Genomic DNA, 72,089 nt, shown 5'->3' on the forward strand with positions numbered 1-72,089 from the left:
TTCCCCCCATTACACCCAAAAGGAGAGGAGAAAAGAGGGAAATGCTGGATTTATTCTTGGGTAAGTATGAATAGGATCACACTGTAGTCTTCCCTAAGCAGATGCCCTTCGGGTGCAAAGTTAACTCTTAGTGCTCCGATGCTCCCATTTTCATGTAGGTTTTTCGTTTGTTTGTTTTGGCATCAAGAAGGTACTTTGCCATTGCCTTTTTCAGAGATGATGCCCCTTCCTTCCTCCCTTCTTCCCTCCCTCCCTCCCTTCCTTCGCTATCCCATCTAATCTACAGCCCTGTCATCCACTGGTGGCCTCCCATCCAAGAATAACCTAGTGCAGCCATGCTTCGTTTCCAAGTTCAGACAAGATCGACCAGCTGTCGCCACCTGTTCAGCCCAAGCACTACAATTCCCATCAACCACCGCAACCCCAGCTATGAGTGACAGCGGCTGCAACCAGTAGTCGGCTGGGAAGGGTGGAGGTAGACGCCCGAGCGAGCCAGGTGGACCGGAACTCGAGGATCTGCGCATCGGTTGTCAAGGCAGCGCATCGGTTGTCAAGGCAGCGCTAAGGCAACAACCAACGGCGGCCCGGCAGCCGCGGAGGCCGAACTGAGGCAGGGGCGCCATGAGTGAAGAAGGCCGCAGAGGCAGAGGCGGCAGCGACAGTAGCATCGATTCCGCCGCTTCGGTGTTGGCCGAGCTCGACTGGGACGATGGGTTCGCCATCCCCGTTGCTAACGAGGAAAACAAGGCGCTGGAGGAAGAGGCAAGGGCCGGGGGCGGGGAGGGGGGGGGAGTTGCTCAAGGCCCGCTTTGTTTGGACGCAACGTCCAGCAATGGAGGCGGTGGACCAGGAAAACAAAAAACCTGGTTCCTGATACCTCTCAAGATGAGTGAGGCGACGAGGCAGTCTTCGCCTCTTTCATCTGTATTTATATTTCTGCCTGAGAATGAGGGCATTATTTATCTATGGATGGATGGATCTCCAGGAAGGTGAGATGGGAGAATGGGTGGCTTAGTTGGCCCCTCTCTGCAGCAGAATTTCTTCCCTATAGTTCAGGAGATCCACTGAGATAAGGAAAGCCTCTTTTGTTTTTGCTCCCTCTTCTTGTTATCTCCTCTGGTGTGCTCTCCTTCCAACCAGCTCCCAATGTTACCTGGAATAATAATAATTATTATTATGGGGCAGAATCGTAATAATAATAATGATAATTTATTAAACTTATGTGCCACCCAACTCCAATTCTGCCCCATCTTGACTTAGTAAATGATACACTTGGAAGGCTCTGTCACTTTCCAGTTACACTAATCCAGGTTCAAGTTGCAAAGCAGCACTGACCCTACTTATCCCTGGTTTGACCTCAAACAACTGGGACTCAGTGTAATGATCCAGAACATGGCCCATTTGGTCTATCTGTATGCGTCTCTGTCTGTGTATATCCCCATGTTGTACGTGTGTGTATATGTATGGATGTATGTCTTATAGGTTGTATATAGCCCAATAAAATGGGATGATGAATGACATGGGGAGTATGTCTGAATAAATATGACTGCTTATGGTACAGATTTAGATTACCTAGGAGTAAGCGTTTTCAGTTGTAGCCCTCTGACTTAGGAACACAATTCTGAGATACACCTGATGCTGTTTTTATTGTCTTTTCTGTCCCAGATAAAGGCACTTTATTTTCCCCAGACATTTTACTTATCTCTTAATTCCGCTGTGATATTTTTAAATTTTTACTATTGTTTTTACTCTTTGTTGTTTTTACTGTATACAGTATTTTATCATTTTATCTTACATATTTTATACAATGTAGGAATATATGTTTTTATTAACTCTGTTAACCTCCCATTTGAATTGTTTGAATTAGGTTGTGAATAATTTGGTTTTTTTAAAAGAACGATGTGGGGGGAAAAGTATTATTTTTCCTCCAAATAATCCCTGAAGAGGTTTATGTTTGCAAAACAACAATATTTCTTCTCTAGCGTAGTCCAGTTATTTGTGTGCTTCCAGTTTCTGGTATTTTGTAACATTAAATATATTGATCTTTGCTTCACAGCTGCAAAAATTGCAAAAAGAAAAGGCAAATTTGCAAAGTCAGTTGACCGACTATGAAGACCGAATTACAGCAATGACATTACATTTGAAAAATGTCAAACAGGAGTTTGATTTAACACAAGTAAGTGGTCACAGACTTTGATAATCTGTAAAGCACAATTTTATATGCATTTATTCTGATGTATGCCTAACATTTTTGCCATAAGTATTATTCATAGATCCAACTTTTCTCTGTCGTGGAATTTGGCAATATACATAAAAGTCTGAAGCAATTTCTCACCCAAGTAATGACTAGACATAGATCTGTTTAATTTCAGTTAGCAGTTCTAAGCAGACTTACTATACAATAATTTTAGTAAATGCAATATGATTGTAAACAAATATTCTAAGATTATGCATGAAGTTGTAATCCTATGCATAATTATTTGGAATTAGTCACATAGTGATAAGGACTTAACCCGTCCAAAACAAAACTGAGTGTGGAATTTCACTACCCGAAATCAGTAGGAGTGATACTTTTTCTCATTTATACGAGGCACTTGTTATTTCTTTATGTTGCATTTATATCTAAATACTGGAAATATATTCCTTTAGTTTTTATTTATAAAATCTGCAGATTCATTTCTACTTCATATTATTTACTAATAAAGTTTATGAACAATTTTATATAATCAGAGCCAAAATAATATATATTTATGTGTGTGTGTGGGGGGGTATATGTATGTATGTATATATTTTAAATAGATTTTTATAAGATGATACCCCATAAAACAAAAAAGGGAGCTTAATTACATATTTTATGTATTATGTTAGTTCTAGGTAGATAACACCTTGATGAATTAATATCTTGTATAAGAAGATACAAAGGAATATTGTTATATGATATGTATACCCAGATGGAAAGATTACATAAATATCTGCTGATTTATCAAGTCATTAAGATGTTCACTTGAGTCATGCTTCTTGGATGTAAACTTATATGAATATAATTAATTCTACTTTTTTTCTGTTCTGGGCTACAGAAAACTACAGCAATGGATTCAAAACCTCATCTCAGTTTTTTGTCTTCTAAGGATAAAAAACTGACCTGAGAGAATGAATGTTGATCTCTTCTTATGTTTATATAAATATGAATTAATGGGTTATATTATAATTATACAACATTCCTTGGGTATATGTTTTAAATTTTACATCCATTTTTATTTTTAATACCTAAAAAAGAGAATGAAACATTAAAAGGATTCTGTAGATTATAAGTGCTCATTAAACTGGCAAAGTAATGAATTACCTGCTTTTTTTAAGTCTCTTTTCAGAGCCAGGCAGAATGAAATTGAAACTGAGCAGCATTTTAAAGCTATTGCAGAGAGAGAAGTGGGCCGCTTGAAGACTGAGATTCAAAAGCTAGAAAATGATTTGGTTTCAATAAGAGAGAAGAAAAATTGTCAGGAAGTATGTTTCAGATATTTCAATATGCATCTGAAAAATACCTTGTCAAAGACTAGTTTTTCCTACTTTTATTCTTCACCTGTGTTGTTGCCTTAAAGAAAACAATGCAACAATGCATTTGAAATTTTTGTGGTTTTTGGAGCAGTCATTTCAGTGATGCAAATGTTTTAATAGTGTGCACCTCTTTCAATAGAAGATGGAAAAACTATTCAGAATTTTCTCTTGGTCTAGCAATTGATTGGTCTTATTTTAATTGTCTATATGTTATCTATTCCTTTTAATGCCAGGAATTGAACCTGGAAGCTTGTGCAAACTATATTTTATACTATGAAGCTGTAGACAATGCATACAGTATATACATTTGTAGCTTATAGGAAGGAAAAATAATTGGATCAGAGAATCTTCAGGCAAAGACAGAATTCAGATTCTTACCCAACCTGATGCTTCTAGATTGGACTACATATCCCCACCCAGTGTGGAGAATCATGGGATTTGTAGTCTTGGATGTTCCAGTTTGGGAAAGTTGGACTTAAATATTTTTTCTTATTGGGAAATAAGAAAGGAAGAAGGCTTCAATTATATCTGGTTGCATTAATCTATAGAAATCCTTCATTGCACTCATGTTTAATCCTTCATTTTAGAAGAATGAGGTAAGGATAGGAGCTAGAAATACTAGAAAACTTTGGGACATTCCAGATCATACCAATCCTAGTATGTGCTTCTGGAATAGTTCTGGATCACCACTGGAATGGCAAGTTCCGGGTACCCAGAGGAAGAACAAAACATTCTGGAGTTCCGCAATGTCTCTGGGACAGAACGTTTTGCATATTCTTAGAATTTTAAGTAGATAAATTGTTATGTATACCTTTCATTTTGTTTAAGATCAAAATCAAATACTGAAAAATAAATTACTAACATGCTACACATTCATATTTAATAAACCAAAATTAATTATTTACATGACATGTGAATGTGGCCTACATTCAGACTAGGTTAACTGAGCTTTTGAATTACTGGGTAACAAATGGAGGACTGCAAGATACACAATTAATTCTGCCATTGTTTAAGCTGAAGGTTGTTTTTTTTTTTACCAGATAATAGCCTTGAATTTATAACAGTGTAATAATAAGAGGCTTATTGATTTCATAATAATATGAATACTAATTTTGTCTTATGTATTTATTTCTTTTCACCATCAATATTAGAATAATGTTTTCAAGCTGACTCAGAAACTGGAAGCCTTAAGGTGCCAAATGAACTGGGACCAACAAGCTTTAGAAGCTTGGCTAGAAGAGTCTGCTCGTAAAGACAATGATGCACTTACAATCCAGAAATATGCACAGCAAGATGATGGAAAATTACGAGTATGTATATTATATTTCCCATAAAGTTATAAAATATACCTTTCTAGTTTTATTTTGATGGAAAATCCCTGTTACTTGTAGAATCAAGTTGGATAGGAAAGAGATGTAATATCAAATTAGCCATGACATGGGAGATGTGTGGATGTCTAGAAACATGTTTCCTATTATTTTAATGATATCATGGAGATCCTGAATTTGGATAGAACATCTGAAGGTTAGATTATTAAAGCTTTTACCATTGGACCATTTTCAAAACCTGATTTTTCCAGTTGAGAAGAAAATAGCAGATTCATATATCTTTTGCCTTTCAGTGAGAAAGTTATTTGGAAGGATAGCTGGGATAGCCAGTGTGATCTATTGGTTAAGATGTTGGTCTAAGAATGGGTAAACTCAGAACCTAATCTACCCTCAGGCTTGGATGCTCAATGGTTGACTTTGGTCTCAACCTAGGTTACAGGGCTTTTGTTATGGGGAAAAATTGGAGTAAGTAAGTTTGCCTAGGAATATAGTTTGTGCATCTTTTCTCCTATGATGTTGTTTTGATCAAATTAAGACCTCCCATCACTACTTCATTAAAGTAAAACCAAAATATATAATTGCCTACCTTGGCCTATAATATCCATCCTGAAGTTCCTTTCTTTCAGTGAGCCAGCATGGAACAATTCATTTAAAAGGACTTTCTTTGTGAGTTAATAGAAGTCTGTCTTACATCATACCTGCAAACATATATAGACACAGATACATCATTATCCTGTCATACCCATCTTCTTGCATTCTCCCCATTCCCAATGAATGTTAAATGAACTGGGAGAAAAAGGAAAAAGCTATAAGGGTTCCCCTGGGGTTGCAGATTATTCCTGTTGTGGGAATCAAGGATGTTAAGCAGAATTCCCCTCTCAGTAATAAGGTGGGAAGGCTAGTGATTCAGCTCAGGATCACTATTTTCAGTAGGAAAGAATATCAAAGTAACAGTGCTCCCTCCCAACAACCTATCTACAGATCTGTGGTTTCCTATTGCAATTATCAGAAACAAGCAACAATTTAGGTCTTCCAACTCTTCAGCTGGCTGTATGGGACTAGATCACTGGTTTCCTACTGCTATATCAGCAGGAAACCTGCAGTTAGTTTCTTAATTGTCAGATACTTATGTTAATCTGCAGATTGGTGGGAAATATAGGCTAAGCTCCCCATGGCTTCAAAAGTTGCACTTTTTGCAAATGAGAAACATGTATAGACTATAAATTGCCTACACTTGCAGAAGATATTCCAGACAATATGAAATGAAACACAGTAACTGTTGGAAGTATTTTTTACTATATATAAAATAAAATGCTGTTATTAAGTACTGAGTAAATTGATTGGAATAGTTCACCTCCCTGATAGTTCTCCATTTCAAACAATATATAATAAGGTTCAAGCAAGGGACTAAATAATCACTATGGCATAGGGCTTGGTTACTTGAGGAACCGCCTGTCTCCCATAGTATCTGCCTGGCTGATCCAATCTGGCAGGGTTGGCATGCTCCAGGTTCTTCGATTAAACAGTGCCATCTATCTGGACTGGAATGAGATTCCCCCTGAGATTTGAACAGCCCCCACTCTACTGGTGTTTCGAAGGGCCCTGAAGTCCTGGCCCTTCGGCCAGGCCTTTGGCAAGCATGATTGAAGCTCCCTTTCCTTCTTTTTCTTTGTTCCCATTGTGATTTGTTATCTCTGCTATCTTTGCTCTTTTTTGTTGCGTGTTGTTTTCTTGTTTTAAATGTTTTATTTTAACACTTTGTAAACAGCCCAGTTTCTTTGAGCTTTCTTAAACCCAGAGGATTCTATAATGGGCTTCTTTTGAACAATATAACAATGGTAATGCTTAGTAGTTCCTAGCTATATTTTACTTTTGGAGTTACTGTTTAAAAGAATAAGCTTGATCATTCTTTATTTTCAGAAATTGACTCTACAGATCGAGATGCTGACAGCTCAGTGTAATAATAGACACAAAATTCTTGACAATGAACTTACAGAAACCTTAGCTGCTCAGGTTTGTTCACAAGGCTAAAGAATTAATTTTATAGTAAAATTTTAAGTGTTCCTTATGAATATCTTACTAACTAGTATCATTCTCTTTACAGATCGAATTGGACAAAACATCCGAAGACTTCCGCAGGGTTCATCATGAAAGACAAGACCTTATTGGACAGTGGGAAAACACTATAGAACAAATGCAGAAAAGGGACCAAGAAATAGACAACTGTGCCTTGGTAATTTTTTCTTGGATTTTATTTCTAAATTATGGAATGTCTTCTGAACTAACGAGCCTTCCTTTTTTATATATATGTTATTTTTTAATAATTCTGCTATGTTTTATGATGCATCTTACTCTATAATGCACATTTTGTGAGATCCCCACAAAAAAGACAATACTGCTTTCCTAATTTTAGTTAGAATGTTTGTGGTATCTGGTTTACTGCATATTCATTCATTCATGTTCTATTGATAGCTTCTAGCACAAGCAAGAAGAACAATCCGTGCAAAGGAAAGTGTGCTTAAAGACAAAGTCCAGTTTTTGGCAAACGAGAGTGGGAACAACATGGAGTATGAGAAGAGAATTTCCATAGCTGATCGACAAGCTGCCAAACTGAGACTAGAATACCAGACAGAGGAGAATAATAGGAATGTACTCCAAAATGAGGTAATTTATGCATAAACTGGTATATGAATTATGTTCTTCATTATCTTTCAGGTTAGAATTTATGTGTAAACATGTCATTGGAACTTAACAGCACAGGCAGTGATTCTGACTACAGAGTGAGAAAGGGAATCTCTTAGAATAGGAACAGGAATATAATTTGAACACTGTGGTTCAAATGTTTTGGACTGCACATCCTGCAGAGAACAGTATCATTGATATAAGGATTATTTGCTTATTTCCCATTCACACAAAAGCTTTGGATGACAATGCTGTTGAAATGATATATGCATGGTAAATTAAAGGTTATGAAAATGCTTGTGTTCCCAAAATAGATTTTTTTCCAGCATCAAATTATTAAATTGTAAAATTGTTTTAAAAAATGTAAAGATAAAATCTCTGCATTTCCCAAAAGGGCAAGCAACATTGTTCTTTAAGAACCACTCGGATGTTCCTTATAATTTCACATGTCTTCTTTAGCTGGATACACTAAAAGCTACTGTGGATGGAACAGCTTCTGAACTAGAATCAGTGAGAACCACTGTAGCCAACCTTAAGAAAGAAATCCAGGAAAAAACTCTAAGGTATGCATTAATTAATTGCTTTAAAAAATCCTGAAATAAATGTACAAAGAACTTGAACAGCGCTGCACCATAATGTCACAAGGAAGGCTGGTTGCTATCTATTAAATGACTTAGTTAAATGTATTATATAAACCTAAGCTATATTTGAACTAAATAGAAATATAAGAGATGGGTACATACTGTAGTTGGGATAGCTTCAGATGAATTTTCATTGAGTGTTTACCCTACCTCATTCACAGAATTTTACTGGCATTAGACAACATCTTCTGACATAAACCTCCATGTTTTCCTTCCACCTTCTATCTCTTCTTTTTTCTATTAATGAAGGAAAGGCAGATTTATTACATTTTAAAATAAAAAACCTATAATGTTAGTAACCCTGTGTGCAGGGGTAAAATGTCTAATGCAAGATTCAGTATAGTCTGGATCAACCCCACAACACGATAAAATCTCTATCTCTCTGAGCAGAGAGGCTTTTGAGTTGGATTGATGTAACTTTGACTGCTGATTTTAACTAGATGTTAACTCTTTTCAGATTACCGTTTTGTTTATTAGTTACGTTGAGTATCCTGGGGATGGAAAGGTGGTAATAAATGGAAATTAATTAATAATATTGTCTAATTCCCCCTTCCCAAAGTTTATATTTGAGTCAATATTAATATGGCAGTACTCCACTTATCTTCTGCATCCTGGAAAACAAACAGATTCCCATCAGATTTCTTTTAACAAAAGCTTACTTATATGTTTTTCTTTCTTTCTTAATGCATAATAAAATGGAATGGTATGTTTTAATGTGGTTTTGTCATTAAAATTATTTTTAAAATGCCTAATATTTGGCTTGCATCTAATAAGCAAGATTTCGTACGTGATTTTTTTAACAATCGTATGAATAATTTTAACCTCTCTACAGTACTCAGATATTTATATGTAACATAATTTTTCATATTATAAACTCTGCTTTAGGCTAAACTTGATTCAGGACCAGAATGATAGTCTTACAAATAAATTGAAATTTGTGACACACCAAGCATTAAGTGAAGAAGAAAAAGCATGCAAAATGGAGGAACTTCTAAAAGAGAAAGAAAGAAATGTAAAGGTAAAAGCACTTATTATTTCAAAATTTCCTGCAATGTTTTGTTATTTGAATAAAGCCTGTATAATATTATTTAAATAATTGTTTTCAGTTGTGGTTGGGATGGGGATTGAAGCTCCAGAAATTGCAGGCTACCTAAACAGATGAAGCAAATAGGTTTTGCTATCTGCTATAACTATCACATAACATGAAGGAAGCTCTAACAAAATATTTTATGGGAATTACTCTAAGGGGTTGTACAACAAAATTCTCTCTAAACCTTAAGCTTTGCTACCAGTCTCCCAATGATACTCTTGAAGTGACTTTCTCAGATGTGCCAGATCATAATTTTGTAATGACATAGCAAGACCTGTGCTGTACTCTAATTATTCTTTTTCATATAAGAATTATGCACTTGGTTCACATTTTATGTTACATCATAATTTGTTTTAATTATGGTATGTTGAAAAGAAATCATAATGCCCTGATTAACAAAATACAGTATACCAAGACAAAATGCTTGGTCTATAAACCATAGTGCCTGGATTCACACATTACCCCAAAGTGAAACAAATAAACTGTATTGTGGATTAGCAAGATGTTCAAAAGTATTATATTATTAATTCTTAAGTGTCATTGTAATAGAATGCACTTTAAGCCCTGGTTTGTATAAGTATAATTTTTTTTTAATGTGCATTAGCATTTATAGATCTTTAACTTTTTAAAATGAAAATCGTAAAATCATTTATATGATGTAAGATGATTCAGTAGATGATATATATAATTCCAAATAGTGTAGTTAAACTTCTTTGTATGGGTGACTGATAACCCGAGATAATGCAAGCATAGTAATTCCAGTTTAACAAAGATGGAGTGTTCTAGAATAGTGTCTGCAAAGTGTTAGCTGAAACGTAGCTTTCCATCAGAATTAGCCACGCATGTTTATTTGCCATATCTTTTAATTCAGTATGAAAAGATGCAGTGTGAAGTTTATAAAGGTATGGATGCATTTGTTTCTTTTCTTAAGATATATGTGGTCTGCAAATTAGATAGATTTTATATTTGTCCTGCATTGTTGACCTTCAAGAAAATGAAGCAGCAAGCAAGTAGGAAGAGTTAGGCTAAATGGATATGGCTCATCTGAAATAAAAGGGAAATGGAAGTATCAATGAAAGAGTATCAAAAGTAATAGAGCAGAATAGCTTCATATTCAAAAGAAGCACAGAACCTGTCCAAGATATTGAAATAGCTAATCAAAATTTTGTTAGATTCACATCCTATTTAATCATTACAATCTCAAATTTAGAAAAAAATGTATAAAATGTTTATAAGCATTCACATATTGTCATTTTAATACCATCAGGAAAAAGAGGCACAGGCATTGCAATTGAGAGATGCACATTTCAAGAAAACAAAGGAGTTGAAAACCCTTAAGGAAAATGAAAAGAGTATTGCATCTTTAATTGAAGGACATCGCGGACAGAAAAAAAATCTTCAGAACCGATTATGGCGATTGGATTTAGAAGCACTTAACCAGCAAGAACTCATGTATAATCAGGTAAGATTTGTTTGTGTGCATATCTACAGATATATGGATTTGATTTAATCTTATAGTAAGATGGCAGTAAATCACAAAAAATTATGCATAAGTGAAAAAATGACTAACAGAGTTTTAAAATCATTGGGTTAAATTAAGCATTTCAGTTTCTGTTTTCCTCAATAATACAGCTGGTTTCTAACCAAGGTGATAGTGCCAAAAATGTTTCAGGAAAAGGAATGCAAAAAAGGATTCTTTACAAGATTAGGAAGCAAGATAAAATAAGCAAAAAATGAAGATTGGAGAAGGGCATGATAATGACCTTTCATTCTCTAATTCTTAACCTTTTGTCTGTGGCAGATGGCCCCTCCAGGATATTCTGGAGAGGAAATGTTAAGTCTAGCTGTTTAATCAATCCCTTATTTACAATTATCTCCTGTGGAATAAATTGTGTAGCTTACGCATTAACATCTGTAAGTACATCTGTAAGTTAAACCTAGAGGGAGGTTATGTTGAATTGCGAAATAATCGATTTATTATTCTACTCTTTCAGTCATAAATTCTGTTTACCTGAAATAAAGTTTAATTGGTTATCAATGATACCATTTATAACTAGGAAAGAAAACAGTTTGCTTGAAACGGAATTCCATTTAATTCCAAATCAATATGTTTTAAATTGGATGGTACACTTCACAAAACAGCTTTTTGCCCCTCTTGCAGAGAAGTTAGGCATCTAATTTTTTTAACAAATAGTAAGAATTGGGTACATTCATCTCTTCTGTTCTTTCAAAAATTTACTGTCAGGCCCAGCCCAAGAACAACAGTGAAACAGTCCAGTTGAGTAGAGTTCCTTTTTTTGCTTATACCTTATAGACAAAATCTTGCCAGACTAAATCTATACTATTGCAACAATTGGATATACCCTGGGAGATTCTAGGGAGTGGCTATCTTGAACCTCTTTCACTTCGTACTCTCCCCCTGCGGACTGTGTTGTCTTTGGAATGCACCCCTTTCTTCCTGATAGCCTTGATCTCTCACATCACCCTCCTCTTCGTAGGTAATTCCATCACATTTACCTTGGCTGCTTCAAGTTATTTCTGAAGGAATACAAGAGATGAATGTATCCAAATCTTGCTATTATTTTATGTATAAATCCTGTACACCACTTTAAAATCACTGGAAGTGGTAAAATTGCTACAGATGGTCCTTGGGTTAGGACCACTCATTCAGCGACTGTTTAAACTTGGGACTTATGACTGGTCCTTGGAGTTCCAGCTCTTCCAACATCCCCATGGTCACATGATTGCGATCTGGACACTTGACACCTGGCTCGCAATTACGAACGACATTGCAACAAGCCGTGGTCACGTGATGGCGATTTCCGACATTCCCTGCTGGCTTCCCACAAACAAAGTCAATGGGGAAGCCAGTAGGAAGTCAGAAGTTGCAGCCACATGATGTCCTCATTTAATGACCCGTGCAGTCCTCGCTTAATGATGGCAACCGGGACTGCTGGAATTGCCACTCTAAGCAATGTGATCACATGACATCGTGCTTTATGTCCACATCACTTAGTGTTGGCAGTTCCAGTCCCAATTGCCATTGTAACCCAAGGATTACCTGCCCTCAACTAGAAGCCTCCCTATTTAGGGGTGCTTGATTATATTTTAGAAAATTACTCATCAGGGCTTTTTTTTGGCCTTTCTGCTAATTTTATTTCTTGCTTAAAATACTTCAACAGGATTTTTATATACAGCAAGTGGAGAGAAGGCTGTCACGCTTGCAAGGGGAACTTAACACAGATGAAAAGCAAATTTTAGAAGCCAGAGTTGCTGAACTAGTAAAGATGCTGGACGAAAAGAAACTGGAATACAATACTTTACAATCACAGCAGAAGAAACTTCAGGTAATGTGACTTTTTCATGAGAAGATGTTTTGTGGCATTTACAGCAATACCTAAGGAATTGTTCGTCATCTATATAAATCCTGTTTTGCATGAAAATGCTACAAATATATTTCTAATCTATTTGGAATGAAGAACTGGTACCAATGTAACCTAAAACAAAACAAAACAACATTAAGATGAGAGACTGCAAACCATGCCTTCTGACATGGATGACTTTTGTTTAATGTGTTCCTGGCTAAACTGAAAGGACACAATTTTCTATGTCACAATTGTGGGCATTTATAGTATTCAGTGTTTTCAAAACAAAAGTTATATTTTTGTTTGTTTCTTTCCAGAGTGATATCCATTTTATCAATTTGGCCATAAGTAAAACTGGAGAAGAAATGGCTGGCTTGAATACTAGAGTGGATGAGATAAACCTTTTCACAGACAAATCAGAAAAGTTATTAAAAAAAGCCAGAGCCGAAAAGCAGGTGTGATAGTTTTTCAAATGCAAACCATAAATGTTTTTAACAAGTGTTTAACAAATAACAACTTTGCTGCCTGAAATAAGTGTTTTACCTTGTGCTGACAGACTAACCTTGTACACAATTTTCTATGTCACAATTGTGGGCATTTATAGTATTCAGCGTTTTCAAAACAAAAGTTATATTTTTACAAGCATGGGTATCTAAGGGGAGTCAGGCGGGGCAAATGGCAACATGTCATCACACAAATGCTGACTTGCATACTTGCATCAGACCTCACGATGCATATATTCTTTCTGTTCTATCAATGGAAGGATTTGATGATTGAAGACAATCTCTTAAAGCTGGAACTGAAACGTGTAAGAGATATGCTGTACAATAAGGCAGAGAAAGTTCTCTCTCTTGAGAAACGGAAACAGCGGTTAAAAACAGCAATGGAGGAGAGAACTGCTGATATCAAAGTTCATAAAGAAATGATTGAGACTCAGATACGACTCATAGAGCAAGAGCGTCAGACTCTGAGGTAATCACTCCACAAAGCTGAGAGCAGTATCTGCTTTCAAGAGTGTATCTGGTATTCAGGGACTCTGTGACAATTGCACAGGTCACGTTTGCTGCCTTTGAGCAGCTGCTCATAAAAATGTTTCAACAGCCTCTTAAACTGCACGGAAGAACAACTTGTCCATTTCTCAGTGGTTTAGAAGTGCTCAGCCTGTTTTCCTCACCATCAATGGTTTAGTGAACACAAGCATTCATAGCTCAGAACAACCAACAGTACACTTTGTTTTCTTACTGCATTATCCCACCTTTTCCTCCAAGAAGCTCTAAAGCCTCTCATTTAATCTCTCAAGGGTGTCTTAATGAGAGATTGCCTGGGTTCACATATCATCTAAGCCGTAGTTTTTAGCTGTGTGACTTAGTGAGCAAGCCACAGCAGCCTAATAAGCATAGGGGTTGGGTTCATACATAAAGCTAAACAGAACACTTTCTAGCATAGTTTGAAATTTGAACCCAGCTAGTATTTAGCCAAAGTTCTGCCAGTGAACTCATAGTCTGCAACCTTACTTTTCTGAAATTGCATTTGCTTCTCTTTTTATAAAATATATTCTTCTGGTCCTTCAGATTTCCTTTATGTTACATTCTAATACAGAAATATGGCAGAAGCAAAAGCTAACCCTCAAAATTCTCTCATGCATAATTCTCATATCAGGAACTTAAATGTATAACAGAAATGAACCTAAAACACTTGACAGTAAATTACCAGTCACAAGGCAGGAACTAGAAAGTCCTGTTTCCACAACTTTAAGTAACGAGAAACAAGAATCTTTGTACAGCAGGTGGTTAAACCCAACTGGGAAATGAACATTCAGCCAGCTGATCTGGCACTCTTTTCCCCACCCTCCTTTTCCATCCACAACCCACGCAATAGGAAATTAGAGTGATTTAGTATGACTGGAGCTTACTCTTTCGCCAAACAGGCAGACTCTGTGTTTTTCCGTTGATAATTACATTACTAATTGGCACTTGTATATAATTTGATTTGAGGTTGTTTCCTGCTGTTGCTTATTCTCTTCTAGCAGTGGCAATATTAAGATATAATCAGCAGGGGGCAGCTTTTGCAGCTGTAGGACTGAAATGCCAAACCTTTAAATATTTGGGTAAGATTCACTTGATAGTTACTCCCCATGATGCAGGGATTTGCAATGCAATACCATCTTTTTCTTTTTTGAAAAAGTATGGAGAATTTGGAGCCAATTAAGTATTACTACCATTGTCACAAAATGGAGATAATGTATCAGTCACTCTACTTAGGGTTCATCAACTGTCTTATTGGAGGCAAAAACTATCCCCAGGAGTAATCCAGATGAGTTGCTTGTTACAAGATTTGGGACTCAGTTTTGTGAAAAGGCAGGGCACATCGTGCCCTGTCCCCTCAGTGTTATATGTTGTTCCTGTTTGAACCAACAAACGTGTTTTGATGATTTCCTCTAATAACCTTCTTGATTAAGGACTATTCTGTGTCCCCAGTTACTCCTTCTCTAGTTTGTTTGTTCTCAGGATAACTAAGAGCCAAGCATGTTTGCATGTAGTTTGCAGCCTGAGTTTAGGGACACGAGATCAAATAAAAAGTGGGCTCACTACAAAGATTTAATAGATTTGATTGAAAAGAATTTATTTACATGCTTCAGTGCTAACCATATTCTGCCTCTCTCACTCCAAAATAAAAATTAAAAGATCACAGGCCTAGTTTTTTAAAGAAAATAATCTCATGTTTGAGAGCTATGACAACTATGTAGTCTCAGTCAAACCAGTTTGTAAGTTCATAAATAAAAATAACAAATTTTTTTCCTGTCAAACATCTGAGTTGATTTATTTTTCATTTTCTCCTCCAATTAGTTCAGAATTTCACGAGCGACTGAGTAAAATTGAGAAACTGAAAAGTAGATATGAAATTATTACCATTGTCATGATGCCTCCAGAAGGAGAAGAGGAGCAAACTCAGACTTATTATGTTATTAAGGTAAATTTCTTACTTGGATTCAGCCTGATAGTTTGAAAACTCTGTAAAATTAATCCTGTTTTTTTTTAAACCTCTGATTTCTGTTACACCGATATGAAACCTTGCTTTATTGCTAACTATCTTGCTTCTGTCACTGTGGGCTCTCACATGTTAAGAGTAGTTATGAATTATTCAGGGAAAGTGGGATTTGAACTGGTTTTCATAATAAACTTTTTGACCTTGAACTACCATTGTTTTGTGATTATCTCTGAGAATTGCATAGTCATAGGGTTGCATCATCATCTATTTCCTAGAGAGCAGAAATGTATTTTGCAATCGAGTCTGGAGCTTCTACAAGTGGAAAGGAATCTGTTATGACTTCACCCAGCAGGAACAATTTCACATTTTATGGAGCCCACAACTGAGCCTTGTACGAAAAGTAACATTACGCAGATGGGGTCTGAAAACATTTTTAATTCCTTATGCATGAAACCAGAAAATGTTGTAATGATATTGTGTGAGATAAAATCTCTTATTGTGGGCCACAACTGGTTATCCATGATTGATACCTGCAGACTGTAAGGATTTTTTTAATAGTACTCCCAATCATTTGGATGTTCTGATTTGTTCAGATGCTTTGATATGCTTGAAATGGATCTCTCTTATCTCAGTAAAGTCTGCTTTCTCGTGCCCTTTTTTAAAATATGAATGATTAGAAAATATGAGACACTGTTGTAGGAATCTTATTCTAAACAATTTCATCTTTCATTCTGTAGGGTTGTATGAAGAATCAATGGTGCATTTCAGTCCAAAGCTGCTGCTTTTATTTTGCACTGATTTTTAAATTATCATTTATAACATTTATGAGTTGTCCTTTGGTCTCAAAAGAGTCCCATTAGGACATACAAAGTAAAGCATGTTATGTAATATAATAGAAAAATAGTAATAAATTAAAATGGGAGACACTGTTTGAATTCTTTTAATAATTTGAAGCTTAAATATCACAGTTACTGAAGTATAACTTGAATAATTGCAATCTATCCCACCCTATCTCAGAAATCTTTGGAATCTTTTCTTCAAGAATGAGCATGATAAAAGATAAAGAAGGTAAAGATCTTACTGGAGGAAAAAAAAAGATATAACTGGAGCCATACAATCTGGAAAGTGAAGATACATGGGCACTAGAAACAGCAAAGCTTTAAGAGTTGATGAAATACCAGCAGAACTGTTTAACATCATATAAAATGATTCTATATGGGGTGTGTGACCAATTTATATTCCAGTACCAAAAAAAGGGCAGCTCCTAACAAATGCTCAAACTACTGAATAGTTGCACTTATCCCACATACTACTAAGCTAATGCTCAGTATTTTGGAGTCCTCAACAGTACATGGAGGGGAATTGCCAAAAGTACAAGCTGAATTCAGAAAAGGCAGAGGCACTTGAGATCACATTTCTAACATCTAGTGGTTAATGGAAAAGGCAAAATAGTTCCAAAAAGATGCATTTTTTGTTTTATTGATTACACAAAGGCTTTTTACTATGCAGATTACAACAAATTGCTTGTTGTTGTTGTTCAGTCATTAAGTTGTGTCCGACTCTTCGTGACCCCATAAACCATATTGCGCCAGGCCTTCCTGTCCTTCACTGCCTCCCTAAGTTTGCTCAGTTTCATGCTCATTGCTTCAGTGATGCTATCTAACCATCTCATCCTCTGCCGTCCTCTTCTCCTTTTGCCTTCAATCTTTCCCAGCATCAGGGTCTTTTCCAAAGACTCCTCTCTTCGCATTAGGTGACCAAAGTATCTGAGCTTGAGCTTCATTATCAATCCTTCCAATGAGCAATCAGGGTTGATTTCCTTTAAGATTGACTGGTTTGACCTCCTAGCAGTCCAGGGGACTCTTAAGAGTCTTCTCCAGCACCACAGTTCAAAGGCATCAATTCTTCGGCGCTCAGCCTTCTTTATGGTCCAGCTCTCACAGCCATACATTACTACTGGAAAAACCATAGCTTTGACTATGCGGATCTTTGTCGGCAAGGTGACATCTCTGCTTTTTAATATGCTATCTAGGCTTGCCATAGCTTTCTTCCCAAGGAGCAAGCGTCTTTTAATTTCATGGCTGCAGTCTCCGTCTGCAGTGATCTTGGAGTCCAAATAAATGAAGTCTGTTACTGCTTCCATTTCTACCCCTTCTATTTGCCAGGAATTGATGGGTCCAGATGCCATGATCTTAGTTTTTTTAATGTTGAGTTTCAAGGCAGCTTTCGCACTCTCCTCCTTCACCCTCATCAAGAGGCCCTTTAGTTCTTCTTCACTTTCTGCCATTAGGGTGGTATCGTCTGCATATCTGAGGTTATTGATGATTCTCCCTGCAATCTTAATTCCGGCTTGTGATTCTTCCAACCTGGCATTTCTCATCATGTACTCTGCATACAGGTTAAATAAGCAGGGTGACGGTATACAGCCTTGTCGTACTCCTTTCCCTATTTTGAACCAATCGGTTGTTCCATGACTGGTTCTAACTGTTGCTTCTTGGCCCGCATACAGATTTCTCAGGAGACAGGTAAGATGGTCTGGTACCCCCATCTCTTTAAGAATTTGCCAGAGTTTGTTGTGATCCACACAATCGAAGGCTTTTGCATAGTCAATGAAGCAGAAGTAGATATTTTTCTGGAACTCTTGTGCTTTCTCCATGATCCAGCAAATGTTGGCAATTTGACCTCTAGTTCCTCTGCCTCTTCGAAACCCAGCTTGTACATCCGGTAGTTCTCGGTTCATGTACTGCTGAAGCCTAGCTTGTAGGATTTTGAGCATAACCTTGCTAGCATGTGAAATGAGTGCAATTGTGCGATAGTTTGAGCATTCTTTGGCATTGCCCTTCTTTGGAATTGGAACGTAAACTGACCTTTTCCAATCCCGTGGCCACTGTTGCATTTTCCAAACTTGCTGGCATATTGAGTGCAGCACTTTAACACCATCATCTTTTAGTATTTTAAATAACTCAGCTGGAATACTGTCATCTCCACTAGCTTTGTTGTTAGCAGTGCTTCCTAAGGCCCACTTGACTTCACTCTCTAGGATGTCTGGCTCAAGGTCCGTGACCACACCAGGATGGACATCAGGGACATTAAGATCTTTCTTGTATAGTTCTTCTGTGTATTCTTGCCACCTCTTCTTAATCTCTTCTGCTTCTGTTAGGTCCCTGCCTTTTTTGTCCTTTATCATGCCCATCTTTGCACTAAAGTTTCCTTTGATATCTTCAATTTTCTTGAAGAGATCTCTAGTCTTCCCCATTCTATTGTTTTCCTCAATTTCTTTGCACTGTTCATTTAAGAAGGCCTTCTTATCTCTCCTTGCTATTCTCTGGAAATCTGCATTCAGTTGCTTATATCTTTCCCTTTCACCCTTGCTTTTCACATTCCTTCTTTCCACAGCTATTTGTAATGCCTCGTCAGACAGCATTTTGCTTTCTTGCATTTCTTTTTCCTTGGGATGGTTTTAGTTGCTGCCTCCTGTACAATGTTACAGACCTCCGTCCATAGTTCTTCAGGCACTCTGTCTACCAAATCTAACCCTCTAAATCTATTCATCACCTTCACTGTGTACTCACAAGGAATATGATCTAAGTCATACCTGAGTGGTCTAGTGGTTTTCCCTACATTCTTCAATTTAAGCCTAAATTTTGCAGTAAGAAGCTCATGATCTGAGCCACAGTCAGCTCCTGGTCTTGTTTTTGCTGTCTGTATAGAGCTTCTCCATCTTTGGCTGCAAAGTATGTAATCAATCTGGTTTCGGTATTGACCATCTGGTGATGTCCATGTGTAGAGTCGTCTCTTGTGTTGTTGGAAAAGAGGGTTTGCTATGACTAGCTTGTTCTCTTGACAGAATTCTATTAGCCTTTGCCCTGCTTCATTTTGTGCTCCAAGGCCAAACTTGCCTGTTATTCCGATTACTCCTTGACTTCCTACTTTAGCATTCCAATCCCCTATGATGAAAAGGACATCTTTTTTTGGTGCTAGTTCTAGAAGGTGTTGTAGGTCTTCATAGAACCGGTCAACTTCAGCTTCCTCGGCATCAGTGGTTGGGGCATAGACTTGGATTACTGTGATGTTGAATGGTTTGCCTTGGATACGCACTGAGATCATTCTGTCGTTTTTGAGGTTGTACCCCATTACTGCCTTTCCCACTCTCTTATTCACTTTGAGTGCAACTCCATTTCTTCTAAGGGTTTCTTGGCCACAGTAGTAGATATAATGGTCACCTGAATTAAATTCACCCATTCCTGTCCATTTCAATTCGCTGATTCCCAAGATGTCGACATTCAATCTTGTCATCTCATGTTTGACCACATCCAGCTTGCCTTGGTTCATAGATCTTACATTCCAGGTACCTATACAATATTGTCCTTTACAGCATCAGACCTTCTTTTCGCTTCCAGATACATCCACAGCTGAACGTCCTTTCGGCTTTGGCCCAGCCGCTTCACTCTTTCTGGAGCTACTTGGAAATGCCCTCCGCTCTTCCCCAGTAGCATATTGGACACCTTCCGACCTGAGGGGCTCATCTTCCGGTGTCATATCTTTTAGCCTTCTAACATTGTCCATGGGGTTTTCTTGGCAAGGATACTGGAGTGGGTTGCCATTTCCTTCTCCAGTGGACCACATTTTGTCAGAACTCTCTGTCATGACCTGTCCGTCTTGGGTGGCCCTGCACGGTATAGCTCATGGCTTCACTGAGTTATGCAAGCCCCTTCGCCACGACAAGGCAGTGATCCATGAAGGAGAACAAATTGCTAATAGCACTTAAAACACTGGAAGAGGAGTGTGCTGAGGTTGTATACTGTCATCTTATTTATTCCATTTATATTCGGAATATATCATGCCAAATGATAGAGTAAAAGAAATAGAGATTGGAACTAAAATTGCTGGGAGAATCATCAGATGTGCTGTTGATACCACTTTGATGGCTGGAAATGAGAAAGATTTAAGGAATAACTTGAAGTTTAAAGAAGAGTGCAAAAGGTGATCTGCTCAGTATTAAAAAAGGCCTAAAGTATGTCAACAGAAAATGCCAACCCAATGTAAATAAGGAAAGGAGTTGTAAAAGACTTTACCTTCCTAGGCTCAAAAATTCACTCAGATGGTGACCATAACCATGAAATAAAAAGATGCTACTTGAGAGAAAGACTTAATATATTGAGATAAAATTAAAGTAAAGAAATATCTTTCTGACAACAAAAGTAAGTGGGAGGAAGCCCATGACTTCTATATATGATGACAGCTACAAGACTGTTATACGTGCAAAGAGGAAGGACTCATAAATACCTACAGTGGAAGAATGGATTATCATATTAATGGACTTGGCTCAAATGGCGAAGTTAACAGCTTTAATAAGAGATAATACTGTTTCTAAATTTGTCTCCTCATGGCAACTCTTCCTAGATTACGTGCTTGGGTGGGGAAAAAATGAAGCTTTGATTGTGGGATTTAATGATTAGATGGTTTGTGTTGATAGAAATATGTGAATTTGGATTAATTAGTGGTAAGACACTTAACTTTTTTTTAATTTGTACTCATATCTGTATTGGAGATAGTCGGAAGTCATTTTCCATTTCATCTTTCTACCTGTTTTCACTATTTTAGTTTTTGTCTTTTTCTTTTAGTTCTATTTTCTTTCTTTTCTATACTTTCTGATTTGTATTTTAACTGTACTTTTTATATATCTTAATAAAAGTTTTAATTTTAAAAAAAGGAAAAATGAAGGACAATTGAAAAAGAGGCCAACTGAAGACGAGGAGGTTAGATGCTGTCATTGAAGTTCTACTAAACATGAGCTTAGTAGAACTCAAGCAGTTACTGACAGATAGTTCTAGCAAAATTATGTCCATTGAGTCATGAAGAGTCAGAAGGGACTGAAAGAACATAAAGAAACCCCACCCTTTACTTTGGGGATGCCCTGTGTAACCTTGCCCTCTGGTACTGCTTTTTTTCAAACCAGACTGCCAAGCATTCTTTGAATATGGGAATTTAGTTCAGCTTTTCTTTTTAACTTAAATGTTTATTTTATTCCAAGGCTGCCCAGGAGAAGGAAGATCTTCAGCGTGAAGGAGATACCTTGGATGCAAAGATCCAAAAAGCTGAGAAAGAATGTATAGCCCTAGAAAATACTCTGCATGTCCTTAATAACTGTAACAGCAACTACAGGAACACATTCAAGCAAGTTGTAGAGAAAAGTAAGCACATTATGGTTTTGTGTGCAAGGCAAAAATGTGAGGCATAAGAGCAAAGGATGAGAAAGAGCTGTGTTGAGTATGGTACATGCAAATGTAAACAGAATGCCTTTTTATTAATCCTTTGAGGATTAGAAAAGATCTGGTTAGGTATTACAGTACTGTTGTCGTGCAGTGACCGTTTTGGTGGAGAAGATCTCCATGGGGCATTCTGCTGGGAATCCTGACTTACTGGATAGCTTTGGGCAAGTCATTATTAAAACATAGCTTATCTCCTAGACCTGTAGCAAGAATTTGTGTGTGTGTGTGTGTGTGTGCGTGTATGTGTATGTGTGTGCATACCTGTGACTACAAGTGAATTTTTTTGGTATAGAAATTGTGTTTCACTTGCCAGTTCTGTTGCATTCATAATTTTCAGGAGTGAGCGAAATTACTAGACTGCATTATCAGGCAACCTTCTCTTTCTCCTCCTCCTCCTATTTTTGCTTTCCTCTTAACTGCAATATGTTGTACTAGGATGGAATCTTCCCCACATATAGCATATGCTGTTTTGGTGACTTGGCAGTTCTAGGAATACCTGGCCCGGACCTTTGAAGTCTACAAAATACTGCTTCTGAGAAAATAATCTCACTAGCATTTGATCATCTATGCTAGCTCCCATGTCTTAGTCCAGCTAAAATGCTAGTTGTTACTTATAAAGTTATAGACTGTCTTGTAGTACAAGTATCTACAGTACGCCTCATAATCTAAAGTTAGGCAAGAGTGATCAGTGAGGGGCCTTTTCAGTTGCAGCGCTCTGGATTTGTTTTTATTTATTTTATTTTATTTTAAACAATTCTCAAATCTTCTGATTCTGTCCCACAGAAAGGTCTATTATTATTGCATCTCATACATCAAAGCTAATACTACTGTTCCTTGGTTCCACCCTGCTAACAAGAAGCTTTCCCTCTGGCGCTCTAGATTTTACTGATTCTGCAGTCACTGTTTTCTACTATATTAAATAGATATTTATAGTATTTATTTTATTATTGGAACTCATACTAACATGGGGGCAGTATATAAATCTCCCACTGCCTTTTGTTATTTATCCACACAATCACTTAAAACAGCTAGAAAGGAAGAGGTTGGGTAAATCAGTAGGGAAGACAGAAGTTGATTGTAGAGGATTCAGAAAGATCTGTCTTAATATGACCTACCAAATCCCTGTTAAGGAAGAGCCTTGTAAAAATACAATGGTAGGAAATGAAATACAGATGACTTTTGGCAAAACAGTTTTTTCTTTTGATTTTAGAAGCACTTTTTTCTTATTACGAAGCAACATTTCCAGAAGAATAAGAGGAAAGTTTATTTACAGTGAAGGAAAGTGAATTCTGCAGTTGACTTGAGACAGAACCTCACTGAAAGATTACTTAAAAACACAAAATCTTCCCTGAGTATTACAGTACTACTTCAGAATACTGTAGCTTTGGAAAGCTATTTTCTTTTAGCTTTTGCTCCCTCTACTGGCTCTGTTGTTTATGATTATGCATTGCTAATAACTAATATATAAGGTTTCTTGAAAGAGTATAAGGTAATGTAAAAGAGAAAATTATTTTTTTAGAAAATGAAGGTTTATCTAAAATATCTTGAGCTAACCAACCCTAAACAATAATTAAGTAATGACTCAAATGTCTTCAAAGGCCCATGGATGTTCAATTCACTGCATTATATACTGTTCACATTTGTACAACATGGTATGTAAGTGTTCCATATTGGAAGTGTTGCAGGCTAGCTGTATCCATTTCATTATGTTAGAAAGGAGACCTAACCAGCTTCCCAAAATGGGACACATACTGTGTTCAATATCCAGTAATACTTCATAGGTGAAGAGTATGAAGAGAAAATGAAGCTGGAAGAAGAGAAGAGAGCTGCTGATGAGAAACATCGATATAAGCGAAGACAGATCAAGGAGCTTCAAGAGGATATTCAGGTAAAGAGGCTACTGGAAGACACTTCTGTTCAGATCCAGATTTATTTGTTTGTTTGTTTGTTTGTGAACACTATTCATATCTGTCTGTATTCTCACACCCCTTTGTGTGTTATGACATCACACAAACATATGACGGTGCTAGGCTTGTGTCACAACAGGGCTGTTTTTTCAACATTTTGAGGAAAGTCGTGGATCCTACAGATGGCTTTAGACCCAAGTCATGCCTAGTGCATTTAAGTCCAAAATAAGTGTACAAGTTGCATATTTTGGGCAGTTTTTAGTAGTAATTGCAGGCACAGGTTCTTATGCAAACATGAGATCAAACTGCAGTCTCAAATGTGTAAAGGTGTTATATTCCTCTTGCACCACAACCGCCTAAATACTGTTACTCTTGTGTTTTATATTTTATACTGTTTTACTCCTAAATAGGTGTTGACAAGGTACATCAAAAGGAACTTTTCAGAGATGGCATATGAAGAAAGCAAATTTTTGATTAGAGTAACTAACAATAAAGGTGGCAGGTTGTTGTTTTCATTATTTGTATCTGGGTTACACCTTCTAGAAAGAGGTTGTAATGCATATTTAAGTTATAGTGTTTATTTATTTTATATTTATTTTATGTTATAGTGGATTGTTGATTGGATAATTTCAAAGAAATTTCCAAAGAGACTTATATATAAACATTTGTTTTTCTAGACCATGCAAAGTAATCTTGATACTCTTTTGAAAGATGAGTCTGTCTTCCATGAAAAAATAAAAGATAAACAAGGAACTGTTTTGAGATTATCCAGAGAAATAGATGATCAGAAGCCCAGACTAGAAAGAGTCTCAAAGCAGGTTAGTTTAAACAAACATAATGCAATAGATTCTGTTTTATTTAGTACTCAGTAAAATAAAAGAATTGGGGTGAACATGATCAGTTGTAGCTAAGATAATTCTTTAATATAAAAGTTAACTGGTGTTTTAGCATCTAGTATTCTGTTTTAATTCTTGTATGTCTAAAAAGGTTACCCGATTGCGCAGAGACATCCGAACATTAAAGAATACTCAGTCAGAAACACAAGAAGAAAAAGACATTGAACTTCGTGCACTGAAAGACTTCAGCAAATACATAGATAAAATGCTGCTTGATATTTCAGAAGCAAATCCAGAGTTAAATACAGCCTTTGAAAAATACTTCGGACAGGTACCATTTTAGTTGTCTTAATCATTCTTGTCTCATAATTTAATGCAAAGATGCATATGCTTGTCCTTTAGTGACGGTGTGTGAATATCATTCTAGGCCATTGTTTAATAAAGTATCTCTAATGTGTTCATCATGCTGGCTGGAAAACCTGGAATTTGTAGCATCATCATATTCAGAGAGCACCAGATTAGGGAATGCTGATTTATCAAATCAAGGAGCTAGCATTTTTATTCCTGTTCATTTATAGCAGACTTTATCTCATCTTTATTTATTTGTTTGTAGGCTTCATTACATCTTTCTACAACTTCTCCTTCTCGCCTTAGTTCTCGATCATCTGTTCACACCTCATCTTCTAGCACGTGAGTGCAACCTCTGAGTCAAGTAATGTACACATGAATGTGCTTAGAGACCATTGGGTAGAGGTAATAAAGAGAATGCCAACAAATTGTATGTTCCACAGGGAAATATAGGGAAGAGTTGATCAGTTAACAATGGAATGCAAATTCTAAATTGGCCAGTAAATGCTGCAAACAAAACAAATACAGTTTATAGAAATAAAAGGTACCTGCTGGGATGATTCCCATAATTAGAATATAGCAATTGTAAGATACAAATTCTTAATCAGTAAGTGAGGCAATAGAAAGGGAGGAGGAGTTACACTCTATATTAAAAGTATCCAGATTTCAGAAGTCCCATAATACTGGGTGATATTGTAGAAATCAAAGGGGCTCAAGAGATATGAGAGTTCCTCTATAAAGGACATTGAAAAATTCCATTACAAACAATTCTAATGAGGAAAAAATGGAAGGCAGCTGCAGAAGGCAATGTGATTTCAGAAAAAGCTGAGTGAAAATCTGAAAACAAAAAAGGACACATGTAGAACTCGTTTTATTTATTTATTTATTTATTTATTTATTTATTTATTAGATTTGTATGGCCGTCCATCTTAAAACACAACTCTGAACAGCTTACAACATGAATAAAACACAGAACATAAAATTATAAACCATAAAACCAAAGCAAAACCCAGCCCCTCAACCATCCCCTTGGGATGCCCCACAACCAACTCCAGATATCCTCATTCAACCCCAGTGCTTGGGTAAAAAGCCAGGTCCTGATGGCCTTCCAAAAGGCTAAAAGGGTGGAGGCGTGCCAAATCACCAAGGGCAGGTTATTCTATAAGGTAGGGGCAGCCACAGAAAAGGCATGCTTCTGAAGTCCCACTAGGTGGCACGATTTCAGGGAAGGGACCTGAAATGTGCCTACCCTATCCAATGTGATAGGATGGGCAGATACTCTCAGGAAGAGGTGGTCCCGCAAATAACCTGGTCCCGTGCCATGTAAGGTTTTCAAGATGATAACCAGGACCTTGAATTGCACCCAGAAGCAAACTGGGAGCCAGTGCAGCTCACACAACAGAAATGTAACATGGGCATACCTAGAAACACCCAATACTGTGTGCACTGCTGCATTCTGGACCAGTTGTAGCTTCCAAGTGGCCTTTAAGAGAAGCCCCATGTAAAGCACATTACAGTAATCCAGACAGGAAGTGACCAAGGCATGGACTCCTGGTCCAGGAAAGGGCACAATTGGCACACAAGATGAATCTGTGCAAAGACTCCCCAGCAACAGCTGCCACTTGCTCTTCGAGCATGAACTGTGAGTCCAGGAGGACCCCCAAATTGTGTACCAGCTCAGTCCAGGGAAGAGCAGCCCTGTCCAGGGTCAAAGATGACAAATCACCAGATCCTGGGGGGCCAAAAACCCAAAGCCACTCCATCTTGCCAGGGTTGAGTTGAAGTAGGTTCCTCCCCATCCAGACCCTCACAGCCTCCGGGTACTTGGTCAACACCACAACAGCATCACCTGCCCAGCCAGGGTAGAGATGTATAGCTGGGTATCATCCGTGTACTGACGATACTGCATCCCATGCCGTTGAACAACGTCACCCAGCAGATTCATTTAAATGTTAAAGAGGAGAGGGGAGAGACCCAAGCCCTGAGGCCCCTCACACTGCAGAGGCCTAGGGCTTGACCTCTTCCCCTCCCTCTCACCAACTGAAATCAGCCATAAGGAGGAGAACCAGTACGTAACGGTGCCTCCCACTCCCAACTCCCAAAGCTGGTCCAGAAGGATTCAATAGTCGATGGTATCAAAAGCTGCTAAGAGATCAAGGAGAGCCAGGATAGTTGCACCACCCCTGTCCGAAGCCCTCCAAAGGTCATCAGCAAGCATGACCAATGCCATCTTAGTGCTGTACCCTGGCCTGAACCCAGACTGAAAAGAGTCCTGATAATCCGCTTCATTCAGGGTCCTCTGAAGCTTAGCACCAACCACCCTCTCAACAATCTTCTTTAAAAAGGGAAGGTTGGAGACTGGATGAAAGTTGTCTAGCACAGCTGGGTCCAAGAATGGCCTCTTGAGGAGGGGGCACACCACTACTTCCTTCAAAACAGCTGGTACCACCCTCTCCTGCAGAGAGGCATTAACCACCACTTGGACCCAGCCACATGATACTTCCCAGGAGGCCTTAATCAACCCGGAGGGGCATTGGTCCAGAACACAGATGGCTGAGCTCACAGCTACAAGGACCCTGTCCACTTCCTCAGGATCAGCCGGGCTCAGACATGTCGCAGTCACTTCCAAAGGATCTGAGCAAAGTTGAACGACTATCTGACAGATGCTGAGAATATTCCTCACAGCAGCCCTGCAAGAGCTCCCCCGGCTCCTCCTTACCAAGAACGGACTTGGTCACCTGAAACAGGGCTGCTGGGTGGCTATCTGCAGATGCAATGAGGGCAGAGAAGTAAGTATGCTTCACTGCCCTTATCACCACAATCTAAGTCCTAATATAGGCTCTTATCTGTGCTCTATCGACATCACTCTTTGTCTTCCTCCTCTTGTGTTATTTCATCTCTTAGAGCTGTTTGGTAAGCCATGGAACTCTACGAGATCCACGTGCACAGAGCGCCTGCACAGGCGCAGTTTGGTCTAGCGCTGTCTCCTGTTCATTCCTAGCAGCAGTGAGGGCATCAGCCAAACTACATGCCAGAGCTTCAGGAAAACCCCCAACCTACCTCTGAACCCACACTGGGTCCATCAGATGCTCAACCAAAATAATTAGGGCAGATAATTGTGAAGAGTATGAGGGAGAAAGATTGAAGCTTGAAATAGCTGTTCTCTGATCATGTTTCTTTCTACTTATTGTAAATGAGTTTTAATCTCGAGGAACAGATAAACTGCATCTTAGAAACTGAAGGAACTTGCTGATGGTATGGCCAAACATTTATATATTAGCTTTAATGATCAAACATTTATGTATTTGTGTACCAGACAAAAGAAACACAAATAATCCCATCTTTACAAATAGGGGAAAAAAAGATCCAGGAACTATCAGAAATTGAACTGTAAATATGTTGAAAACGGTACAGTAATTACCAGAAGTCAACAGGGATTTGTCCACAAGTTTTGTCTGTCTATTCTTATTTCATTTTTTGATTAAGTAGATTGGGGAATGCTGTAGATGTACTATATCTTGATTTCACCAGAGCAGTTGACAAGAGTACCCTATGATATTCTGGTGTAGCACACTAGGTGGATGGCATGACAATTAAGGAGATATAGTCCTAGGTTGAAAATTCAGACTGAAGTGAAGAAGCAAGAGAGATGCCAAATTGTTCAACTCTGCACTCTATACTCTTCAATGTTGTTATTAATGACAAAGAAGTAAAGTTTATGACATAAAATTTGTGGATGACATAAAATTTTGTCTTGTAATTATATATTTTTAAAAATATCACTCATAAATACTGTTGTTGTTCTGTGACAAATATGACTTAGAGTTCAGAAACATTCCCTACATTTTGTAAAGATGTGTATGGATTGAGCGAGCCAAAAGTGGGTTTCATTGGCAACTGAAGGGATTTAAAATAAGTACCATTAGTATGACTATTTGAGAAGTCATTCTTTATGGTGATAAGAATATGGCATTTTATTTCACAAGTATGTTTCATTTGCATGATTTTTGAGTAATGTAATTGCTTCCTTGTTTTCTAGGTCCTTTAAGAGCTCAGTTTCATCTTCAAGTCAACCACATGTTAAAATTGTATCTCTGACTTTCAGCCCCAGTCCTGAACCTACAGATCCAGTTTTTTCTCGTCCTTCTAGCCAGGGTAGTGCCACCGCATCCTCTCGTAGCAGAAGCCCATATTAGTTTTTTTCTGTTGCACTCAAAGCTTTTAAGAATTCAGAAAGTTATCTGCTAAGCTGCAGCATATGTTTGACTACACAACTGAAATTAACTTACGTGATAGTGAATGAGTTATTTGCACTTGGAATAAACGTTTTAGGATGAACTCAGTTTTATTTTTATAACAAAACTTAGGCATTAACAATAAAAACTGGTAATAATCTTTATAAAAATTCACACTCTCCATAATGTATTTATCACTTTTTCTGTCCTCCCATTTGAATTTGAGCTACAGCACCACTTAGATTCCAGGTGTTGCTGAACTAGAATTCCCATAATTCCCAGCAAGCGTGACTAAGATAACAGCTGCTGGGACTTATCCAGTACCATCTAGAGGGCCACTAGTCTCTCTCACTTTTAACCAAGAGTCAATGAGCAACTCTCTGTGTGCCTTTTATCTTATGAAGGGAAGGAATAAATCAAGAGAATATACTCTAGCTGTCTTCACACAACATGCTCCGCCTGATTACACAATTTATATTTTTGGCTTCACACGTTTTTATGCAAAACTTTAAGTAAGTAAGTAAGTTAAGTAAGTAAATAAGTAAATAAGTAAATAAATAAATAAAGCACCACTCAAGCTTTCTGTGAATATAGCCACTGGCTCATAAAAGTCCCTTGGGGGCCTGTGGACACATTTTGCATTTTTATTAATACTGTGGGTCCCCCAAACATTGGTGGTCACTGGTCACCTAAGAACTTTAACTCCTTTCAGCCTCCCATTATAAATTTTCCATTCCTCCATGCAGAATTCAGATTAAAGTCCTATGCTTCTTCACTTAGGTATATCAAGTTTCATTAAAACCAATGTACAGGGCTGTGCAAAGCACGAAAGGGAAGATTTGATTTGAAGGAGATTCAATTGATCTGAGGCATCAAGTTCCTGAGAGTGAAGCAATGGCCTTTCTTGTTTTGCAGAACATTGTTAACTTTCCTTCCGTTGATAGATGGAGCTGAAGTGCTTTGTGGTATCTCTCAGAAACTGCTGTGATAAGTCAGCCAGTAGTTGCATTCATACAAGTTAACCTAATTGCCAAATGAACCCATTTTCACGGTTCACACAGTTCACTAAACTAAACTGGGTTTACAAAATATGCTAAGCCCCACCAAAAATGCAAGCGGGGGAGAGATCCAGCAGGGGTAACACTAAACAAATACAGTGGAACCTTGGTTTACGAACTTAATTCGTTCCGTGACTCTGGTCGCGACCCGAATTGATCATGACCCGAAGCAAATTTTCCCATAAGGTTCAATGTAATTACCGTTAATCCGTTCTGGCGTGGAGGACAGGGAGGCGGCTATTGCTTGGAGGGAGAGTCCCCCTCCCTACGATGTGTCAGGGGTGGAAAATGGCCACAGATCAAGTGTCGGGTGGAAAAATGGCCACGGACCATGTGTCAGGGGCAGAAAATGGCCGCGGACCATGTGTCGGGCGAAAAAATGGCCACGGACCACGTGTCACGGGCGGGAAAATGGCCGCGGACCGGGTCACGGGAGGGAAAATGGCTGCGGATCCTGTTCGTAACTCGAGGCGGAGTTCGCGAACCGAAGCAAAATTTTGCGGCCGGAGCTGGTTGTCACCCGAAAAGTTCATGAACAGTAGCGTTCGTAACCCGAGGTTCCACTGTATATCATGGTAAGCACACGCAGCTGCTAAACCTTTAACTGACTTGGTAAAGGGTGCTTTTTACCACTTCTGCAAACATTACCTGCTAGAGCAAAGTTTTTCAAACTTGGCCACTTTAAGATGTGTGGACTTCCAACTCCCAGAATCCCCCACCCAAGTTTGAAATATACTGCACTAGAGTGTTTGAAGGAACACAACTCTCTATGGTCTTGCTTTTCTGCTCAGATTTGTTTAGACAGATTTGGTTATGGGAGGGACAGATTTATTTTGCTTTTACCTGATTATCTCTTGTATCAGGGTTCCTCAACCTCAGCAACTTTAAGATGGGTGGAAATTCTTTAACTCCCAGAATTCTTTAAATTCTTTAACTCCCAGAATTCCCAGGCCAGCATGGCTGGCTGGGGAATTCTGGGAGTTGAAGTCCACCCATCTTAAAGTTGCTGAGGTTGAGGTACCCTGTCTTGTATGATCCTCTACCTTTCTCCAGACTCCCACCTTTTCTTACTTGTCCTTAATTCAAGTACTCAGAGGATGATACGTTACTAGGGTTTTAACAAATTATTTTTTAAAATATTTTGAAATTGAGGGTCCACAAGTTCAGCATATTTTTTGTAGGCTCTTGCTGACCAATCTGGAGTTGCAGTGCTGACCTTTCCTCATCTCAGCCTTGAGGGAAGTAGAGGGGGCATACTTCAAAAAGGCATTACAATGAAATCCTTGAAGATAACCACCTAAAACCCTAGAGGAATAATGTCTGATTTTTTCATCTCATTCTGCCAAAGTCAAGCAGCTGCAGGAATTGCCAAATTAAGGCTTGTTGCCTGCAAATTCAATTGCTACATTTGAACCTTCAGTCTAAACTGGTTATCTGATTCTTGCATCTCTCCCAATTTATCTTAAACACTTAACACCAGTAATAAAAGTTCCAATTAACAATAGAGCAACAGTTAAATGAGTTAAAGGACTTTCATTTATTCAACTGAGTGAAATGTTGAAGCAATTTGTGCAGAACTATCCTGCAGAGATGTAAAAGGGTGTCAGTGAAATGGAAAATCTGTGGCTTTGCTGTCAAAGTATCCCATCCAAAACTTCCGCCAAAATATTTCAAATTGACTGCATTTCAGCAGAAAGATCATAAGCCACTTTAATTGTTCTGTTTCACTGAAACAAACTTGAAAGGTTTTGAGTATTTTGTCCATAAGAAATAATATGAATGCAGAAAAGATCTTTATTTCCTTCCTTTCACCCCAGGATCCTAAGAACAGCTAAGATAGCAGTTCATGCTAAATGCTCCCAGCAGGGCAGCTTGCATGAAATTGGTAGAGGAAAAAAAATTAAACACTTTTCAAAGATGGTGACTGGAAGTGTGTGTGGAGCTTGAGAAGGCTGAATGTATCTGGCATTGTTTGTTTATGGTGTGGATGGAGGGCACCATCTTTTCAAGGGCAAGGGTCAGTGATTAGTGGCATTACACTTACTGGCCCTTGCGAAGTCCCAGGAATCCTGGGAGCCCTGACACTGCCAGCTGCCCAGAGGTCTTCTGGAGCTGTGCTGGAATTGGTGGTCAGCTTGAAGATGGCTATGCCCGCACAGGAGAGCTGGAGAGTCTCAGCTTCAGCAATGTAAAGGCCACAGCTGCTGGGGTGGCCAAAGATTTGTTCCTTTGCTGGAGGTTGGAGGCTGGTTCAGATAATTGAAGACATGTCCTTGACCTTGGGGACAGGGTGATTAGAGCCTTCTGCCCCCCGTCCTTTGTCTTGTTTTGGTGTGGTTAATGGTTTTTATTTTGTTCCTCCTGTCCATTGTATTATTTATATGGTTGATCTTTTTTAACTGTAAGCAACCCAGAGTAACTCAGGAGTCAGGCACCCTCAAAATTTGATAAAATATTGTTCATCCTCTTATGCTGCCTTTGTTGAATTCCAGTGTAGTACATTCTCCTTCCTTTGCCTTGGCTGCTAACTGAAAGGAATGCATACTCTTTTAAACTCAAAAGTCATTCCTGTGAACTCCAACTTTCCCATAGGAACATTTATTTTAAAAAGTGGCTTGCTTTCTGGACAACTACACAATGACCTGAGGGGTGGGGAAAGAGTAAGATCCACCGTGGCTCCTTTCTGTGCCATGTATTCCTTAAAACGTCTGCTGCTTCACCCCAAAATGCTCTTCTAAAAGCATAATAAATAAAACTACCACCACCACCTACTAAGAGTTGCTGGTTCTGTTGTAGAGAAGAGGGCCATAAAGCCATCTTTGAGCTTCACGTGTAAGCAGAGCACTAGTTCCCCGTAACATTTACGCGTTGAATGTATCTGGGTCACCCTACTGCACTCCCTCCCTCACCTAGGCCTGCCATGTTGCTTATTATGCAAAAGCTCCCAACTGTTGTCCTCAGTGGCTGCAAGTAATAGCTCCATGTGGCCTTTTAGAGGTTCTTCCTACAGAAGCCAACCTGACTCCTTGTCTCTTCTGTTCTTTCTATTAACAGAACAGTCAGGAAAACATGGGATGTACAGGAAAAATGCAACACATGCACACATTTGAGTATACAATCTTGGGTCTTTAGACTAGCACTAGCAGAGTCTTCCTTGGGCGCAACTACTGCACCAGGTACCCTTGTTCTGTAAGTTCTGAATTAAAATTTGGGAAGCAGTAATTTTTTTGTAAAAAATTTAATAGTAAGACAGACTATTTACATTAATGATATACATTAAAAATATTTCAATTAATTTATTTTAACAATACATGGTTATATTATTAACAATACAAAGTAACAGTCATCTGTACCTTGGAAAAAAATCTTTTAAAGTGCAATTTTGATGCCAGATAGCACAGGTGGCAGTCTTAATAGGTAAGGGTTGTTCAGCCAGGCACACCACCATACCTTAATACCCTAACAGCATAAGGAATTCAATTTTTAAAAAATGATACAACTCTTGCATATTTATCATTGTTCAAATCAATACCTAACAAGCATACTTAAACAAAAACTTAGGGGTATAGACTTGTCAAGTGATTAAAAGCAGATATTTTACTCTATCCAACTTAATTTTTTAACTCACTGATTTTTCTGCTTACTTCCTTTTTCCCTTTCAAATTCAGCAATCTGATTAAATATATTGAGTAAGTTCTGAGGCAGCTGTTTTTTAGCACCACTCCCGAATTGTCCTTTACCATTCAGCATAGCTTCCTCATCTACTCCCTTGGCTTGTGAAGCTTCTCTTTCCCTGTTCTTGGATTCTTTCTCATTTTTAATCCACGCCACCTCAGCTTTACCGTCAGCATTATACCTACTAGGTTCATTCATCCATCGGCTGGTATATTGTTTGTAATGTTCAACAGATTTCGATGAGTAATCGGACCCTGTGGGAGATGTGGAGTATTTGGCTTGGCTTGGGCTGAATTTACGGTAACCCTCCCTCCTCCCAAGTTCTTTTTCCAGCCTTCCTGAATCACTTGCCTTATTTCTGTCATCAGACTGCCTGTGGTAGGAACCTGTACTGTCCCTCCTATCAGAGGAAGCTCTGTCTGATCTCCTCTGTTTTTCAGTTTTGTTACTATTTGCCTGAGTCTTGGAGTTATACCGAGAATCCCTGTCATCTTCAAACTTACCTCCATAGAGCTCATCTTCGGTACATGTATTCAAAAACACATAATCCCCTTCTCTGTCTCTTACCTCAGGTTTCTGATAGGCTAGCCTGTCTTGCCTCTCTAGCAGTTTTTCCATTTCATGCTTTTGATTAAGGAAAGAAGCAGAGGTATTGGCGGGAGGAGAATAGCTGTCCTCTTTCCTACTCGAATGTGAAAACATCCTAGATGTGTGTTTTTTAGAGCCGTGTGAGGATTCAGACCGGTTCCGACTCCTTTTCTTGCGCTTTTTGTTATCGGAGGAGGAGGAGGAGGAGGAGGAGGAGGAGGCAGACTCATCTGATGAAGTATCACAGGAGGAAGAGGAAGTTGACTTTTTTCTTTTCTTCTTCAACCTAAAAGTTTTAATTAACCATGAGGCATTGTATTTAAATTTCATAATGGGGGTGTGCAAAAGGTGCAGCTGCTGAGCTAACAAAAGTTTGGGTATCAACAGGTAAAATATGAGGACATTGTTTAACTAGAGGGACAAAGTTCTGGGTTTCTTTCAACTAAATGAGTATACAAATTAGTTTTAAAAGTTTTCAAGCAGGTATATCTGGAAATTCAACTAACTGGTGCTAGACTTCATATAGAAGAAAATATACGTAGCTCAGGGTTGAACTATGGAGTCCTTCATGCTCTCTGAGCTTGGTTGCTTGCAGACATTTCATTACCTGACTAGGTAACATCAGTGCTAGTAAGTGTTGGGTTTGCTCCCTGTTTATAAATAGTAGCTTGCCCTGCCAGTGTGTGCCCTGCCACTGTGAACATCCTAGATCAAGCTAAATCCAAAAACGTCAGGGAATTACTGAAAGCTTCGCATTCAGACAAATCAGCCATCAATAGACACATAGAAATAAACCATATTTACACAGCATTCAAAAGAGACAATAAAAAAGCTATGAAGGAAACAAAAAGACCAGAACACATCCTCTCTACCAGCCAACACCCAAATAAGCAGGGATTAACACCAAATAATCAAGCAGAAAACAATACCCCAATCAAGGAACTACCAAGGAGAAAACCATACCCCCACCAACACTGGCAACTACTATATATAAACAGGCAGCAAACCCCACTCTCACTAGCACTGATGATGTTACCTAGTCAGGTAGTCAGATGTCTACAAGCAAACCACCAAGCTCAGAGAGCACCAAGGATTCCACAGACTTCATATTTCTACTACACAGAGTCCTCCAGGAGATCAACATTTCCTATCAGGGACTCTACACTACATTCTAATAATAAAGCATATGTACATACCATACAAACCTCTTTACTAATACATTTCATGAGGAAATTTCAAATTACAAAATGACAAGACTTTTTGCCACTAATAAAAAACAGATAACTCCAGTTTGTAAGGCATTTTGCCTAGCCTCTGCTCCCATTCAAAGGTTTTCTTAATCCCCTAATCCTTATATAAAAAGTATCTAAAATCAAAGATGTGAAATTTTGCAGCCTACATTTATCCATTGCTCCCCCCCATCTTCCCCTGGTTGTCTTCATTAATCATATTAATTAAATCAGCCTTCACTAAACTTGAAATTTGCAGAGTTGTGGTCTCAACCTGTATACATGGCACAAAACAGGGAGGCTGATTTATATTATAATCTCTCATAAGACCAAAAAGACATATATGCTGATGGCACTATATCAACAAACAAAACAACTCTTTTAAAACGAGAGAGACACTTTGTTTCTTTGCCCTAAATGGATTTTTTTACAACTCCAGAATGTAACAGCTCTTCTTCTATTACAATCTACATATGCAAATCCTCTGAATCTGCATACAGGTAGTCCTCGGGTTATGACCTTAATTGGGACCAGTATTTCCATCACTAAGTGAAGCGATCATTAAGCAAAACATCATGTGACCATGCAGCTTAGCGACGGCAGTCCCGGTGGTCATTTGACGAGGACCTCATGTTTCTCCTGCCCTTCGCAAACTGCTTCTACTTCAGCTCCTCCCACCCACCTATCTCCTGCTGTATATCTGCCCTTTAGGCCACCCTGCACAGCATGGCTGAGATGACAAGGCTGCTATATTCCACTATTACCTGCTGCTGCCCCCTGCCACCCCCACCGCCCCCAGCTGACCTTCATTGTCTTCTTCACCTGTTCTCCCCTCCACTGAGCTGATGCCAGCCAGCCTCAAGCCATACAGCACAGGGGCTCTGTCAGCACTGGGTTCGCCTCCGCCACTGCTTCACCAGCCACCGGACTCCTGGTGGGCCTGCCCCGCTTCAACAGTCTCAGCCCACTGCCACATGCCACTGCCAGCTGGTGCAACCCTCCCACTGGCCAGCAAGGCAGGGGCACTTCCGCAGCAGGTTGACACTGCTGAAGCGGGGCTGGCCCAGCAGGAGCCCATCAACTGGGGAGGCAGAGGCAAGCCCAATGCCAACAGAGCCCCTGCGCTGTGGAACTTGAGGCTGGCCAGCATCACCGAGCCCAGCGGAGGGGAGGGGAGGCAAGGCAAAGAAGACAAAGGTCAGCTGGGAGTGGCAGCAGAATACAATGGCCTCTTCATCATGCTGGCTGGGTAGCCAAAAGAGCAGAGATGGGGGCGAGATAGGCAGCTGGGGGGAGTTGTAGCAGAGGTAGTTCGCGCAGAGCAGGAGAATGTAATCACGGGATGCTGTAATGGTCGTAAATGTGGGCCGATTGTCAAGTGCCCAAATTTTGATCATGTGACCATGGAGACACTGCAGCAGTTGTAAGTGTGAGGGCCGGTCATAAGTCCATTTTTTCAGTGCTGTTGTAACTTTGGATGGTCCCTGAACAAATGGATGTAACCTGAAGACTACCTGAACATGAACCAGTGGAAAGACCCAACAATTTCAGTGACAGCCTAAAACTTCAGTACAAGAGATTAAACTCTCAGGTATCATTATGTACAAAAAAAATAAAAAATAAAACAGAGAAGGAAGAAATAGTTCTGATATTAAGGAACCATCCAGAGTAACAATTTGCACTGTGACATAGTTTATACAAAATAGCTTGTCCTTAAACATACCTAATGCATTGCATATCAATGAAGAATTTAAAAATATTGTATGGCAATAGGAAGCAACAATGAAACAAAAATATAAAAGAAAGAATCCTAGAAATTCACCATCCATCGACCCCTTTATTTGGTAAATTACTTAGAAACATTTACTGATAAAAACAGAAGATGTTATTGAAAATAATGGAATTAGCAAAATGTACCAGTATGTTCACTGTTAATATAGTGTCACATATTTTTCAGCTATATACAAAATGTAATATATATGGAGAACTATAGATTTACCAAACATGGGGTGAAGCAAAACAATTATTCTAAAGTATCAGAAAGACAGTGCAACCCCTGGATTACAGTCTTGGATTGATGACGTGCTAAACTCGCTATCAGTATAAAAGAAAAAGACTTTCTCTATATATAATGTTTCTAGTTTTCTTTTTTTTTCTTCTCTGTATTTTTGTGGGGTCTGGTTTTTCTTTCATTGTTGTTATACATTAAAGCAATACAAATACTTAACAAATGACAGTTCATGGCAATAAAGACTGTGCCTAAATTTGTGTGACTCCTAAAGATAGCTGTTTCAGTCATGTAGACATTTTCATTAGATAAGGGTAAACAGAAGAGTTATTTCAAAAATAAGTACTTAAGTTAGGGGGGGGGAAATCTTCAAATTCTTTAAAAATATATTATTCTGCATCACTGTGCAATATTTTGCAAGCTATTTTCATAACCATGTTTCATATAACAATATATCCATCATATCTTGTTGAATATTTTCATTTAGGCAATTTCTTAATATCAGGACTTCAGTCAGCTTTCTGGTTCTATGTTCTCTCTATTAAGATTGGAAGTCTCTATTTTAGTATGAAGGAGGAGTATGCACAATAGGCTTCGAAGACCAGCTGTATAAAACCACCTACTTAAACAACTGACAGTGCCGTCTCTTGAAAGAATACAAAGTAGGTGACTTTGAGAACTGCAAGAAATGACGACTGGATTTTAAATGCATCACTTCAGAACCCTTCTGACTTTCACAGAACTGTGCAAAAGAGCTTTTCTTTGAGAGGTACCTGTTGGTCCATCCCTTAGGCCAAACTCAAGCTATACTGGGCCTGCTTTATATAAACACTCTTGAACAGAGGTCACTGTAGAGTTATTTACTCCAAGCTTTTCATTTATTTTGGGAAGATTCAAGACAACTAGGAATGAACAGAATATTGCAAATGTTCCTGCCAGAAAAACTACACAAAGCACAGCCTCTTGGGCTCCAGCATCAGAGTGCTCTGAGACTGAACCAAATCATCCAACACGCTCAACCTACCCAGCAATCATGTTCCATTTTGGAAGGGGCTTAAAACATTCAAAAGCCATGCCCTGGAACAGTGTTTTTCAAACTTGGCCACTTAAGATGTGTGGACTTCAACTCCCAGAATTCCCCAGCCAGCCATGCTGGCTGGGGAACTCTGGGAGTTGAAGTCCACACATCCTAAAGTGGCCAAGTTTGAAAAACACTGCCTTAGAACTAGTCTTTCATTGTAAATTGCATGCAGTATTTTCTTTATAAATAAATAACACTGAGGAAAAAATTCACATCAGAAAACAAACACAGCACCAGCTTCGACAAAGAATTGCTACTATACTTACAGAATCAGATCGCTCTATGGTTTGTGTAAGGGAAGCTCTATGGAAACACAGGCATGAAACACTAGACAGATTAAAAAAGGTTACCTTTTTTCTTCTTTTAAGAGTTTACGCAGTTTTTCTGCACTTGTTTCTACTTTCTTTTCTTTCTGTCTCTCTTCTTTTGCAGCTTGTTTCTCTCTGATCTCCAGAGATTTCTTTTTTAAATCCCAACATCAAAAATATTGTATTAGCAAGTTATAATGTATGTGTCCCATCCCAACCCACCAAACAGATACACAATTTATAGAAATCCCAAAGGAACCATGTGCAAAAATAGAAACATTAAAGGAAAAAATATTACAAAGGATGGTTAAGCATAGGGATGAATGAGTACGGTATTATGGTTCAAATTGTAGTTTGTAGCCCAAATTTTAAAAGGCAAGAAGAAGAAAAAGGACAGGTTATTGGTATCCATAACCCAACATTAGCAATCCAGGAAGTACGAATGGAAGATTAATACAGCAACCAGCAAAATAGTTGGTCATAAAGAATAATCAACCAAATAGAAATCAAGGAATGTGCCATTATTGCATTGATACATAAAATGTGATTCCCATCAAAACAGAATTGAAAAGGGCCATGTATGAATACAAACCATTTGGCAACGGTATCACAGCCCAGTTTGATGCACAGTTTACACACGTAATCATATTCCAATGGGTTGTTGGTGATGAGCAGCACCAGAGGTCAGACACCGCAGCAACAGTTCCAGTTCAGAGGAAAATGCATTGGAGAAAAACATATCATCAGTATTACAGGAGAACAGCCTGTCAGCCTCAGCTGCAAATTAAGGAAACTTTGTATGTGCGTGCTTAGAGGGCAGCTCTAATGGGTGATCCCCACCAAGAAAAGCAGAGCAAAAGAGGACACGTTCATTTTTACTAAAACACTACCATTCATCAATTACTTTTTGTTGTCATGTTAAATGGAAAGATGTTGATAAAAAGGCATAGATTCCTAGACTTTGCACACGTACATCTCTTCACCTCACAGAAGGAAAATGTTGGAGACAGGCACATACAGAGTGACCCTCAGTCTCTTCTCAATATGCATTTTATTAAAAAAAAATCTGTGATCCACAAAATTGTGGTTAGCAAATTTTGAAAGTATGCCAACTAACTGCTTAGGTCACAAATCTTTATAAATTATATTATGACTGCAATTCAAGTGCTTCAGTGCTGCATATTCCACTTGTCTGTACCCAGTCAGAGACCCCCAACCATGACCCTATGAGATAGAAACATTCAGCTTTGATTGACACAAAATGATTCCTGAAGCACAAGTGATTGCAGACAAGAAAAAAAAGACCAACACATAACTGCTTCTCGAATACTACTTTGATGATTTACCTTAGTCAACTAAGAGAAAGTAAAGAATCACCTGTATCTGCTTACGAAGCTTCAACAAGGCATCGTCAGCTTCTTGAAAGGTCTCATCTATGTTTAAAGCCTTCTTGTAGTAACTCTCAGCATTCAACAACTTATCCTCCTCTTCCAACCTGACAAATGATTTTTAGCACATGTGAAACTGAAGTTTTATTATGCAAGGTTTATTGCTGTTCTGTTCTAAATTTGCAAATTCCTTTTTTAACAGCTGTATTGTACTGCAGTATTTGTATACATCAACTATTAATCAAAATTCCTTTTCACAAGCACTATTATCAAACCAGTGTATATTCAGGTGTCAGTCACTAACCATGGAAAAGATTTGGGGTTAGGATAGCAGATAGTGGATAGAGCAATGAAGATGCTGACTCAGTTTATGGCAGCTGTGAAAAATGCACATTCCATTCAGGCAATCATTAAGAAAGGAACTGAAAATAAAACTCTCAACAACATTATGCCCTTTTACAAAACAATGTTATATCCACATCTAGAGTACTGCGTACCCTTCTGCTCACTGCATTTGATAAAGGATATAATAAGGCTGGAAAAGATGATCACATGGCTCAAACACCTTCCCTACAAGAAAAGACCTGAATGTTTGGGATACTTTAGTTTGGAAAAACAACAGTAGGAGAGAAATATGTCTCGGTCTCCTGCTTGTGAATGTCTTAGAGGTATATAGTTGACCATTGACAGAAACGAGATGCCAGACTAAGATGGACTTCAGCCTGACCCAGCAAAGTTGTTCTTACGTTCTTAACCAACTTTGTTGCATCTCAAAATTTGGTTAATATTTCTTTTACCTCCTTATCTCCTTCATTAATAAAACTATTGAAGGCTAGAGGGTCCAGGATCTTTTGGCATCCATTCAATACTTCCCTCTACTTTGATAGGGAAACACTGATGAGCACAATTTTTGGGCCACCTCTATATACACTTGATTGCCGTGCAAACCAGCCCACACTTAACTGGCTTGCTGATCAGCTGTTTTTATTTTGAAGAACAAAACAGATGGCAGTAAACAGAGGAAGCAGATATAAGTGGGAGGTGAGCAGATGATTTCATATCAAGCTGTGCTCCTGAAATAGCTGCACAAACAGGTCTACCAAAGTTGCTCTTTATCTTTAGCCAGGCATAAAAATGTAGATGAGAGAAAGAGAAATAAAATGCACAGAAAAGAGAAACCATAAATTGACTGGCATAAAATAACAGAACAAAAGGCAACACTTACTGGCCTCCTCGTTCAACAAGAGTTTGACAAAGATATTTTCTAGCATTTCTATGTGTAGGGCACTGCTCTAAAGCAATTTCAAAATCATCAATTGCTTTATTTAAGCTTCCCTTTGTTGCATATCTAGAAGAAAAAAAACACTGTAAGAATATCTATTTTTCATTTGCTCATGAAATAATTGGGTTGCAGACACAAAGCACACACTTACAGTGCTCCACGGGCTACTAAGGCTTCAACGTTTTGGGCATCTATTTCCAATGCCTTGTTGTATTCATTCATAGCATCAACATGGCGGCCCTCTTTAAAATAATCAACACCAATTTTTACACTAAAAATAAAATTAGTAAAATTAAATTTTCAGTAAACTAATATATATCTTTATTACGAATGCACATCAATTAATCACTACATAAAAACTAACACCAACAAGTGTACAAACACTTTTCCCTATCAGCCTTTCAGTTTTTTTCCAAAACTGCTTAAAAATCAAAGTTCAAAAAGATAATAACAAGGAGGATCTTTGGGGAATTAAAGTTTACTGTTTATCATCAGCCTATAGCTGGAGGACTGAACAATAAATTATTGTTAGTAAAGTCACACCATTCTTAACATCACATAAATGTTTAAAATGGCTGAATGGCAAAACTATTATCTGCCCCCAAACTTTAGGTGGGGCTTTTATTGCCTGGAAGAAAAATGATGGTTCTTTCCAAACTTCTGGAAATATCTGGTAATAAAAACAAAGCTGTGTGTACCATTTTAAGGCCCATGAAGCAGACTGTCTTTTCCTCAAGGCAACAGCAAAATCCTCTTCATTGAAATTTTTGCTGGAAAAAAAGCCAAACATTTTATTATAAACCAGCTAACCTATTTACAGCCCATCCAAATGAATAACAAATCTATTAGATCTAATTCTACAGTTAGGAATGTTAATTAAATTATTTTAGCTTAAATTGCCTCAAATTTAGCTTTGATGTAAGCTGCCCAGAGTCCCCCATTGTGGGGAGATGGCCGGGGACAAGTCCAATAAATAAATAAACAAACAAACAAACAAATAAATAAATATGGTGTTTCCGCCTGATTAGATTGTGCTCATACTCTAAGTGGTATAAAACTTTGCTTTGTTTTGTAGTATAGTTGAAGCAGTGATTAACACAGAGTAGTTTTTTGCATTTTTTTCCCCCAGCAAGTGATGGAAATGTCGTTTTTAACCAACTCATCATTAAGAGAATGACATTTTGGGTGAGATGTTTTATATACCTTTGTAGTCCTCTCATTAAGGAGGGAGGGCTGGATTCATTTAGTCCTAATTTGCTTCCCAGAAACTCCACTACAGCTGGATTGGCAAAGCCCAAAGAATTATGCAAAACTTTTTCATATGTTTCCAAACTACTGGCTACTTCAATACTCCGCCTGAAAACAAACAAAAAGACTATCATGAACACTGAGTCAAAAGAATATCTTCTCTGTTCATCTTCTCTGTTTTATTACCAACATAAGAAGAAATACTATGAAAAGGTTAGAAGTAAAACTCATCCTGCTTTAGATCAGGGGTCCCCAAATTCTTCAGCTCATCGACTCCTTCATGAAGTTTCAGATTGTTCAACCCCCAAACAATTATATGAAAATAATGTAATATTCTTTAATTATTAGTACTATGAAATAATAATATAACAACAACAGCATCAACCCCTTGGGTAGTCCCACTGACCCTTGCAGGTCACTACTGACCACTTTGGGGAATCCTGCTTTGGGGAACCCTATACACTGTAGGGTCTCAATCAAGTAATGTGCTTCTATCAGAGGGCAATTAGATCTGACAATAGAGAGGAAATTATACTTCTGAATGCTCTGAATTTGCAATTATTAGTTATGTGTCTTGAACCATCTAATATTTCTCACATCAAACTTAGGTAGCCCAGTCGCACAGGAGGTACTGGCTGCAACCCCCAGAAGCTACACTCCTGAAAGGTCAAAAAGTAGGAAAGTAAAATTTTCCAATTTGGATATGTTCACTGTCCATCTCTGAGGGACCGCAACAATCAGTTGGGGTATAAGAGACCAACAATGTGATATAATTAGCAGCCTTAGTAATTAATACTGCAGTCATCAGCAATACTAGCCAACATGACCGATAATTTATATAAAAACCAGTGCATTTAGATACAAAGAGACATGGTATCTAGTGATTCCCATTCTGTTTCTCTTAGCAAATAAATAGATTGCTCATACATGAGTGACAATATGTATTTAAAAATATAGAGAGGAGTTGGAATGCCCAAAGCTAAATTATTTTAATGGGAAGCCAATGCCTATTCTGAAACATGTTATTCTCAAATATTGTATCAACACTCTGATACAACAGAGGCAGTCAGTGCTATGAAATTAATCCCCTATTCTTGTCAATAAAGGTATTTCTTTTATATTAAAAAAAAGCTCAATATATATCAAAAGGGTTTACTTAAATTACACAAAAAAAGTATACCTCATTTCAGTTTCATACCTATAATGCAGAGGCAAATCTTCTGAGCTGATTACTCCTAATTTGGTATTTGCTAGGCTGGGAGACAGAGCAGACTTGTGTAGTGATACACTGAGCTTTTCATGGTAGCGATCAATATCCTTGATTGCAGCTATTAAAGTGGGGGGAAAAAGACCAGACTTAAACAGCAGAATGCCCTGCCAAATGTGCTCAATGTAAATGTGCAGGGACAAATCTAAGAGTGATATATACTTGCCTTGGATAAGGTCACCATTTTGATAGTATGATAAAGGATCCCCATGGCTGCTTTGGGAAGGCACATCTCTTAATGGACAAAGAGCCTGAAACAGAAAGTATGTAACTCCAAAAATTAGGGGTAGACATACTCAGTTGCACTGCACAAAGACATACTAAACATTTGCAGAACATCTGTATGGAAGCATTACCTCCTACAGCTTTAATCTCAAAGTCTGAGTGAATGACTTGGGAGAAGGGTATTCTTATCCTATGTGGTGTTATCCCATTTGTATTCGATATAAAACTTCTATGCCATGTTACATGGGACAGGGGCAGCAGCAGCAGCAGTAATGCTAACATAAATCCAGTCTGATAAGGACTTGATCAACAGAAATTACAGCTGATTCTTACCAAGTCTAATGGACAGTTTGTGCAACTTCGTGTTGTACATCAGTTGCACCCCTTCCTGGATCAGGAGGTTCTACTCTAGGTTACCTCCCACATGGATTACTGTATGGGGCATACTTGATCAAAAATGCAACCCAACCACTACACGATTCAGTTCAAGGCTTTTATAACCTTAAAATAACCCTTGAATATAAGAAAGGACATTTTTGCTGAGGCACAAAATATCTACTTGTCAGCTTGCAAGGCAAGAATACACAAAGGGTCTGAATCAGAGTTCCTTTTATTTTCTCTAAGCAAGTCAGCCAATTCAGTTGCACATGAGGCAAAAAAAGGATCGTTTCAGAAATTTACATCTCCTCTGCAATAACTTGCATATTAACTTCTTCAACTTACCGTGATTTCTAAATCTGCAATCTCCCGAACAACACCACTTCGCAGGCAGAACAGCACCATGAAAAAGCCAAATTCACGAATAGAACTAATCCTTCCAATCACTATGTCTCCACGTTCGATATCCCGGAAAAAAAGCTCTCTCCTCTCTGCACTAGGAATTTCCATAAACTGCTCCAATGGTGGCATAATAGCATAATAATCTTCAGTGGATGCAAATTAAAAAAAAAGTTTTAAGTACTAAAACAGTACAGTTATTGCCAGATAGTTAAATGGTAGTCGTCATTTATGCAAATCATTTCCAGTCCCATTGGAACCAAGTCCTACTGAATTCAATGGGCTTACTTCTGAACAGGCATGCTTTGAAACTATGATATCTGACATTGCAAGATAGCAACCGGCTAACCATGATGGCTATATAAAAACATTAGAGGGGGTGTTATACAATCATCTATACTGGAGCGGGGAGGGAGGATGTCAGAAATGGGGTTGGCGAGCCCCTCAGTGGCCTGGTGTGGCCTCTATTGGCCTCTTGGATCTTTTAATCTCTTTTTACCTCTGTAAGTGTGGTTTTTTTATAACTTTTAATCATGTATTTATGATTTTAATTTGATGTAAGCCGCCCAGAGTCCCCCATTGTGGGGAGATGGGCGGGGACAAGTTTACTAAATAAAATAAAATAAATAAATACTGCTAGAATAGATCTGCTTCTGACTTTCATACAGACAGCTACCTAGACACTGTGGGAGCAGATAGGCTTCTGAGTCCATCTAACCAAGTTCTTATGTTTCCTTTTTTATTATTCTAATTATATCTACTGGATTAGAGCATAGTACAATTGAAAATATTTCAAATTTGAACTTGGTTGGACTCTTCATGGCACAAATACCTTTCAATCTAGTTCAGCAAGTCATTAGAAACTGACTTTGAAAATACTCTACTCCACTCGTATTGCACAGTATAAATTGTAATCCTTCTAGGTTGCACTGGAAAAGTTGCAAGCAAAACTAGTATATATAATAATGAGCAGGGATAACACCCAATTAAACAGTGGAAAAGTTATAGTGGAAAAGTTGAAGAAAATGGGGGAAAAAATCATCCACTAGTTTTTTATTTATTTCTGAAAATTATACACCATTCAATTCCAAAAGGGATTTGAATGCCTTACAATTATTTATATATACACAGGTAGTCCTCATTCAGCAATTGCCTCATTTAGCGACCGGTCGAAGTTACAACAGTGATGAAAAAGTAACTTTACGACCAACCCTCGGTTTTATGACCTTCACAGGTCTGTAAAGCAAAGGAAAGCTGAAGTTAACATCTTAAGCACAGCCAGTGTTTCACTTAGCAAGTTCACTTAACAACCAAGTTGCCGGTCCCAACTGTGGCCACTAAATGAGGACTATTCATATATCAAATAGAATTAAAAGTATAAAAAATAGCCAAATCCATTACTAACACAACAAGGGTTTTTAAAAATCTTATAATGAAAGATATATTTTATTAAATCTGGCCATCATTTATTAGCTACAGTTAACAATTTTCTTCTGATTATTTTTGTTTGTATAAATGTCACTCTGGACAGCAATACTGAATATGGAGTTTAAAACTTTTGTATTTTTCTTTAGGTTCACATATCCACATAATGTATACATATGAGCACACACTGTACAGAGCTATTTTTATTTTATTTTTCTACTCAGCTATTTTTGTCACTCATTAATTTTTTAATTCAATTTTTTTTAGTGTTTATCTTTTCATATTGCAAAAAAAAAAAAAAAAAAAAAACCAAGCACCCCCTGAAATAGCAAATCTTTCAGTGAGGGTTTTCTTTTTCAGCTGTGCAATGAAATGCTCCAATGTTTTTCTTTTTTCGGCATTCACATCTCCAGTTCCAAGCACTGATCATAAGATGCACAGTCATAAACACATCTCACCGTTATCTAATTTCATTCTCTTACCTTCATTATCTTCATTTCCATCTTTTACTATTGGCACATTTGTTTTCCAAGAATGAGAAAAAAGAAGATCAGCTTTTTTTGAAATGAACTGTTGTATCTCAATATTTTCAATCCCTCTTTCTTTTCTGAAACAGATTAAAATCCCCGAAAACATACTTTCTTGAACAAGGAATTGGCAATTTATTTTATAACTAAAGCAAAACTATAAAGAGTAGTATAGCCTATTCAAAACTGCTGTTTCTAGTAAATTCCAAACAGCTGTTTCTTTGTAATTATAAACCAACAACTTGATTTTGCCTTGAGGCATTTTTGCCCTCAAAATATATTATCTCATATCCGGCTATTTGGATAAGAATGCCTAATCAGACATTCAGAATCTCACAAAACATGTGCTTTTGCTTGATTCCATAAAGCCTACACCTGTACATTACAACACTTACCACGTTTATTTAGAGTTAGCTTTCATCAAATTTGTTTACTAGCAAGATCTAGAATTCATTAAGATTTAGAATTCTGACAACAGGCTTACAGAATGCAATTACTTAGTACCTGGCAATTAATACCTACTAACATCTAGGGTGCAGTGTTACAAATCCAATCAACTGAAAGGAGGAGAGATGATCGTACTTTGTTTTCAGTGGTAAATTTGTAGAAAAAATAGGGAACTTATTATGTATATTATTAAGTATATATAGAGAGTCCTGGGTTTTAACCATGGCATCTCCAGGTAAAATTAAGAAAAAAAGCAGTGTGAAAAATGGAAACCGCTGCCAGGTACCATCAAAGATTCAGAACAAGACGGATCCACGGTCAAACTTGACAGAATGAAGGTTGCTTAAAAGCAGGTTCAGTTGGGTGACCTTAAACATCTAATAAGGAGAACCTGCATGAGTTACCTGGGAAGCTTCACCTGCCAGTCCTGTGCCTCCATATAAGACGAGGCATTACTGTGAACAGACATTACACTCTGTATATGTGCAGAGGCACCCTCACTTTGCACGGGGTCCAAGGTAGTTCATTATCGCTCCCTTACAAGGCCCAGGGCTGAGAACGGCTCCGGAAAACAAGTTTGCAGCAATCCGCCTCCAGAGAAAGTAAACCACCCGCCACCGAGCAGAACTGACTCGACTCCAAGGATCCTCCGCCCCAACGTTCTCAGGGACACGCCCCTCCGCGCGAAGCCCCACCCTCCCTCCACAGCGAGGGCGGGGCCAAAGACTTTCGCTCACCTAGCTGACGACAGCGACTCCAGGCCGCCCCCACCGGGGGGGAGCAGGCCGCGGAAATCAGGATTGTCGTGCTGCTCGGTATGGAGAAGGGAGAGCAGCGGGGGCCCGTGGAAGCCGAGTGCCTGGCGGAGCAGGTCCCGCTCCATCTGTCTCAGCCAGTCTATCGCCTGCCCGCCGCACCCTACGCGACAGCAGCTCCTCCCCTCACGCAGACCGATTTCCCTGACCCGGAAGTTAAACCTTTCTCAGAGTTCATTTTCCGTCCCCGCTCCGCGAGCGAAGGTTGACGCAGGCGTACTATCAGCGTGCCGCCTTCTGCGAAGGGGGGCGGGGCTAGCTAAGAATGGGCGGAAAAGGCCTGAGGGGAAGAGCGGCTGGTGACGCGTGTTTCTTGCCGTGGCCACGCAATATGCTTGCTGGATGGATGGGGAATTCTGGGAGTTGAAGTCCGCACATCTTCAAATGGCCAAGGTTGAGAGACAGTGGTGTAACCCCTTAGCAGATGCGTTCACACAACATGCTTAGCTTGGTTGGATTTGTTTCTGGCTTGAGCGCGTGGCACGATTCCATTATATAAGCCCTCCAAATGGGTCACTTCTGAAGTAGGAAGTAGTAGCTAGGAAGACAGAAGTACAGAAGAAGCATTAATTTAGGCAAAGGACTGCTAATTGAAATAATGCCCAACGCCTGGCTGGCCTTGGCTGGTCTCTGAAGGCGAAGTAAGGTGTCGGGCCTCTCAGGGAAACAACAGGGATGTGCCCATGAAGTCCCTAGGAGTCGAGCAAGACGGGAGGTTTACTTGGGAGTAAGCACCATGGAGTCCATGGGAATGCCTGCAAAGTCACATTCCCTGACAGCCTTAAGAGTGACAGCTTAGAAAGAACTGACAGGATGATTGGAGCGGAGGATTTAGCATACAAAGTCGTAACATGATAATGACACGCAGGATGAGGCAAAAATCTGTTTATAAATACATCAGCATGAAGATATGAAGGTGGTAAGTGGGACTGTGACCAGCTCTTTTGCCCAGCCAGTAACATCCACAACAAACCTCCATGCTGTGCATAATGATGTAATCATGCATGTGTCAACCTGCTTGCATAACAATTGTGGAAACTTCTATTCTGCATAATACAGGAACAAGTGCTTTTATCCTGTTGTTATCAGCATTGACCAGGTGCAGCATTCTGGGTTTTGAATCAGTGTTTCCAACCTTATAGCGAAGCTGCATCTATGAGGCAGCAAAGTAGGAGGATTTGTGCCATTACAGCTGACTTAATGTCACACTACTGTGGATGTAGAGGAGTATCTGTTACATTTACAACATAATTGTGGGAGACATGCCAAGACATAGTGGCATAGAGTAGAAGATGTGTGTATTTCCTTGCCTATTAGGTATTTATACCATTTCAATTTTTTTTTCTTTCAGTCAGAGAAATTCACAGCACTACACTACCCTTTGATTTTAGCCAAAAGACTGAGAATCTTCATATATGCACAAGCAGAAGCTTCAGAAACAGTACAGAAAAAAATCAAACTGCTGTTCTTTTAAAACCCAACCCTAAGACCATTTTCTAATTTATCCGAAGCACCAAGCTTGCATTCCTGCTTTCCTTCACATTCAGTGCTTCCCTCGCTGCCCTCTTTTTTTCTCCTTAGTCATTCCTTTCTTCTCTCTGCATATTCCAAGCAAAAGGGGAGTCTTTAGCATTATTTATTTATTTATACATCACATTTATATAGCTACCCATCTCACACAAGGCGACTCTGGGTGGCGTACAAAAATTAAATACTGTAACAGATAAAAACAATCATTATAAAAGATAAAAAGTGATTATTAAAATACAACATCATCAAAAAGTTTTTTAAATTTTAAATATACAAACCCTACACAGAGAGAGAATATTAATCATAGTGGAGCCATCTAAGAATGTCCTCAGTTTCCAAAGACCTCCAGACCTGATGACCATTAGGTGAGGTTGGCCTCATCATTGTTGAGCTTCCGGAGGTCTCTTAAGACTTGGTTACGCCAGCAGGCCTGGGGACCCCAGGGGACAGGGGAATTAGTGAGGGAGCTCCCTTATTTTTAACATCTTTTTATTCTCTGTTTTATTTTGCTTTTTATATTTTTAATGTATTTATTGACTGTTTTAGCTTTGTTATACGCTGCCCAGAGTCACCTGTGGTGAGATGGGCGGCTATATAAATTGGTTTAATAAATAAATAAATTAGCATTATTTCCAAAAATGCCTCTGAAGAAATATGGACCCTATAGACATTAATAACATTAAAATGTTAAATAGATGCAGCCCAAACTTTATTTAGAAACGCGCCCACCTGCCCAGAAAGAAAATAAAGATAACCTGGGTGAAATGAGGAATATCCTCTGAAAGACTAGGGAGGAATTACCTTACAGATTTGCCTTCTGCGAACTGCTGTGCTCACTATGACGGCCATTTTGCATTTCCCCATGGTGGCCACTTTGTGTGAGTGCTCAGATGTGCTTACAATTCCAAATATGCATTTTTGTAGTTCAGCCATTCAGTTGCCTCTGGCTATTTGTGATCTTGCCAGGATCGTTAGTCAGTACAGGTAGTCCTCAACTTGCAGAGGCAATTGGGACCAGAATTTCCATCGCTAAGCGATGTGGTCATAAAGCGCGACCTCATCACTTAGCGATGGCAATCCCTGCAGTCCCAGTTGCCACTGTTAACTAAATCCCACAGTCGATACGCGAGGCAACTTCCTGCCAGCTTCTCACAACTAAAGTCAGCGGGGAAGCCGGCAGGAAGTTGCAATCCCAGGCCAGCAGGCAGGCAAATGGCTGCTGCTGGGTGGGGGAGGGAGCAAGGGGGTGTCAGGGAGGGTGCATGAGGGTGTGAGGCGGTACATGAGAGGCACAAGTCAGGGAGGGTGCGAGGGAGTGCGCAAGGGTGCAAGGGAGACATGGCAAGAGTCGAGGGTGCATGGGAGTGCACAAATGGCCGGTGCGGTGCAAGCGCAGAAGGGCTGTGAGGAGATGTGCAGATGGGGTAGACTTGCCCCAGCAACTTGCGACCTTCCCTGCCAGCTTCCCCATTGACTTTCGGAGGAAGCTGGCAGGGAAGGTTGCAAATGGCAATCACATGATCACAGGACAATGCAACTGGTCAGAAGTGCAAACTGGTTGCCAAGCACCCGGATCATGATCAATGACCATGGGGGTGCTGGGATGGCTGGAACTCTGAGGACTGGTTGTAAGCACCATTCATTCAGCGCTGTCATAACTTCAGTTGCTGAATGAATGGTCATAGGTTGAGGACTACCTGTATTTGTTTCTTTGAGTTCCTGTAAGCTCATGTTTCTATCATCAGTGATAGAATATAGCTACCTGTGAACTCTTTGAAGATTGCTGTTAAATTATCCAAGCATTTTCCTATGCTTCTTGTACTCCAAAATATTTAAGCTTCAGCTTTATTATTAGTGCTTCTAGTGAGCCAGCTGTCTGGTTCTATTTCATCTAAAACTGAATTATTTCTTCTTGCTGTCCAAGGAACTCTCAACAATTTCCCATGGTACCACAATCCACACTTCACACAGGGACACTGGCCCATAAAAATTGGGGCTCTAGTCATTTCCACAGCTATCTACCCTTCTATACCCCAGGTTAAATACTCCAAGGCAAACCAATATGCAAAGCTTTACCAAATAATTAATTTTAAGAGGGAAATACGGCCTCCCAGTTTTTAAAATATTATTAATCATCCCTCCATTTTTCCAAACTTCCATTCTGAAATATAAGATATGGGCAAAGTGCAGCTTGAAGGCGGTAACATTCAGGATGCTTGTAAATCTTTGTAATGTAATGATATTCCACTAGAGGGTGAAATAAGATTATTCTGGCTAAAATCTAACTAGCTAATACAAAAAAAAAAAAAAGTCCTCTATCTATATGAGGATATGCTAATTTGATATTTATGGAATCCTATGGTGTAGATTTGGAATCACATTTTCAAATTGGCTGACTCAATAATAAATGATGAGGAGTGTTATTTCAGGGGGGTAATTGCATTTCTGTTTATTATGGCAAGTTGACTATATTAAAACAAATGTTACAAAACACAGAAGAACAGAGTTCTTTCAGGCAAAGCAGGAATTCTCTAGTGACTACTTTCCTGCAAGAAGTAGATCTTGCCTATTCTCTATGAGAGCAGAAATGAGAGCTGCCATATCAGGTTTTCTCAGGTCAGTTATTTGTCCTTTCAGAAATTGAGGCTACGATTTCCCTGTCTTGGGCATCAATGTTATTTATGCCAAAATAAAATGAATAATATCCACTTGAATTCTGATTTTTAAAAGGTGATTAAATCTTTTGTCCAACTTCATTTTCATTGCTCTTACTTAGCCCTGTGAAATGTATGAACCCATATGCTTCTTTCTTAGCACCATGGAATAGTGTTAAAAAAATCAGTATTAACTGGGGAAGGTCTAACACTTATCCCAGAAGACAGGATCTCAAAGAATAAGTGGCTGTTCTATATTCTCCATGACAGAAAAAGCTCATCACCTTCCCTCTCACACACAGTGCAATCTTATATATGTCTACTCAGAATTCAGTGACTTAATCCCAGGAAAATATGTTTATAATTACTGCAGGGGAGCTCAACCTTTTTGCATCTGGGGACTGAAGGTTCTTTTTTAATTGGAAGCCAAGGGCCAGATAGTGTTGCTAGGGCATCACTAAAGGAGGTGATTTGGGATCACCAAGAATATCTTGCTTGATCAACCCTACGCATTTTGTTTCTGACAGTGGCCAACCGAATGCCTCTGAGGGGCCCAGAGGCAGGAGATGTAGACATATTAAAAAGCCACTAGATCCAGAATTGTCCTAAAATTTCTAGTTTTAGAGGCAGTGATAAAGTGTCTACAATATGTGCTTGCTGGAGAAGATGATTTTTGTGGAAGGGAAAAAAGAAGAGGCCAGTCTCTTTTTGCCCATCTGCTTCATTTCTGATGTATTTCATGATTTCCCATTAGTTTAGTAGTTTCTCAGATTAAACAATTCACAAAAGATGTTATTTAATCATATAGAGTTGCACATCGTACAAAATCAGTGAATATTACTTATACTTTGATTAATGTACGACAGAGAGAACACTCCAAGTATTCAAAAACTCTCATAAAGTTGATAATCTGAAAGCAGCAATGCTGATTAAGAAGAATTAGGCTGGAAAGGGGTGGGGAAGAGAATTAAAACTGCTGTTTTTTCTATAGGCATACATTTTCTAGTCAGGTGGATTCCCTCATGAACATAGAGCAACTATATACAAGAATTTGTTAAATGCCACATTCTTTCTTTATCCACCTTCTCAAGTTATGTCTGAGCTTGGAAGCTAGGCAGGGTTGAGCTTGGTTTCTACTGGTATGGCAGAACACCAAGGAATGTTCAAGAAGAAATCTCAGAAGAAGGCCATGTTGTTGCCAAGAAAACAACATGAATGCATTATAGTCACCAGAAGCTGAGCTCAACTCAAGTGCATCATTACCTTTTTAGATGAATGGATTAAAAATCTGATGTGGCCAGGAAAACAGGTAGGATTGGAGCTTTCATCAAAAACTCTTCCCAACATGGGGCATATTTACTGAGAAATAAATCTCTGTGCAAGTAGAACTTCAGTAGAACCAATTCTGGACATCTATAAGAAGGAAACTGAGGAGCTGAAAAGAGTCTAGAGAAGAATTATGAAAAAGGAGAGGCTTGGAAGCTAAAGTGTGTGTGTGTATTCTCTGGAGCTCCCAAAGATAGGACAAGGACCAGCGGCTGGAAGCTTTACAGAGGGAGATTCAAGATTGAAATAAGGAGGAATTTCCTGACAATGAGAGCAGTTAAGCAGTGCAACAGTTTGCCTCTTGGAGTTATGGAAGTTCTACCACTGGAGGTTTTCAAGCAAAATTAGGACAGCTATTTGGCTGGGACAGTCTGAGGATTCCTGCCCTGGGCAGGGAATTAGATTAGAAAGTCTAAACTAGGTCTGCGCTGACCCTATGATTCTATGAACTAAACTTTAAATTCCAGACATGCTATTAAAAACCAGTATTACCTTATTGCTTGAAGTATTTTTTCTTGCAAGTATATTTCCCCAGGCCAAACTTGTATCTCTCTGAATGCATTATTACCATTTAAATACATTTTAATATTCCTAGGATTCAATTTTAAATGAGTCAGTGCAAAAGAGGATCAACATTTATTTTTATATACCCTCCAGTTAGTATAACAGTGAGTCTCAGCCAAGACCAAGTGGCCATGTGTTCCTGGTTTTTCTAGTGCCATGAATTTTCCATCTTTAGTCCTAAAGAGGGTAGCACTCCCCTGGGCAGAACTGGTGCCCAGTTTGGGAGTCCTCCTGGACTCACAGCTTCTGGTCAAAGAGCAGGTGGCAATTGTGATCAGGAGGGCCTTTTCCTAGATTTGTCTGGTGTGCCAGTTGTGTCTTTTTCTAGGTTGGGAGTCCCTTCTCATAGTCACTCATTCCGTGGTTATCTTGTATGTGGACTACTGCATTGTGCACTCTATGGGGCTACCTTTCAAGACCACTTGGAAGCTGTAGCTGGTCCAGAATGCAGTGGCACAGGAAATTATGGGTACACCTTGGTACACTCATGTAACACCTGTGCTGCACAAACTGCAATGGTTACTATTGAACTTCTGGTCATCTGATGGGATCAAGGTGATGTGCCTTCTGTGTCATGGCACCTATCCTCTGGAACAATATCTCTTTGGAGGTTCTGACCCTGGTCTCCTTTAAATTACCTATGAAGACCTGGCTCTTTCTCCTGGCTTCGGGTTAAGGGAATATGTCCCGTATGAGGAAATTACATGAATGTGTTGGGTGTATTAGTCCCTGGGCTAGTGCCTTTTTTGCTTTTCTGTACTGGGTATGTTTTTAACTCGCATGCTTCCCAGAGTTGTTATTAGTTGGACATACATTTATAGATAAATAAAATAAATAAATAAGGAAGACAGACATTCCAGGGATGCAGGATTGGATTCTTTTGGAAGGAAATCATTGGAAGCTTGGATACATTTTGTAGCATTAGTATAGAGCCACTTCAGCAGTTAGCTAAAGCTTTCTATTCCATTAGGTCTTTAGAGGGATGTTCATCCCCTTACAAAGTCAAAGCTTGGCTATCTGTGAATTTTACCTGCATTTAAGCATCTACTGGGCTGCAATCAGAAGCAATGGGAGAACACTTCAGGAAGAGATTATTGAAATTATGCTTAGAGTAGGAATTTGCTACTTCCAAATGGAATCTAATATCTCCTATAAATATATACATATGTTTACATACATACATATTTAAAATGACCAGAAACCAGATAGAACTGTAATCTATTAGTACTGAATAAACCTAATTATTTTATTTTATCTGAATGATATGATCCGTGAAATCCCACAAGAAAAACATGTACAGTAATCGTTCTTAGCAGCTGATATTCAATGGTATTCTGACTGCCATTAAAAATACCAATAAAGACCTGTTGGCTTCATTTGATTCTTGAATGCATGTAGTTGGCTGCAATAAGAAATAGGATACTGCATTAAATGGACAACTGCTGTTATCAAGCAAGACTCTTCTATATAGATTATAGCGAGATTTAATTTTGAGTGTTTATAGAATTACTCTATACATCTTAGTTTTCAGTAACCTGCAGACTTCTTTGGCAGAACTGGGCAGTATGGGCTACAAAGCCCATCATAGCTCACCAGTGGTCATGCTGTCTAAATCTAATGGGATTTGAGGTTCAGCAATATCAGGAGGGCCACATGCTGCCCACCTTTGTTCTATTGAGATATTTAAATATTACAGAGTACTAAGTTGCTTAGGAGATTCACTCACCCTTGTATAATTAGCTCCCCTCTGGCTCTTTGTTGTTTTAATAGATGTCCCAATTTGTGCAGCATGCATTGCCGTGAGTCTCTAAAGAACAATTAAAACAAAATGCCCACTGAACATTTAATGAAGCAGATGTTCACACATCACCCCAAAGTCATTAGTACCCCCCTTTCTTAGAATACCTGGAGAACAAGTATATTTGCCTTCAATTGACAAGTATATATATAGACACACAGGAAGAATTGTATGCACACAGAGGAAATTTTGCCCAAAAAATACACCAGACTGTGACAATTATGTGTCCATATAGAAAATTGACCCTAACTTTTAAGAGATTTAGCCAGAAATACCCAATCCTGTTAGGATGTGATTGTCATTGAAGTCCATGGCACCAGCTTCGCTTTTGTACTTATTTTATACAAAATGAAGCAAACAAAAGATTACATTTGTTGCTATGCTTGTTACTTGTACCATCACTTCCAAGACAAAGGGAATAACTGAAACTGACAGCAATTATAACAATTGAAAACTAAAGAGGGATGAATACAGAATTCTAGTCCTTTCTCAATCTCACTTCGCCTGTTTCCTTCTCACACATCTTTAATGCTATATTATCAAATACAAACAATGCTGCCCCTTCCCAATTATTTCCTCCTTTTTTAGGGAAAATGGTTCAATATCTCATTCAGGGGTATCAGCAGGGAGGTCAACAAGTCAAGATGGCAACTGCAACCACATGATTGAAGACCCATCCCTTTTTTATAGATGCTGTGCATGCAATGCTTCAGTCATACAGTCATGGCCACTATCTTGACTGTTCTGACCCTTCTTCCCACCAATGATGCCTATGATTCTTTTGTACTTTCCCTTGCAGTGTGCTTTTGGGACAGAGTGGAGAAGCAGGATCCCATCTCACCCTGGAGAACTCTTGGGAGTGGATGCTCCATGTGGTGTCAGTGAATTTGCTCCATCTCCAAATATGTAATACTTCCTCTAAAGAAATGAATTAAAGGTATTCTTGTACTGAAGAAAACAATGCTGTGCAGAAGAATTACGAATGATTTACTAGCCATCCTCATCCAGTTTGATGAAAGAGAATGTAAAAATTGCTTTCAAAAGAGAATTTTGGTAAAAAATTATGGATGTAGGACAGTGTTCAGGCACTAATTTAATGATGATATCACTAAAGGATGCTTGTGACTAACCTATCCTTCATTGTACAATCTCTCTGGTTTTCCACACTACTATCACATTTCAAGAAAAGACATGAAGGAAATCCTCCTATGGAGCTTTTTCAATATTCAGGCTACTGTACTACTAAAGGAAGAATTCTACCTTAAGAAATCTTTGGAAGATTTCTCCTTCTCCTGGAGAAGAATTTCAGAAGGTGATTTGTGGCCAGTTATGATAGAACATATCAACTGTACACAGACCTAGGGGTCATCAAGTCCAACAATCCTAATCTGAGTTGCAGCCACTCTTCAAATACTCCAAAGTAATCTGTCCCAGGCCAGCCTCCTAAATAATACTCCTGTGCAGAGTGATCCTGTTCTGCCTCAGTCTGGATGGGCTCAACTCTCTGATTTGAAGTAGTACCTCAGTTCAAACAATTGAGTTCCACCTTCAGAACCAAGATCATCTTGACTGATCTCAAAGGCTAAGCAGGGCTGGACATGGTTAGTATTTGGCTGGAGGATCACCAGGGAATATTAGGGGTTTAGTTGGATTAAGAAGTTGAAAAAAACACATCCTAGAAGAAGACATTCGCAAGGCACTTCTGTAACTGCCAAAAAAAAAGTGAATGAATGAATGAATGAATGAATGAATGAATGAAATCACCAAGAGTCAAGCTTGAATCAAGGGTGGGATTTTTTGTCAGTGTTTCTATAGTTTTTTTTTAATATAAAAATAAAAACTAACACAAAGTAATACAGAATAAAGAAAATAAAGAGGGAAAGAAAAAAGAAAAAACAAAAGTGAAGAAAGAATAAAAATAAAAAGAAGCTTCTGATTTTCTTTGCAGCAAATGTAAGTATGATCAAAAAGTTATCTCTTACTCCATGATTACAAAAGAAGCTCACTTTTTTCTATTATCCAATTTTTTTCTAATCATTGAAACCATAAGTCATAAATGCATTTTTCTCCGTTTCATGCAAAAAGTCTGTAAGGGGTTTCCAGTCAACCATAAATGTAGTCTTTTCTCTGATCAAGGACATTAATTTAGCCAGTCTTTTCTCTGATCAAGGAAGTCAATTTAGCCATCCCTGCAAGTTCCATCATCTTCACCAACTATTCCTCCATTGTGGGTAGTGTCACACCTTTGTCAGTACTTCTGGAGTGAATGGACAAAGACACATCAGGCTCTTCTCCTCATGACCACCAAAACACATACCCAAATGCCAGAGCAAAGAGGTAGAAGATCTCATGATAACTTCAAATGTGAGCATATAGACAGACAAAAAGCAAGGATTCCTGGTCAGTTTAAATTCCAAACCACAAGAATGAGGAGAGATGCAGACTTGTCTGGGCATATCCAGGTTTCCTCCAGCCCTACCTTTGAGTGATTAAAACCATTGTACCAAGACTAAGGAAGGAGTCTTGCTGGAAGATCATTTGGGAAAGGACCAAGGAAGAACACCAGAAAGAGGGAAAAAGAAAGGTTGCTGGAAAGATATAAGCAAGATGGAGACTGGAAACAGCCACATGGTTATGGTAAGCTAGTTTCCAAAAGCAGAATGCTAAGCAGCACTCAAGCAGGAGGAACTATGGTAGGAGTAAACTGAACTACTCTGGGATTAGAGTAAGGAAGCCAAGAAAATCTTCAGAGAGCAAGTGAATAGACCTGCTTTAGGCAGGAAGCAGGGAGAGATTCTAGATGGAGAGAGCAGATTGCTAAGTGTCTCTGGGTTGAAGGTCCACAGGAACAAAGAAGAAGGAAGTTTCTAAAGCTTCAGATTGTGAGAAGGCAGGGAGAAGTGAGGGCCTCAAACGAACCATGTTTGCTAGGGGAGAGCGCTGTGCACCATGGGGCAGCCTTGGGGGGATGGCAGGAGGGAGGATGGGCAGAAGGCACACTTGCACCAGAGTGGAGAGGGACGGCAGGAGGGAGGAAAGACTGCAGGCAAGAGGCACGTTCGCACCAGAGTGAAGAGAAACGGCAGGGGGCGGCTGTCGGGTCAAGTGGGGATTGGAATGTGTATTGCGCTGATTGGATTCGGAAAGTGGAATGTCTGCGGTTTTGCGGTTAATTAGCGGCGCTCCAGGGCAGTAAAAAAAGGTGAGATTGTGAGCCAAGCCCTCGTAGGAGGGGGAGGACAGATAGGGGGTATAAAAACCTGTCAGACCTTGCTTCAGGGTTCCTCCATTGCTGCGGGAGGGACCCACCTTTGCAAACGTGCCCAATAAAAACTTCTGTCTACTGGACAACCGAACCCGTGTCTGTCGTTTTCTGACAAAATTGGCGAGCCAGCCAGGAGTCCTCGACGTGGACCGGACTGTGGGAACCGGTGAGTAATCGGCCGTAACACCCCGTTGAGGTGTCTCCCGTTTTCCCCGGAGTCGGGTCCAGGACGGGACTCCAATCGCCAGTCAGACAGAAGTAAAGAGGAAGTCGGCCGACGAGGGGACCTCCGGGAGGTCTGGTGAGTACAGCCTACCCATAATCTCGGGGAGATTAGCGTGGTTACGAGGCGTTGGACGCCGCAAGGGGACAGAAGAGTCCGGGACCTTCTGTAAGGTGGGAAACGTAGTCAGGAAGGATGGGTAAGGCGCAGAGTAAGAGTGTAAGGCCAGGGGCCAGTGGGAAAAACGCAGTAGGGGGAATCCCCACGGATTCTCCATTAGGACAATTGTTGCAACAATGGGAGACACCCTGGTTGTGTCCATTCACCAGGGGTCTGGAAAAACCGACCATGATAACTTTGTACACTAAAGAATGGCCAAAATATCCACTAGTGGACCCCGAATTCCCCTACCATTGGGATACTCTTGGAATCCCCAGTAATTACTGGGTGACCCAACTAAAAAAAACTACATCGTGGAGCATAAAATATTAATACAGGAACCCTATGTGGAAGTCTGGTTCCATGTTCATTGGGAGGGGCCTCGACCCAAGTTAGCCAAAATTTTTGTCCAAAAAGAACAGGAGGATGAGGAGGACCTCTGGCTGACTGGACCTCAATGGGGGCCGCCACCTCCTCCTCCTCCTCCTCTTCCTACCGCTCCCCCTCCGGCGCCCCCACCCTATCCCGGGCTGCGGAAAGAGCTGGACCAGCTGAACCAAGACATTCAGAACTTGCCCTTTATTCTAAGGTCGGCCAGTGCCTTCCCCGTCCGGGAAGTCCCGAACGGAACGAACGCACAGGGGGTGACCGTCACCAGTTACGTAACGGTTCCCATCAAACCCAGTGAGTTGAGGGAATTAAAAAAGACCCTCCCTCGTATGCAAGAGAACGCCCATACTGCCGCCGAACAATTGGAACTTTTTCTCGGCCCGGTGGAATACTCCTGGGGGAACTGAATTACATTTTAGCCCACCTCTATACGCCAGAAGAGAGGGGCCAGATTCGGCGAGCTGCGCTCGGGGCTTGGGAGCGAAGGAATGCAAATGTCCCAAATGCCCCGGCCGCGAATACTAAATTCCCTCTGGCAGACCCAAATTGGGATCCCAATAATGCTGAACATCGGGAGAACATGAGAGGAGTTTCCCCCTGTACGACTAGGGGGTCATGGTTCCCCAACCGGGACCCACGGGGAACCCTTGGTAAACATCACGGTGGGTCCCACCGGCGAGGAACAGCAGTTCCTCGTGGACACCGGAGCCTCTCGAACATCGCTGTGCCAACCGATCCCAGGGATTGCGAAATCCCGGGGCGCGTCGGTATCGGTGATGGGGGTGGGAGGCTCTCCGGTCAAGGCAGACGTACTGGAGGGAGTGAGACTGGAGTGGAATGGGAAGGAGGTAACTGCAGATGTGTTACTGATCCCACAGGCGAGAGTGAACCTGCTGGAAAGGGATCTAATGGGTAGTCTAGGAGTGGAGTTGTGGAATGTGGAACAGGCAGAAAGGATGTGTTTGTTGCGGGAGGCGGACGTGGAGGTAGTGAACCCTGAGGTATGGGCAGGGGAGGGGGGGCGGGTCGGTTTCGCATAGCCCCAATTAGCATCCCCTTGAAACCAGGGGTGACGGGTTTGCGGCAAGCCCAATACCCGCTGTCCTGGGATGGGAGGCGCGGGCTGAAGCAACAACTGAGATGGACGGTGCTGCCCCAGGGGTACACCGAGAGCCCCCTCTTGTTTGGACAGGCATTGGAAGAGAAACTCCAGGGGTTCCGGGCCCCTGGGGGTTCTCGGGTGCTGCAGTATGTGGATGATTTGTTGGTGTCTGGAGAGAAGGAAGTAAAGGTGAGAGAAGACTCAGTGGCTTTATTGAACTGGTTGGCTGAGGAAGGATTGAAGGTGTCAAAAGGGAAGGTCCAATTTGTGAAAAGGGAGGTCAAGTATTTAGGACATGTACTCCGGAAGGGCGAGAAGTTGATTGATCCTTCTCGGATACAGGGGATAATGCAGTTGAAGCCCCCTCATACTAAAACGGAGGTGCGGCGGTTTCTGGGTCTAGTAGGATATTGCCGGCTATGGATAGATGAGTACATGAGCAAGGCTCAGTTTCTGTATGAGAAGTTGAAAGGATCATCTGACAGGGTAGAATGGACAGACGGGGACACAGAGAAGTGGGGAGAATTACGAAGGAGCCTGGTGACGGCCCCGGCTCTGGCTCTACCGAACTTGGCCCCCCCTTTCACCTATACGTCACAGCCCATGGGGGAACCGCCATTGGAGTGCTGACTCAGAGACGGGCTGGGAAATATCAACCAGTGGCCTTCCTGAGCAAAGCCCTAGAACCAGTGGTGAGGGGATGGCCGACTTGTGTGCAGGCAGTGGCTGCCGCTGCTGTGCTAGTGACAGAAGGGAAAAAACTCACTTTTGGGAGCCCCGTGATTGTCCATTCACCCCATCAGATCTTAAGTGTGCTTAGTCAGCAGGCGGCTGCTTGGATGACAGAAGGGAGGATGTTGAAATATGAGACAGTTCTCCGGATAAGTCCTGATGTGGTGGTAGGAACAGACAGGAATTTGAACCCAGTGGAGTTTCTTGCGGGGGAGCGGAAAGAATGGGAGCCGGCGGAGCACGAGTGCTCCACCCTGTTGCAGCTGCAAACAAAGACCCGGGAGGACCTGCAGGAGGTCCCGCTGGAGGAGGGTGAGGTCTGGTTTGTGGATGGGTCTAGCCGAGTAGAGCAGGGACAAAGGAAGTCAGGATATGCGATAGTGACGGCGGAGGGAGAGACAATAGAGAAGGGGGCACTACCAGCGGACTGGTCGGCTCAGCTGTGTGAAGTGCACGCTTTGAAACGGGCACTAGAGTTGGGAAAGGGAGTGTCCCTCACCGTCTACACAGACTCGCGATACGCCTGGGGAGTAGTGCACACTTTCAGGAAAATTTGGCTGGAACGGGGTTTACTCACAGCTGCTGGAAAGGGAAGGTTGCAGGGAGGAAGCAGGTCATTGGGTTACAATTGAGGGGACCCAGTAGTGAGCCGTGCTGACATGAGGGGGATGGTGGAGAAACTGCACGAAGGGTCTCACTGGGGGGTGCAGGCTTTGGTAGACACTGTAAAGCCGTGGTACTGGAGCCTGGGGGTTCGATGGGAACTCCACACCCCTTGGCATCCTGACTCCAGTGGGAAAGTGGAAAGGGCCAACGGGGTGTTGAAGCAACATCTCACCAAACTGGGATTGGAAACAGGGCTATCTTGGACAAAGACACTTCCGGTTGCCCTGCTTCGAATGCGGACAGCCCCTCGCAAGGATGTGGGGGTCTCCCCGTTCGAGTTGATGATGGGAAAACCTTTCCTGGCTCCAATGGGAGAGCCTATCCCCGAGCTAAAGGATGCCTTCCTAAGAAAGTATCTCTTGGTACTGTCACAATCTCTCTTGTCTCTAAGAAAACAGGGACTCCTCGCTCAACAGCCCCCTTGCTGAAAGACCAACACCCCCACAAGCCAGAGGATTGGGTCCTAATAGACTATCTCCTATTAAGGGCAGGACAAGGCTGTGAATCTTTTCAAGGTCTTTGTTGCTTTAACCTAACCAACAATGAGAATTATATTGAAGCAAAACTAGCCAAGTTGAAGACCTTAGCCTCTCGCATATCCAGAGGGATGGAATTGGTCGTGGCTCACTAGTTGGTTACCTAACTTTGCTTGGTTAAAACAACTTTCTGTACTAACTATTGGCTTCATTGCCTTACTGGTCCTAGTATGTTGCTTAATGCAATGCCTCCCTGCTTGTGGGAATTACCTGTCCCAGTGTGTGAAGCCCCGGGTCCGGGACAAGGGAGCAATCCTGTTAGCCAGGTTTGAGGCCCAACAGAGGCGTGAAAAGAAAAAGGGGGGATTGTGAGAAGGCAGGGAGAAGTGAGGGCCTCAAACGAACCATGTTTGCTAGGGGAGAGCGCTGTGCACCATGGGGCAGCCTTGGGGGGACGGCAGGAGGGAGGATGGGCAGAAGGCACACTCGCACCAGAGTGGAGAGGGACGGCAGGAGGGAGGAAAGACTGCAGGCAAGAGGCACGTTCGCACCAGAGTGAAGAGAAACGGCAGGGGGCGGCTGTCGGGTCAAGTGGGGATTGGAATGTGTATTGCGCTGATTGAGTGGAATGTCTGCGGTTTTGCGGTTAATTAGCGGCGCTCCAGGGCAGTAAAAAAAGGTGAGATTGTGAGCCAAGCCCTCGTAGGAGGGGGAGGACAGATAGGGGGTATAAAAACCTGTCAGACCTTGCTTCGGGGCTCCTCCATTGCTGCGGGAGGGACCCACCTTTGCAAACGTGCCCAATAAAAACTTCTGTCTACTGGACAACCGAACCCGTGTCTGTCGTTTTCTGACAAGATGAAGTTTACAGTCTATCAAAGGCAGGGATTAGTCAGGACCAACTTGCTGGAGAAGAGCGGGGCAAAATCTCTCTTGTCGGGGGCAAAATAAAGTAAACGTTCTAGGCCAGGTTTTGTGTTCCAGTTTGTTTTCAGGTATCCCAGTCTTCTTTATGTATTCTGATATTTTGATTGCATCTGCTAATAGTCTCAAGGAATTTGTCTCTGATTTTTGTATCTGAAATTGTCTTTTGTGCCAATTGAAGTCACGTTTTGTACCATCTTAAGCCATTTGAGTCAAGATCCTGCCCCTCAAATTTGGGCCCCATGGCGTTCTACGGGAGACTGGTTATATTTTGAGATGCTGGTTATATTTTTGCCAGCTCTAAATGCCTTGTTCCATCCCACTGTAATTGGGCATTTGGCTACCCAAGCTTTCCTTTTCCTAATTCTTAATAAAACTTATTCTTAAATCACAAGATCACAAGACTGGTGCTTTAGTTCTCATCTCCTCAAAAGGAGACACAGGGCTCAAAGCTATTAAGGCCAGGAGGGGGCGCTACAGAGTTGGTTTTCCATCATCATCATCATCATCATCATCATCATCATCATGCTGGTCAGATGAGAATAAGGATTTCCTGACTTTCTGGGTAATAGTGTAATTTCTGGAGACTGAATAGTAGCAGATCCAAGAAGGAAACTCCTAGGAAAATGTGCAATTCCTTGAAGCTCTCCTACTTTCTTGAATACAGTGCATTTCTGATGGCTAGATGTCAGCATTGACATGACCATCCTGACTAGGGGGATGAAAGGTATTCAAAGGTATGTCCGTCAACAGGTAAATGATCCTAGGAATTATGGCATCAAGTGATATATAGGAAAAGACTGGGCTGATCTCTTAGGTGTCCATAGAAGGAAATAAGTCCCAGACACAGACATAAAGAGAACCTCCCCTCAGCACACAACAGCCAACCATTCACTACAGCCTTGAATTGAAGAGTTGAAGCAGGATGACTCAACCTGCCAGAAAGGAGCCTTTGCACATGCATGGCACCACTGCTGAAGCCCGTTTTAGCATCAGGTCAAAGTGCCCAATCGAGCAGTCTGATCTGGGATGCTGCTTTGAAGGAATGCTTTGCTCAAAGTTTTGTCCGAGGACCAAAGGACCGTTAAAAAAAAAAAATTAGAAATGGAAGGTTCCCCCTGCTACCTAAATAACCAAAGGAACAGGTCTGGGGTCCTTCTAGCTACTTCCTCCTTTGTGGAAACCAGTAGTATCAGTGAAAAAACCCATACAATTTAGACAGCAAGTGCAAGAAGAAACTAAAGTGGTTCCATACATGGGGCTGAAAGAGTTCTTGCTTACACATCATGAGACAGAATTCATATAATCTTCAGCTGTTATCTTCAACGGTGCCTTAGATGCAAATAACCCTAATTGCTGTTTAAGTATCACATATGGGACATCTGTCGCCAGAAGAATCCACTGAAAAATGATTTGCACACACATTTTCTGGATGTAACCCTGTCTACTTACCACCTGAATCCAGTACTGTGTCACCTAAAACTATTTTTTTTCCTGCAGAAGTTCTGCCTCAAAGAAGGGAAATTTAGGGTATTTTTCTCCAGTGCTGTTTCAAAGGGACCGATCAAAAGTTTCAGAGAGTTCTGTAACACAATGAAAAATCACAGAGCTTCAAAGAAAGGGACATAATTGTTATGCAAGGACAATTTTAACGAAGCAAGGAAACTTTGCTGCAAGCAGACATCCCAGACATCAGTAAATTTCTCTTGCGGTTTGACATCTGCTGTAACCCTCTTATTCTAGCAGTCACAGAGGTGTGCAGCTGGTAGACCTGACTATCATTTTGTGTCTTAAGCAGCTGCTCCAGAACACCTGCTGCTACATAAAACAGGAAGAAAAAAAGAGAGAATTAAATACAAATGAGATCAAAGCGATTGCTTAAAAAGAACACTTTTTTCTTGCATTTTGCATCTCACCCCCGCCCCCCCCCCCGCCAATCTCCCTGTACTGCAATGCAATATTTTTAAAAATGCATGGGCATAATGGAAATAGGAAGAGGAAATTGCCGGGCAAAGGGAGAGCAAGAAAGTTTCTCTTTCCCTTTAATGTTTCATCCATTCTTCTTTGAGGTTGGAATAAAAGTGCAGTCATTTAAATCCACAGGCACTTTCTGCTCATTTGGAATCAATTGTGGCTTCCTTTAAGGAGAAAAATATACAACCTAAGCAATTCAGATTTTTCCCTTGGTGCACCGTGCTGTTGCACGGTTTCACAGCATGACACATCGTGGTGATTAATGCCAATTATATGGCAAGTCTCCAAGGTAAACAGAAATGTACATTGCAACTGGCAAATCTATGACTCCAACCTCCAACAGGAGCAAGGTAGTAAAAATCAAATCCCGTTAGAACCTGGAGTCATTTTCTTGTGTTTTTAAGTTCTCAGTTGGATCTTTCTCTGCCACTTTAGTACTGTAATCATTTTTATTAAAGAATATGGTGATGGGCATTACCTTAGAGAGCATTAAAAGGAGGGTCTATAATTGGCTAGGTACATAGTAGTTAGGTACAACCTTTGTATTTAGAGGAGTTTGTCTTTGAATTCTAGGTGGTCCTGACTCACAAAAGATGAAACTCTGATTCTCACTTCCTGTTTAATGTGGTTCCCGGAAGCAACAGATCAGAAAGAGAATGCAGGATTAGATCTAACATCCTTTATATTTCCAGCTATGGGTGGGCGAATATGTGAATTATGGTTCCTCTTGGTTTCTCAATTTTGTGAATAGGACAAGCTTGCTTCACTGAACTGTACATTTTTTTTAAGATTCACACAGATTTGACTGTATTTGCAATGTTTCTCTAATCATCCATTTTTGTTTGCAACTTCTACATCTTGTCAATTCCAATCATCAATTCAGAAACTGCTGGGGAACTAGGAAAAAAATCCCCACTTTTACCCACTATCTTGCCAATTCTTATCAAGGTACTTTGATGGGAGTCGGGGGATATTTTTAACCTATTTGAGCTTTAGGTTTTGGTGACTGATCTCTCTATAGTTCCCTTCTTGGTATTATCATCCCCCAGAGATTTGCATGGTTCCTACCATGGAAGGGATCCACAAGTCTTTAAAAACATGGCTTTGCTTCCATGCCTGGAATGGAGACTCTTGTGAGCTCCTGTCTGTTTTTGTGTGGTATTTTAGGTGTTGGGTGATTTTTTAAAAATCTGGGCCTACACGTTTATTTACTTTTTATTGTTTTTCTCTTCCTTTTTAATTATGTAAGCTGCCCAGAGTCATTTTAGAGTTGGGCACTCTCTAAGTCTAATAAATAAATAAATACATTTTATGGTAGCAGTTGCCTAACACTCTGCATTCTGATTACCAGTTCAAAGCCCCCTTGTCTGTTTGACTGCTCTCTTCTTTCATCCTCCTTTCTTCCTGAAACAAAGAGAATGGCCATTATGATATTGAAAAGCCCCCAGCTCTGATTAGAAGAGGCTCCATTAAGAGTCACGAATTTCTAATACCCTGAAAAAAAGGAAGGTCCCTTTTCCCCCTCTCCCTCCTTCCTTCCCTAGTCTGGCATCTTATGTATATAATTTTTATTAAAGAAATTTTTAAAAGAATAAAAACAATACAGATTTTTACAGAAAAAAAGTAAGGAAAGTGAAAAAAAAGTGAAAAAAGTGCAAAGAAAAAGATAGAGAAGAGAAAGAAAAGGCAAAGTTATGAAGAAGCAGCTTCCGATCTTCTTAACAGCTGTTACAAGTACATTTATATTTTATCCTCTCTCTAAGGTTACAACATAATTTCCTTCTTTCCATAGTCTACCCTTTCTAATCATAAATAAATCACAAGTTCATTTTTTTCTTGTTTCAGCAAAAGATCCATAAGGGCAGTCTGGCATCTTCTCCCAGTCTTGCCAAAGGCTGTTTTATACTTTTCAAACCATAATGGAGAGAAACAATAGGCAAGATACAGGCAGACTAAAGATTTCTACAGAAAATTTGTAGAATAGATTGACAGGGAATGAAAAGAAAATGTGGATGCGTGGTAATATCTTTAATCACAATGGTTAGCTGTTGTCAGTTAACAGGCGACTCTTAGCAGAGAAACAGAAGGGCAGAAAGCTACAGAGAGACAGAAGGCATCAGAATGTTCAGTCTGTCTCCCATTCCAATGTGATCTAACATCTGTAACATTAACACATCTACGGCTTATTTTCTATACAACTTCAATAAAACTTTTAAAGAAAACCAGCTACACTGCCTGCTCTCAGTGATACTAATACCAATTTCAATGGAGATTATTTAGATGAGTGAAATGGTGCTCTTGTTCATTATTCAGTGACATGCAGCTGAAGTGGAGTAATTATTAGTAAATATTAGTAAATTGGGAGATGTAAACATGTATTTCCCATCTTGCATCATGTCAGGCTAGATTTTATTCATACAGATTCATCTTCCCTGAACGCAACTATAGTGCCAGTTCTGCTAATCCCCAAATGTAAGAATTAGTCTGGAGTCACGCAGCCCCCTCTTTATGTGGAGCGATAATCATTTAAGTGGACCCTTTGTGTGTGCGTCTACTGTATGGAATTCATCTACTAACTGCGGTGCTGTGGTTACAGTGTTGAACTAGGAGCAGGGAAGCCCAGGTTCAAGTTCAACCCTAGCCACTGGAACCTGAGAAGGAGAAGGAGAAGGAGAAGGAGAAGGAGAAGGAGAAGGAGAAGGAGAAGGAGAAGGAGAAGGAGAAGGAGACGGAAGTATAGATAATTGATGTGGCAATAGCAGGGGGTAGTAGAATAGAAGACAAAGAATTGGAGAAGATCACAAAGTATCAAGATCTGGAAACTGACGTTGAAATATTATGGCATAAACTAGCAGTGGTGGTCCCAGTGGTTATCTGCACACTGGGTGACCTTGGATGGCACTTAGAAAATCTGTGCATTGACAAAATTTCCATCTGTCAATTGCTTGGATCCACACATATACTACGCTGATACATTACGACATTTTAGTTTCTTGGGAAGAACTCGATGTGAATGAAGGCCAACACCAGCTAAAGAACTGGCAGCTGTGATTTCATGTTGATGTGTATTATAATAATAATAATAATAATAATAATAATAATAATGATGATGATGATGATGATGATGCCATCACCACCACCACCACCACCATCTTGGGCCAGTCTCTCTCTCTCTCTCTCTATTTTGGGGGTGGTGGTGGTTCCTGTAGAGATAACTTGAAGGGGCACCCCCCAATAAGCCCCCTTGAGTTCCTAAAGGAAAGGTGGGATATAACTGTAACAAACAAATAATTAAAAAATGGAAGATAACAGTAGTATTCACCAGAAAGCATCCTGGTTCCTCTCCCTTTCAAAGTGTGCCATTTTATCTGACCCTGTAGACAATTTCTACATTTTTTTTAAAAAAAATGACAAACAGTACAACCAGGTAATTCTGGACATTGCAGTCCCAAAACATCTGGTGGTTACCAGTGGGTGGGCAGGCTGGCATATGGTCTAGCAGAATTGTGTTTGCTCTCCCCCTACAATCCCTGCACAGATGCATAAACACATGGGGCTGCTATGGAGACTTGGAAGGACAGGCTAGCCTTTCGTATCTCCATTCATTTCCCCTTTCCCTCAAGTTGGCCTCACACATCTCCTGAATTAACAAAGGGTTCTATTAGGTTACAGTCTTTCTCTGTGGGAGAAGTTTATGTGGTTCATATTTTACTTTGTCTTAGCACTGATTTCAAGAATACTAAAAACAACCTTTCCCAATCCTGTGCCATCCAGTTGGGTTAAACTGCAGTCCCCTTTGTACCCAGCCTTGGCCATGTGGCTTGGGAATTATGGGAAATCAAAGAGTTGATCATTCCATACATGGATCTCTTTCTTCAGAGGCTATGTACAGAAATGCTCTAGGGATTAATTAGTAAATGCTTTTTATTAATAATCCTTCCAAAGCACAGAGTCACAAAATAATTAAATCTCAAAACTTAATTATTACAGAAGTCTAATTATTCATTGGTGTATTGTGATTTCTTTTTGTTTAGTTTTTTGACATATTGCCCTCAACCTTCAAGACTTTTTTAAAAAGATAATTTAGGGTCATAGATCATAGAACAAATCAATCCAGAGTTCTCACTCAAGGCACAAATGACCTGATGTCAGCCCTTCAAGGTAAACTACATTAGGAAACCAAAGTCTTGCAGACCAATATTACTTTTATTATAAAGATATAGTAAAAGAATCTTGCAAGTCTGAGTGTGCTACCCCGCGCCCTTTATCTTCCTGAGAACTAGAGAGGATCTTGTCTGAGATGCTTACTCAGGTTACAGTTCTACCCCAGAGTCAGGTTTCTTTTATTTGACCGTTGTCTTGATAGCAGCTCTTTCTCCTATCCTTTAAGGCCATTCCCTCTATCCACTACATCTGGCTCAAATTAGCATGTTTTGGACACATTATATAGCTTTCTGGAGAAGTCTATCGTGCTGGAATGGTGAAAAGAAAGAAAAAAAGGGAACAATCAACAGCAAGGTGGATGGACTCAGTTACAGCAGTGGTGGGTGCACCAATGGAAGATCTGAAGGACTATGTTGGGGACAGAATGCCCTAAAGAAAAGCTATCTATGTGGTCGCCAAGAGTCAACACCAACTTGATGACATATAGTCAATCAATCAATGTTAGAAAGATCAGGAAATAGTTATATTCCATATTGTTGGATTTCTTCCTCCTCTCCTCAGTTTCCTCTTCGACATCAGAAGCAGAAATATGTAATTCCCCCAGATATTGATTCCTAACCATTGACCATACTGGAATGAAAGGTTTAAAGGTAATAACAAACAGCAAAGCAAACTGGGATCCAAAGCAGAAGGAACCCAAGACACATTTTGAGTTTTCTCATTTAACTTGTACCTAAGACCTATCTCACTTTTTTTTTAGATTTGTGGAATTTTAAAATGACTTTATTGCTTTAACTGATGCTGTGATTCTTTTTTATAAGCGCTCATAGGTGGGTCTACTTTGGTAAATTTTGTTCCAAGACTCACATTTATATTTGTGCCTGTTTCTGTTTTTAACTCAGTATCTTGTTGACAATGTTAAAGGGTTGAAAACAGCAGCAATCAATTTTGTATGTGTTGCCTCCATATCCTCTTCACAGTATGAGCCTTGCTTCTTAATTACTTCATGCTAAGTCTTTGAAAAATAGTCTCCTGGATCATCAGTAAGGAAACTGCAAATTCTTTATATACAATCCTATTTCTAAAGCAAAAGATAAAACTTAGTGTGAAATTTGTTTGATGTAAGAAACAGGATTTGCTTCAAAGAATCCAGAATTGAAAACCCTGAAGCCCAGTACTTATTTTGAATGTGAGGTCACCTGCACATCTCCCTAAGCTTTTTTTTTAATGCCATGTCTTATAAAGCTGCCCTTATCTCATCTCCAGCTCACAGCTGAGGCATTTTCAAGCCATCTTTAGCTTTTCCAATTTTAAAGTAGTGTTTCTCCGTTTTTCTCAAACAGTTTTGGCCATGGACAAAATCTAGGATGTTTCATTGACGGTGTGGATGACAATGCATTCAGGGGCTGGGATCTACCCAATTCCTATTAGCTATTTCTCCAGCCCATGGTCAGTGGGCTAGGGCTACAGAAGAGACTGGACACCTGACCCTTGCAGAGGCATCTGCCTATAATACTTGACTGGCACAATCCGAACTGCTTAGATGT

The 72,089-nt window shown here is 39.9% G+C and overlaps 2 protein-coding genes across 2 annotated transcripts; one reads left to right on the plus strand and one right to left on the minus strand.

The window, feature by feature from the left end:
• Positions 1-605: 605 nt before the first annotated feature.
• On the plus strand, positions 606-29,417 carry CCDC39 (coiled-coil domain 39 molecular ruler complex subunit). Its single transcript, XM_088131816.1, has 20 exons — positions 606-762; positions 2,057-2,176; positions 3,358-3,504; positions 4,707-4,865; positions 6,804-6,896; positions 6,988-7,116; positions 7,356-7,547; positions 8,025-8,128; positions 9,092-9,224; positions 10,564-10,758; positions 12,479-12,643; positions 12,979-13,116; positions 13,425-13,633; positions 15,508-15,631; positions 21,684-21,843; positions 23,703-23,809; positions 24,506-24,646; positions 24,816-24,995; positions 25,278-25,354; positions 29,052-29,417. Exons 1-20 carry the CDS (start codon positions 622-624, stop codon positions 29,206-29,208), a joined length of 2,871 nt encoding a protein of 956 aa, XP_087987942.1. The 5' UTR covers positions 606-621; the 3' UTR covers positions 29,209-29,417.
• Positions 29,418-33,542: 4,125 nt separating this feature from the next.
• On the minus strand, positions 33,543-48,752 carry TTC14 (tetratricopeptide repeat domain 14). The gene is made up of 12 exons (XM_007443337.3): positions 48,518-48,752; positions 47,289-47,413; positions 45,328-45,527; positions 44,546-44,630; positions 44,311-44,440; positions 43,068-43,220; positions 42,563-42,634; positions 42,016-42,135; positions 41,808-41,930; positions 40,572-40,689; positions 39,237-39,346; positions 33,543-34,854 (listed from the first exon to the last, which is right to left on the minus strand). The coding sequence occupies exons 1-12, from the start codon at positions 48,661-48,663 to the stop codon at positions 33,930-33,932; spliced, it is 2,307 nt and encodes a 768-aa protein (XP_007443399.2). The 5' UTR covers positions 48,664-48,752; the 3' UTR covers positions 33,543-33,929.
• Positions 48,753-72,089: the final 23,337 nt, after the last annotated feature.

Source organism: Python bivittatus, unplaced genomic scaffold, assembly GCF_059951505.1.
Source record: "Python bivittatus isolate LINGU-HERP-01145 unplaced genomic scaffold, Pbiv_v1 ctg000980_np1212, whole genome shotgun sequence".
Taxonomy (NCBI): domain Eukaryota; kingdom Metazoa; phylum Chordata; class Lepidosauria; order Squamata; family Pythonidae; genus Python; species Python bivittatus.

Bases quoted from the DNA above. Each gene is read 5' to 3' on its own strand.
- TTC14 (XM_007443337.3), bottom strand. From the start codon at position 48,663: ATGGAGCGGGACCTGCTCCGCCAGGCACTCGGCTTCCACGGGCCCCCG. The intron at 45,528-47,288 runs GTAAGAGAATGA...CATCCACTGAAG, and splicing joins TGGAAATGAAGATAATGAAG to ATTATTATGCTATTATGCCA. The intron at 34,855-39,236 runs GTAACCTTTTTT...TAAAACTTTTAG, and splicing joins CTCTTAAAAGAAGAAAAAAG to GTTGAAGAAGAAAAGAAAAA.
- CCDC39 (XM_088131816.1), top strand. From the start codon at position 622: ATGAGTGAAGAAGGCCGCAGAGGCAGAGGCGGCAGCGACAGTAGCATC. The intron at 763-2,056 runs GCAAGGGCCGGG...TTTGCTTCACAG, and splicing joins ACAAGGCGCTGGAGGAAGAG to CTGCAAAAATTGCAAAAAGA. The intron at 10,759-12,478 runs GTAAGATTTGTT...ATACTTCAACAG, and splicing joins AAGAACTCATGTATAATCAG to GATTTTTATATACAGCAAGT.